The sequence below is a fragment of the Nicotiana tabacum genome, chromosome 23 (assembly GCF_000715075.1).
Source record: "Nicotiana tabacum cultivar K326 chromosome 23, ASM71507v2, whole genome shotgun sequence".
In the NCBI taxonomy this organism is placed as follows: Eukaryota; Viridiplantae; Streptophyta; class Magnoliopsida; order Solanales; family Solanaceae; genus Nicotiana; species Nicotiana tabacum.
Window position 1 is genome coordinate 10,230,675 of NC_134102.1, and position 72,089 is coordinate 10,302,763.

The 72,089-nt window shown below is 37.6% G+C and overlaps 3 protein-coding genes across 3 annotated transcripts; 1 reads left to right on the top strand and 2 right to left on the bottom strand.

The window, feature by feature from the left end:
* Positions 1 to 27,203: 27,203 nt before the first annotated feature.
* Positions 27,204 to 28,568, bottom strand: LOC107795044 (uncharacterized). Its single transcript, XM_016617609.2, has 2 exons — positions 28,395 to 28,568; positions 27,204 to 27,605 (listed from the first exon to the last, which is right to left on the bottom strand). Exons 1-2 carry the CDS (start codon positions 28,474 to 28,476, stop codon positions 27,283 to 27,285), a joined length of 405 nt encoding a protein of 134 aa, XP_016473095.1. The 5' UTR covers positions 28,477 to 28,568; the 3' UTR covers positions 27,204 to 27,282.
* A 24,442-nt stretch (positions 28,569 to 53,010) lies between these two features.
* Positions 53,011 to 54,344, bottom strand: LOC107778910 (uncharacterized). Its single transcript, XM_016599236.2, has 2 exons — positions 54,187 to 54,344; positions 53,011 to 53,463 (listed from the first exon to the last, which is right to left on the bottom strand). Exons 1-2 carry the CDS (start codon positions 54,248 to 54,250, stop codon positions 53,132 to 53,134), a joined length of 396 nt encoding a protein of 131 aa, XP_016454722.1. The 5' UTR covers positions 54,251 to 54,344; the 3' UTR covers positions 53,011 to 53,131.
* A 3,288-nt stretch (positions 54,345 to 57,632) lies between these two features.
* LOC107778902 (uncharacterized) lies at positions 57,633 to 58,187 on the top strand. Its single transcript, XM_016599229.2, has one exon. It carries the CDS (start codon positions 57,633 to 57,635, stop codon positions 58,185 to 58,187), a length of 555 nt encoding a protein of 184 aa, XP_016454715.2.
* Positions 58,188 to 72,089: the final 13,902 nt, after the last annotated feature.

Here is a 72,089-nt window from a genome sequence, read left to right on the forward strand (position 1 = left end):
TCCTCTGTTAGGACAATCCCGCATCATATGGCCACGCTGTCCGCAAGAATAGCACGCATCGGAACCTCGACGGCACAGTCCAAAGTGGGCCTTGCCGCACTGATCACAACGAGGTGTTGGGGGTCTCGTCTGACTAGTATCTCTATGAAATTGTGAGCCTGATGCCCTCGAACTCTGACCTGAACCAGAATAGGTAAATCGATCATACCGAGGCCTCTGAAACTGTAGAGGAGCACTAGCTACAGGTGGTGCCGAACTCCTCGAAGATTGGGACCTGATACTGCCTTTGAACTCATCAGAATACCATGCAAATCTTGCCCTCTTATGCTGGCCCCTATCCTGCTCCCTATCTGCCCTTTGCTGGCGCTTACGATCCTCTAGGGTCTGGGCATAAGCTTGAATACGGGAAATATCCATGCCCTCTACCAAGGAGGCTGTTGTGCACTCATTTATCAGATGTGGTCCCAACCCGTTCACGAACAGATGTACCCTATCACTCATCTCTGACACCATATGGGGAGCATACCTTGCTAAAGAATCAAACTGTATACTATACTCTCGTACACTCATATTACCCTGTCGAAGGTTCAAGAACTTATCAGCTCTAGCTCGTCGTATCTCAACTGGCAAGTAGTGACGAAGAAAGGCCTCAGAAAATTCCTTCCACACGGCTGGAGGAGCGTTCGGACCCCTAGATCTCTCCCAACTATCATACCAGAAAACCGCTAAATCCCGTAACCGATAAGAAGCCAACTCTACTGCCTCCGTATCACTAGCATGCATAACCCGCAATGTACGATGAATCTGATCAATAAATATTTGTGGGTCCTCCTTGGGGTCTGATCCGGTAAACACTGGAGGGTCTAGATTAATAAAATCACGAACTCTCGCACTAACCGGTTTATCAGCAGCACCGGTATTCTGCCTCTGAGCCTGAGCAGCTACCAAGCTAGTCAACAATTGCACCGCACTGCGCATATCATGGTCTGTAGTGCCAGACGGAGGAACTGGATGTACTGGGTGCCTCCTAATATCCTCGGGAGGAGACAGAGAGGTATGAGACGGCATCTCACTCTGAGCCTCACTTTGGCCTGCTCTGGCTGGAGGCACCTGAATGTTACCCTCTCCCACAGTTGTATCAAGCCGTTTACTAATCACTTGCTTCCTAGTCGAAGGCATCGCTGAAGGAAAACAAGGTGAATATTAGATATGAACACTTACTACACAACTCTACGCACGATCTAGATTCAGGAAGAAGGTAACAACCCTAGATGTCACGTAGCCTCCTGATTATAAATGTGGCGCGCTACACATCCATAATCAAAACTCTACTAGACACGGCTCATAGACAACCCCTAGGACAGACTTGCTCTGATACCAAGTTTGTCACGACCCAACTGGAGGGTCATGACTAGCACCCGGGCCATACTTGTCGAGCACCAACGTACATTTTATCTAACCTTCCTTATTATCTTTAAGGGCCGACAAGATCAATATAAATAGTAGACATGGATCATGAACATCCAACAATGAAAGATAATGTCATGAACATACATAACATGGGACGACAAGACTGTCAAGAAACTATATATAAGGTACGAGCTATCATGATGCCATGAAAGACTATACAACAAAAATCAGCCGAAAAGGCATTCTAAACCATACATAAGTCGACACCTGTCTATGAGCCTCTAAAAGAACATAAGTGCTACAACATTGCCGGAACAGGGCCCCGACATACCCATAAGGTCTATAACAAAAATGCATACCAAGACCACGGCAAGTCCGGAGAAGGGATCTCGCCAATAACCGCTGAACTGGACAGCCTACTGTGGTGGGGGAGCTACGTCTACCTGTCTATCAGGACCTGCAGCACGACATGCAGCGTCCACAAATAAAAAGGACGTCAGTACGAATAAAGTACTGAGTATGTGAGGCAAGAAAGCATAAGTAAGAACAGTAATGTAAACATGGATAGAGAATATACAACCTGTGACATCTGGGTACCTCTGAGGGCTACTGACATGAAATACATGATACATACATATATATACATAAACTTTTAAAACATACGCCTTTGTGGGCATCACCATCATCATATCGTACCCGGCCATAATAGGCTCGGTAAAACGTACCCGGCCATCATAGGGCTCGGTAGAATCGTACCCGGCCACGTGGAGCTCGGTAAAACCCAACTGATCAGTGGTTGCACAATAGGTGCCATACCCGGCCAACTATAGCGTGGCTCGGTAGAGTAAAATAGATACATATATATGATGCATGCTGGACTCATTGGAATCACATTTTGAACCTTTCGGAGTGACGTAAGGTCGGTATCCTTCGTACACGTTATTAGGATTAACTCTTCATCAAGAAACTTATAAGAATCAGGAACTACCAACAACATTGATAATATAAGAATAAGAGAAGTAACATCAATACCAATCGTTTCATAAGAAGGGCAGCAATGTAAGTACTGCTAGCTTCTAAGAGTAGAGTATCTTTGGGAGCTCGTTCATTACATTATGTACAATCGGAGTCGTGCAAAAGAATGAAGGGGATAGACTCACATACCTTGTATATACTGCCCAACCTCAAGCTATGCAAATATCACGACTCCTTAGTCTACAATAAGACAAATGACACTATCATTATCGTTTAAGCGTCGTAACTATTATGTATCGACCACAACCTATTTTATGATGAAACGGACAGCACCTTCCCTATTTATATGACTTCCCACAAGTCAATACAATCACCAAACAGCCCAAACAACATCATTAATAATCATATTGAGCCTCCAAAACAGTCCACCAACCAACAACATTACTACCAAGCTTTTCGATATATATTTCACAAGTTCTAGATTCAACGACTTAGCTGCAACTTGGATAATCTTAAATATATATAGAGTAAGAGGTTCCTTACCTTTAAACAGAAAGAACAACTCCAATTTGACCTTAATTTTCCACGAAATATCCCTTCAATTCTGCCACAAGAACAAGGAAGCGAAACTAGCAATTAATTCGGGTTTTTCGGCACTAGAATTACTTTAGAAGACTTGAAATCACCTAGGGTTGATATTAAAAACTTGAAGGTGTATTTACGGACATAAAACACTTAAAACAACCTCCCACACGAGCTGGAACAACACAAAAATCAGCAACAACAAGAAGAACAAGAAACTTACTAGCGCCACGGGATTCCCGACATTTGATTTGTGTTGTTTGCTCTTTGTTTGGGTCTTGGATCATGAGAGAACCTTGAGAGACTGTTTTTAGGGTTATAAGGTCTGAATATACTGAAAAATAATGACTTAAAACGGGGTTGAGGTATCTTATATATGTCCATATGTCTTAAACCGCCTTTGTGGGCCCCATAGAGAGCAGCTTGGCGCACTCTCGCGAAAACGCGAATATCTCTCTATTCCGAGATCGTATCAATGAACGGTTTAATGCGTTGGAAACTAGACTCATAGATCTTCAATTTGATAGGTAGATCACCCCATAATTCCAAGCACATTGGGAGAAAAATGCAGTAACATTTGACCTAAAGTTTAAGTAAAATTATAAACCTAAGTTGCGACAACTTTTATCAACTTTTGTTTCATAACTCGCTTGACTTCAAGACTTATGATGCGGATATTATATGATTCAAATACATTAAAACAAGACCTCTTGGGACAGTTAATCACCTCTAGTGTTACCCGAAAATACGGGTTACAACATCCTTGATTCGTTTAACTTCTAATATTTGTTAACCACTCTTATACACCCTTGTATCGTTTAAGACCAATATGATTAACTTCTTATCATCTCAAAGATAATCTCTTCTTGGATTTACATCGACTAACTTATGACGTGATCTATGGTATGCGAATTTGGGTTGTAACAACAACCTTCGGGCTTGGGTACGAATATACATGGCAAGAGTGCCAAGATTGGTCGCCACCATGGCACGGTCTTTATTATCCGCTGGAACAATCAGTACCACATTTTCACCAGACATTTCATCAAGCTGACATGATGTGGGAGTCTGAGGAAGATGAAGCCTTAGCTGGCATAAGGAAGCTATTTATGGATGACAAAGACATGGATTGCAGTGCGATAGTTGAGGAGGGGGAGGAGGAAGACCTTGCCATTCAGACAATTGAAAAGGGAGTTGTTCTCAAGAATTGGACTGTTGCACCATCCTGGGCCCGTCGAATTCCTGAGTAGCCAGGAAATTAACATCAATTATTTTAAAGTAATTTTTTTTAGCATCTAAGACATTTTCAGTATTTTGTTTTGAACGTATGTTGTTTTGAAATAATTGCTCGAGTCATCGAGCCGTACTGACGTTTTTAAAATTTTATTAATGCATTGCTATTTTTAGTATTTATTGTTATTCTTTACATTTGTTTCTCTCTATAGCATTATTATTACCTATCCTGATGAACCTACGACTGTGACATGTAATGAGGCAACGCGACATAAGGATAATGATTCAGAGTATCTGGAAAACAACATAATACCTGAAAAAATTGTCAGAGAAGTGGAAAACTTTGAAAACAAGCTTAAGTCTAATTTGGACGAGACTGAGACAGTTAACTTAGGGGACTCTGAAATGGTTAAGGAAACACGTATAAGCATTCACCTATCACCATCAGAGAAGGAAGAGTATGTCTCTTCCCAAAAGAGTATGCAGATAGCTTTGCATGGTTCTATGATGATATGACTGATTTGAGCATGTCCATAGTGGCTCACTCGCTACATAACCGATCCCATGTGTCCACCGGTAAAATAAAAGCTCAGAAAATTCAAGCCGAATATGAGTCTGAAGATAAAAGAAGAGGCCACCAAGCAAATCAAAGCCAAGGTTCTCAGAGTACTTGAATATCCGACTTGGTTGGCCAACATTGTGCCGGTTCTGAAGAAAGATGGGAAAGTCAGAGTGTGTGTTGATTACCGAGATTTAAACAGGGCGAGTCCCAAAGATGATTTCTCATTTCCCAATATACACACATTGATCAACAATTGTGCTAAGCATGAACTCTTGTCCTTTGTGGATTGCTTTGCAGGGTATCATCAGATCTGGATGGATGAAGAGGATGTTGAAAAGACAACCTTTATCACACCATGGGGAATATACTGCTATAAAATGATGCCGTTTTGTTTGAAGAATGCTGGAGCCACTTACATGAGAGCCATGACAACCATTTTCTACGACGTGATACACAAGGAAATAGAGGTGTACGTGGATGACGTCATCATCAAATCCATAAGAAGCACAGATCATATAATAGACTTGAGAAAATTCTTTGATCAGCTTCAAAGGTACAATCTGAAACTGAATCCTGCAAAGTGTGCCTTCGGAGTCCCTACCGAAAAATTGCTAGGATTCAGCGTCAGTCGTCGAGGGATTGAATTGGACCCGTCAAAGGTCAAAGCTATCCAGGACTTGCCACCGCCGAAGAATAAGAAAGATGTGATGAGCTTCTTAGGGTGACTCAACTACATCAACCGTTTCAAAGCACAATCAAATGTGATCTATGAGCCGATCTTCAAAATGCTGAAGAAAGATATTGCAACAAGTTGGACTGAAGAATGTCAGAAAGCCTTCGACAAAATCAAGGAGTATTTGTCTAAACCACCTATTCTGGTCCCACAAGAACCAGGAAGACCTTTGCTGCTTTATTTGTCCGTACTAAGTGGAGCTTTTGATTGCGTTCTGGGACAACATGATGAGACTGGAAGAAATAAGCACGCAATATATTATCTGAGTAAGAAATTCACACCTTACGAAGCCCGGTACTCTTTGCTGGAGCGCACCTGCTGCGCTTTGACATGGATAGCTCAAACGTTGAGGCATTATTTCTGTGCATACACCACATATCTCATATCAAGGATGGATTCACTAAAATACATCTTCTAGAAACCCATGCCTACGGGAAAGTTAGGAAAATGTAAGATATTGCTAAGCGAATTCGACATCATCTATATAACTCAGAAGGCGGTCAAAGGGCAAGCGTTGGCAGATCATTTGGCAGAAAATTCTATAAACGGAGAATACTAACCATTAAAAATGTATTTCCTTGATGAAGAGGTATCATTCATAGGAGAAGATATCACTGAAGCATATGATGGTTGGAGAATGTTCTTCGACCGAGCTGCAAACTTCAAAAGGAGTGGGTATCAGAGCTGTATTAGTATCAGAAACTGGCCCATTGCAAAACTCAGGTTTCCATATACCAACAATATGGCAGAATATGAGGCTTGCATCATGGGGCTCAGGTTGGCCATTGACATGAATGTTCAAGAGTTGCGGGTGATTGGAGATTCTGATCTTTTGGTGCATCAAGTTTTAGGAGAATGGGCTACCAAGAACACCAAAATATTACCATATTTGTACTGTGTACAAGAACTGATCAAGAGGTTCATGAAGATAGATTTCAAACATGTTCTGAGGGTCCAGAATGAGTTCGCAGATGCATTGGCCACTTTATTATCCATGATACAACACCCAGACAAGAACTTCATCGACCCTATCCCAATAGGAATTCATAAACAACTGGCCTATTGTGCTCATGTTGAAGAAGAAAGTGACGAAAATCCATGGTTCCATGACATCAAAGAATACTTGGCAAAGGGAGAGTGCCCGGAACATGCAACTCATACTCAGAAGTGCACACTCTGAAGGCTAGCCAACCATTTCTTTCAAAGCGGAGGAATTCTATACAAAAGGACTCCAGACCTGGGATTATTGCGGTGTGTTGATGCCAAGGAAGCATCCAGATTGCTCGAGGAAATACATGTCGGAACATGCGGACCGCACATGAATGGCTTTGTCTTAGCCAAGAAAATACTAAGAGCAGAATATTTCTGGATGACTATGGAAACAAACTGCATCAAGTATGTCCAGAACTAATGCCAGATACATGCTGATATGATACGAGTCCCACCCAATGAACTCAATCCAACAAGCACACCATGGCCTTTCTCCGCTTGGGGAATGGATGTCATCGGTCCAATCGAACCCGCCACTTTAAATGGGCATAGGTTCATTCTAGTGGCCATAGACTACTTCACAATGGGTAGAGATTGCATCTTATAAAGCTGTAACTAAGAAGATCGTAACATATTTTGTTCGGGATCGCATTGTTTGTCGGTTTGGAGTACCAGAGTCAATCATTACCGACAACGCCGCCAATCTCAACAATGATTTAATGAAGGCCATGTGTGAAACTTTTAAATCAAGCATAAGAATTCCACAACATACAGGCCGTGGATGAATAGAGCTGTAGAAGCCGCCAACAAAAACATCAAGAAGATACTAAGGAAAATGGTAGGCAATTACAAACAATGGCATGAGAAGTTGCCATTTGCTCTGCTCTGGTATGGTACCACAGTTCGCATATCAACTAGGCAACTCCTTACTTGCTAGTCTATGGTACTGAAGCAGTTATCCCTGTCGATGTAGAAATCCCTTCTCTAAGAATCATACAAGAAGCTGAGCTCAGCGACGCAGAATGGATACAGAGCCGATGTGAACAACTGGCTCTCATAGATGGAAAAAGAATGAATGCGGCATGTCACAGTCAACTCTACCAGAATAGAATGGAAAGAGACTTCAACAAAAGTGTCAGACCAAGACAATTCACACCGGGGCAGTTAGTGCTAAACCATATCTTCCCATATCAGGACGAAGCCAAGGGGAAGTTCTCACCCAACTAGCAAGGTCCCTACATGGTTCATCGAGTACTAACAGGCAGAGCACTCATACTTGCATAAATGACGGAGAGATTTGGCCAAAACCTATCAACTCAGATGCAGTCAAGAGATACTTTGTTTAGGATTGTTTACATTTCTGCATTTGATGTAACTGAACTACGCTTGACTTGATTCCCGTTTAAGAGGGGATACGTAGGCAGTCCTGTGGGTTCGGTCATATCTTAATAACATCTTCATTTTCCCATGATCATAAACTGGGGCAAGATCGCAAGTTCAGCCAACTTCGTCAAATGTGGAACAACCAAAAAGCATTGTCAGAAGTATGCATTTAAACTGGGGCAGAATTTTGAGGAGGACCCTCAAAATTCTAAAGCAAGGAGGTTGCAATGTCTCTAAATGTGTCACAGTCACCGACTCATCTAAATTATTTGATCTTACATACTACAATACATTTCAAGCAATTATATTTTTGCAAATAATTTGTCAAATGCATACATATTTTTTGAAAACTTTGTTTCTATAACAGCCGGATGCTACCCAGGGTAACTCAAACAGGACTGCAAGACAAGAGTGAAGGCGAAGCAAGGAATCAAGAGCACGAACCAACCGTCCCCCTCAAAACTCACAATTTTCCTTTGAATGCAGGTACGATAGACACAACAGTAATATTCGCAAATACATACGCACATCAAAATCACTACCTCCATGACGACAAGTTGCTAAACGCAAACACATCAAGCTAAGAAATACTTTACTCTCTCGCAGTTGATCATTGCTTTTCTTGCGTAAGGCTAAGCACTGATTTTCTTTGAATGGTACTAAGCATTGTCTCTATTTCTTGCATGAGGCTAAGCACTACCTCCCTAATTGCATAAGGCTAAGCATTGCCTTTCCTTATATGAGACTAAGCATTGTCTCCCCTCTTTGCATGAGGCTAAGCATTGCCTCTCTAATTGCATAAGGCTAAGCACTGCATTTCCCTGCATGAGACTAAGCATTGTCTCTTCTTCTTGCATGAGGCTAAGCACTGACTCCCTATATGCATAAGGCTAAGCACTGTCTTTCCTGCATGAGACTAAGCATTGTCTCATCTTCTTGCATGAGGCTATGCATTGCCTCCCAAATTCCATGAGACTAAGCATTGTCTCCCCTAATAGCATGAGACTAAGCATTGTCTCATCTTCTTGCATAAGGCTAAGAATTTCCTTTCTTGCATAAGGCTAAGAATTGCCTCCCTAATTGCATAAGGCTAAGCATTGTCTTTCCTGCATGAGACTAAGCATTGTCTCCTCTTCTTGCATAAGACTAAGCATTGTCTCCTCTTCTTGCATAAGGCTAAGCACTGCCTTTCGTGAATGAGGCTAAGCCTTGTCTCCTCTTCTCGCATGAGGCTAAGCATTGTCTCCCTAACCGCATAAGGCTAAGTATTGCCTTTCCTGCATGAGACTAAGCATTGTCTCCTCTTCTCGCATAAGGCTAAGCATTGCCTCTCCAATTGTGTAAGGCCAAGTATTTCCTTTCCCCGCACGAGACTAAGCATTGGTCCCCCCTTTTTGGCATAAAGCTAAGAATTGCCTTTTCCTTGCATAAGATTAAATACTATCTCCGCTACGCTATCTCTTTGTTCACCTAGGGTTAAGTGTTGCCCTTATCTCACACAAGACTAAGCCTTGTCTTGTCTCGACCTCGCATATGACCAAGTATCATACCTTTGCATTTCATGGGATGAAATATTGCCATTTTGTCCAAAAGACGTCATAGTCCGAAGGCATCATCCTCATAGCCGGAAGACACCATTCCATGGCCTGAGAATCTCTCAGTATTGCACATCATTATTCAAAGGCATCATGGTTCAGAGGCACCATTTTCATGGCCCGAGGACATCATTTCATGGCCTGCGAATCCCTTATCACACGCTTCATGGCCCAGGACCTCATGGTCTAAGGATATTATCCTCACCGTCCAAAGACAACCTTCATGATCTGAAGGGAATTCACATCAGCATTTTAAGTTTTTCAGGTAATCCAGGAGGTAACCGTTCTACAAACGGGAGCAATCTTCGCTCCGGTTTCCATTCATAATGTTCACATCCTTCAATTGTTTCAAACGTAACCGACCACCAGCAGTTGCCCACTTTTACTCTATGACCGTTCAGATATTTACTCCGTGATACATCCGTAGCATTTCAGATTTACATGCATGACTCCGCATAAATTCATCCGATACTATCCTACTCGAAAGAACCCTCTCCGAAACATGCGAACACTCATATAACAACTCCATCGGTTTCGTTCACCGTTGGATCCAGAACTACACACGGCCTGATTCCCGTAACACCAGAAATATATAGGCAACTCAGGAACCAGGGTTCGGCCCCCATATTTTTAAATCACATCATTCCTCACTCAATTCGGCAAAAATTGGTCATCATTTTCTTTATCCGACAACTCTTTCATCATTCCCGGGTAAAGAGGGGCAGCTGTTGATACCCAATTTTGCCCTGATATTTTCTCAAATAGTATATATACCTTTCAAAACATCATTTTTATATCATTATTTAGTTTGCAAAAATATATACAAAACTTTTCTATATTTTTCCATAATATTTAGAACTTTAGAATCGATTTTCTTTCATTTAAATTACTTGAATATTTATTAATTATTCCTTCAAATTATTTTTGTAATGACTTAATTATCTAAAATTATTATTTGTACCTATAATACATGCTTCAAATACTTTTACTTCATTTTATATAATTACAATAGTATTTGTTTAGCTATTTGCACAATTTTGCAATAATAGCCTATATTTGCAATATTTATTGCATTTTGTCATTTTATTCAAGGTCAAAATAATATCTTATATTTTTTATAATTTTATACTATTATTTTAAAGTATTAATTTGAATAAATAGTATTTTTATATATTTATTTAACTATTTTATTAAATTATTTCCCTTTTAATCTCCTATTTAAAAAACTGGCACAACTTTTAGGCTAATTTTCTAACCAATTGTGGCCCAAACACTTAGCCCATTCACCTCAGCAGCCCAATCAAATAACCCTCTAATTTAACCTGGCTAGAGACCCGTTCATTTGAGGCGCCCGTTCCCTATCCGATCTTAGTCGTTGATCTTAAATGATCAATGACCTCTAATAAACTAACCCCTTTTAATTACCCAACCCTCTAACCCTAATCCCCATTTCCCTAAAGACCGCCGCCCCATTTCCCTCCATATGTTCTCTCTTCTCCTCTCATACCCTAGCATTCGCATCTTCTAAATCTCCCAACTCCAGTTCTAATATGGAATCTCTCCACAATTTGCCTTCCATATATGCTCCATCTCCGTGTTACTTACACGATTTTTGGTATCACTTATTACTTGCCTATTTTTGGCAAGTACCAAGCCTAAATCATGTGAAAACCTTCTTCAATCTCCAAGATCTAGATGGTATTCCGTCTATATACATTCATGGCAAGGCGATATGAAGCAGATTCACCAAAACCTTTGGTCGATTCCTTGATTTCTGTCGAATTAGGGTTCGGGATTTTATACTTTTCCTTTTACCCGTTTCATTGTTGATAGCATGTGGTACTTTCTTTCCATATTTATGTCTGATTGATTGTTTTCCTTGTTAGTTCGCTTGATTCCTACTTCTATATAAACCCCACCCCTTTCCCCTTTGAAAGGAACTTTTAATCACCCGGATTCACTACAAACCGAAGTTATTACTCTATTGTTCTTTTGTTCTATACGCTGATTCTTGGCCGGGCTGAAAGCCAAGGTCACCGGGATTCGATTTTCAATTTTGCTTGGTGTGAGCACTGCCCGGGGTTCATTTGAAATCCTTGGGAACTCTGACGCACTAAGAATCTGGGTTCTTGCTCTTTGTTAACATCTAGAGCACTGTGAAATAGGTTCTTTCTTGTTTGTTTATTCAACTGATAACTGGTAAGTCCCTTGGCATTACGGTTTCATTCTTTTGTGTCCATGTCCTGCATATTCATGCCTATGAATTTCATGAACTAAATGTGCTCTTAGACCAGCTCTATGTGTAACTTTACTAGCATTGCACTCGTATTTTGATTTGAACCTCTTTAGCATTTGGCCTTTTTACTTAACATCTGAAGTTTTTTGAGATATGTTATTTGAATATGCTTCACCTGAATAATTTAGACTCTCTTAAGTTCATTTAACCTAATGTATTGGTACTTGAATGTCTACATTACTATTTGACATGAGTTTGCTTTTCCTACTCTACTTTGAATTCCTGCAATGACTGCCTCACATCTGTAATGTGTTATAATCTATGACTTATTCCCCTGCTATTGTATCATTCTGCATGTCTCTTACTTACTTAATTCCATACCCATTTAGTGATTATTTGAGACTTTATAGTGGCTATCTTAATCTGTGTTTCCTTACAATATTTGAGACTGTTTGTCTTAGTGACAAATTGGCATGTCTGCTTTCTGGTGTTGTGGAGGATATTCAGCATGATTTGGACCCTTAGGCTTTAACCCTTTAAGTTAATGCCTTATTCAGACTTGTTTGGTATTATGCATCTTTGTATGTTAATCTTGTAATATCAGGAAACTTGACTCTCCTCTTTTATCTCAATGTATTTTTTGCTAATATGTTACTTCTTGCTAAATGTTAAACCTGTAATAGCAACATGCCTCTAAGTCTTGTTGACCTTCTTAACTAGTATGTTCTGTGTTTTAGACAATTTTTCTATGTCTGCTTTCTAAAATACAAGTGCATCTCTTCAAATTCTCTCCATTGACCATTGTTCTCTCACCCACATTTGTTGCCTACACTATTCTGAATCTATCATTCTTGGCCGGCTGGAAGCCAAGGCCACTAAGACTCTCTCTATTGACCTCCCTAGTGTAAGCACTGCTCGGGGTCTATTTGAGACCCTTGTGAACTCTGACACACTAGGATTTGGGGTTCTTTGGCCATTCTCTTTACTACTAAGACCTTAGCTTTCTATAACACTCAGTTCTTTCCTCGTTCTATCTACTGAATATGCAAACTGGGTTGTTCAAATGATTTTTGTGTGATTCAATGTTTGAGTCATATGATCAATTTGTGGTTGTTTGGTTTGGTTGGAGTTCCTCTATGGTTTCTGGGTTGTGCTGATAAACACAGTCCCCTATTGGGATCTAGGTAAGCTATTTGTGAAGAAATCGTTTGTTGAAGGCCCAGGGAATACCGGGTATCTCCTTTTGGGCCTGCTATAGACCTGCTTCTATTGCTTGTATAATATGTTGTAATTAGATTCATCATTGGGTCTGTAATAATTTTGTAATAAACAATTGGGGTGTTAGTGAAATTGGGGAAACAATATATTATGATGTTTGCATGAAAGGGTAGAAAACATGCCTATAGGATTCGTATGATTTACTTGTTATTTTATCCAACCCGTCATATATGCTATTTGAATTTCCATGTACATTAGTAGAAATCATGCCATTAGGGGAATCATACACTCACACAACTTTTTTACTATCAAAGCATGAGCTTAAATACTCTATTTATTCCCATGTCTACTGCTATGTGTCACTAGACAACAGGCCTATAGAAAACAAAATGCCAATAACCATCCTTCAATTTGCATAACGGCAGCATGTTCATTAGACACCATGCCTATAGGATTATACTAACTTATGCTCTACTGGTCCTCATCTAGATATCATGTCCATAGGTTATTAATTGATTCATCATCTACTGTTATATCTATTGCTCGCCTAGAAAATATGCCTATAGGGACGAAGTGTTACAGAATCAATTTTCAACCGCCAACTATTAGAACCAAGCTATAAAATACTGCTACTTGCTTAGAAAGCATGCCAATAGGATCAAACATGAGTAATTCTGAGTATTCCCAATGGTTTTCACTCCCCCCCCCCCCAATTGCGTAAATCGCTTAGAGATCATGTCTATAGTTTTAATCACTTATAACCTGTAACTTCAATAATCAGCATGCAATACCAAATACCCCTAATATGTATAGTTGTTTATAAATCGTGTCTATAAGTTTAAAGTGGCACCTTACATCTGAAACTGCCTGCACGTTTGAATCCAAGGTCACATAGAAACCATGTCTATAGGGCTTAATGGCTTCAATTCGCCTCAGTTTCGAAACTGTCTAATGCCTAATGTGAGAACCTATTTTGCATGCATTTGTTGTTTAAGTGTGGAGGCTAACTTGAGCCCCTAACTGTCCTTACATGAAGTCCAACTTGTTTTGTACGTCGCCTAATTTTATCATTTTGAGCAGCCTAAGTAAAGTCTAGAACCAACCTTAAATAGAGGTCCAATGCCTCCTGGACCATAGGTACGGGACGGGCAGTGCACGACTTAGAATTGAATTAGAGCGCTTAAGTAAATAACTTTAACATAGTAATCGGGTAGCAGGAGATGATAGTCTGTGCCCGCTGAATAATATGAGTAATTCCCTACTTCAAGGGAGTTGCGAAGTATTATTTATATTGCACATGGTGATACTTTAGGCTAAAAAACTTAGCACTCCCCCCCCCTCCCCTCTCTTCTTTATACTTTTAGCTGTCTAATATAGACCGTCATAGTTATATCCTTGTAATCCTTATTTCTCATTGTGTTATAATAAATTTTTTTGACCCTTACTCTCTTTGTTTATCTAGCCTAATTACGTATTCCACATAGTCTTAAGTTCGGTCGGGACCCACAGTTGTGGACCTCGAAGAGTGCCTAACACCTTCTCTTTGAGGTAATTTGAGCCCTTACCCGATCTTTGGTGGCGTTGACTAGTCAAACAGAGTTATCTACATAATAGGTGCCCTAACGCACCTCAAAAGCCGTTATGTGGCAACTCTTCTTCTTTTAGAAGAGTTGTCAACACGTCGAATCACGCCTTTTGCGAGAAACATGGGGCACGACACCCAAGACCTATGAAATTTGATCCCAGCCAGACGGATTCCAATTTATGGTGTGAATACCATGGCACTAACGGCCACCAGACTAGGGACTACCGACACCACCAGGAAGAAGTGGCAACACTGTTCGGGAATGGTCACCTTAGAGAATTCTTGAGTGATCGAGCTAAAAATAATTATGGTCGGGACAAGGGCAATGCGGAAACCTCGAAAGCAGGAGAAGAACCCCTACGTTAAACGATCAACATAATCTTCGGAGGGAATGATATTAATGGGTCACCTTTTCAGCAGCAAAGAAAAAAAATGATAAATCATAGTAAAAGGCTGGGGGAAGATGATATCACATTTACGGGCGAAGATGCAGACGAATTACTGCTAACGTACAATGGCGCACTGGTAATTCCTTTGAAAGTGTTAGATTTTAAAATTAAACGTGTTTTAGTGGATCCAGGAAGTTCAGCTAATATCATACAATGGAGAGTACTGGAGCAAGCTAAACCCACCGGAAGCATTATCCCGGGAATATAAAACTCCTTGCTAGATTCAACCTTGCAAGTGTGACAACCATGGGAGAAATTTTACTGCTCACGAATGCTAACGGAGTAATGAAGACAACTCTCTTCGAAGTGGTAGATGGAGACATGGGGTATAAAATCTTCTTGGGAAGACTATGGCTGCATGAGAAGAAAGTTGTGCCTTCAACATATCACCAATTGTTAAAGTTTCTGATACCCGAGGAGATCAAACAGATAAGGGGTGATCAACCAGCAACAAGGGAGATGAATGCAATTTTGGTCTTTAGTAGCAAAGTAAAGGAATGTGTGGCATAGCAATTACCGAAACCGGCACCTGCCCCCGAACCAGATGAAGTTAGCCCAGGGACAGAAGATTCGGAACAATACCAGGTACCAAGGTATTTTCAAGTACTAGAAGAAACGGACGCGACGAAGTCCACAGCAGAAGAGCTGTAGCAAATTGCATTATTCGAAGAATTCCTAGAAAGGAAATTCCATTTGGGAACAGTATTTCACCCGGAGCGCAGGTCTGCTTTTATCAAATTCCTTAAAATTAACGCTGATTGTTTTGCATGGTCGCACGAGGATATGACAGGAATCTCAACGGAAATAATCATGCACAAGTTAAGCTTGGATCTCAACATACCTTCGGTAAGGCAGGAAAAGCGTCCTATCGCCGAAGCAAGGAATAAATTCGTCAAAGAGGAGGTAACCCGTTTACTTAAGATTGGTTTAATCCGAGAGGTAAGATATCCGGACTGGCTAGCCAATGTAGTAGTAGTTCTATCACGACCCAATTTTAGGATCATGACCGGCGCTCAGGATCAAGTGATCCCAAGTAAGTCTCATCGGTATTTTACAGAAAATCGGACTGAGTTTCACCTGTTTTAGGACCATCCAAAAATAAACGTGTCTTAGAAATTAATAACACAACCAACCAATATCCACCAAAACAAGTTATAATCCTCATCAACGAGTACTCCCAACACAATAATACTAACTCTATCTCCAAAAATACAATCGAAAAGTCTAATACGAGTCACAAGTCTATATTTATAAAAGAATACTCGTGATACTCATAAAAATGACTATAGAGTGCCTCTAAGAGTTTCAAGAAAGATACTATAACAAATAAATAACAATCCTTGCCAACACAAATAAATGCGGGGCTCACCAGGAACTGTCAACTCGTGTACTCTAATTAATGGAATCCTCGCATGCGCCTACTGCTGCCTCTGTAAAAACAATAGCGGGAAATGAGTTGTTAGTTCAGTGAGTAATAACACTTAACCACAACTATTTTTAATTGGGAACAAGTCAAAAAACATGCTAGTATATTATATAGAAAATATCTTAAGAATGCCCTTTGAAAAATAATAAACAATAATCAGTCTCATCATGTGTTTCCTATAACATAAATCAATTTAACAATTCGGTAAGCACTGTCTCATAGCAAATCATTATGTTTGGGAGGTTTCCAAGAAAGGATCATGTAATCTGTATCACTGTGTGGACTCCTTCGTGAAAGAAGTTAAATATAACTGTAGGTCCCTACTCGAGGGAAACTGTAACTGTATGCTAGTTCTATCTTCCCACTAGCGAGGGCTATAACTGTAATTGATAATCTGTAACTACAAGGTGCACCAGGTCTAATGAACCAGCCGTTAGCTACGAGATCCTTCAAAGTCTCCTCCCATTTATACTCTTTCTTGTAAACATTAAATACTCGTACAAAAGCATTTTCAAAATAATAAAGGGCATATCATTTCTTATCAAATCTTGAAATTTTATTTCGGTAACGGTAATCATGTTTGAAGTAACGGTAAAACATATCTAGTAACAGTGAGAATAATTCAAATAATTGTAACCTCTCAAGTAACGGTAAAACATATCTAGTAACGGTAAAAATATTTAGATTAATTGGTAAACATATCAAGTAAAATGTTCGGTAGCATATCAAGTAAAGGACTTGTCCCACATGCAATATCAAAGCATCGGTAACACATTTATTTTCAAAATAATATATAAACCATGCAGGTTATGAAAACACAAATTGTGCTAAGATTACTACTCACAGTACTCGTGCAGGAATACCAAGCGCGTCACCTCGAGCACTTTGTTCAACTTCTTCAACTACCTGAACACTTAGGTTCATTCACAAGCTTTTTTAGTTATCACATCACTTCGTCAATATTCAAACTTTCACAACTCATGTAGTACAAGATACAACATTACGACAATTGTCATAATAGAACGCTGAATTCGATAACATTTGTGCTAATTCTTTTCAAGTATTTCAACTCTTTGAATTGTCTATCTCTTTTGTATACGGTGCACGACAGTCTCCATACTGTACGTCTTACCCTTATTTTAATAGTTAATCATGCCACTATTCGCTAAGTTTCATACTCACCCTTTTACTATATTGGTGCATTAGCATTATACTTAAGTCTTACTTTCTCTCACAGACCGGAATTCATTAACAGACCCCAAGTAGGATATGTTGTACCTTTTACATCACATAGTGCCTCTATCAAGGTCATACTCGATGCACTTAAATTAGAATAACCATGCCACAATTATACTTATAATATTAGCATCACGATATCAATGTTAATACTAAATCACTTTAAAAGGCATTAAGCTTAGAACCATATAAGCATCTTTCTCATAATATCTTTCACACTAGGCCTAACAGTCTAGAAGTGTTTAAGACATTGCTACCTTACACTTTATACTTGTGCGTCCAATTCTTTTCTTCTCCAAATCAAACTCATAACATGGAATTGTATTCACAACTTCAAATATTGAATATGTCGCTCTAAGGAAAAATCGAATCCTTAGATCACTTTACAATTCACACAGATTTTCAACATTCAAAAATTTGACTAACTCTCAAACCTTTTTTATTTCTAGTTCCACTTCCTTGGGCTGAATTTTATATCACTCTCGTTATAAACACATAAAACACAAGGTGTTTAGTTGAAAGTCTTAAGTACACGGCAAGTCTATATTCCACTAATCCAATCTTATTCAAAATCTCATAACTCCTTCATGATAAAATCTTCTAAAAGAGTTTTTTTTCCACCTTTCATGAACTCCAAATCACAATATCATTTATAGAATAGGATTTTTGTCTACTCTATAATATTCAAAATCACTCCGATATTTAGTGGAACATTATCCAAGGCTTGTTAAACCAAATCTGGATCCAACAACTGTGACTTACCGTATTCAACCAACCAGATAGAGCAAGACACTCACATTCATGTAACGCCTAAAATGATAAGAGTTGCATATCGAATTAGTAAAACTACTATTATGCACAAACTCGGTCCAAAGTAATTGATCATGAATAACTCAGTAGGTAATATCTATCTGACTAATGTTGGGACTGAAACTCATATTTTCTTACGCCTCCATTTGGAGCACATCCGAGCATCATAACCATAGTCCTGCAGTGGAACAAATCCACAAATTTTATATACGGCAGTGCTAGAACACATCGAAATACTCCTATATAATACTCTCGCGTACGGCAGCGATGGAACACATCCATATGCCCCTACGTAAATATTTCATGCAATGTTAATCTTCACATGTGATGATATAGGCATTTCGTACAATTACACTATCTTTCAAACACATCGCTAAATAGGATATTATGCTCAGACCTCGGGCTCATGATCTTTCGTAGAATATCATGTTTACTCAAATTGGGATCACAACTTCCTCGATGTGCATGGTACCCAACCACGAACACTAAAATAATCTATCTTCACTTTTCATTATTTTCTTCTTGTTATTTTAGCATTTCTTTGTTCTTGATAACCATTGTTGCGTTCTTCAGTTACGATCACCAAGCTTTGCTTGGTTCTCATTATACAAAGGATCATATATAGGCTTCAAAGGACCCATCATGACTAACATAGTAGACTATTTTACTAACTACTTATCTTTATACATGTGCCCTAGCAAGTACATTTACCAGTTGCTCCCATGAGTAACTTGCAGCAAGGGCTGCACCTAAGCCCAAATAAGTCCACTTTAAAAGGTAAATGAAGACCCTTAGTCTAGCCGTAAAATGTTATTTTGAGCCCGACTTTTTAGTCCTTACATCATCACATTTATGTAAAATCACATATTTTCTTTCATTAAAATATATATCTCAGTTGGGATTGAATTACAAAAACAAAATTTCCTACATTGGCTAGTTGTGCACAAGTTAAGCTTGGATCCCAACATACCTCCGGTAAGGCAGAAAAAGTGCCCTATCGCCGAAGCAAGGAATAAATTCGTCAAAGAGAAGGTAACCCGTTTACTTAAGATTGGTTCAATCCGAGTAGTAAGATATCCAGACTGGCTAGCCTATGTAGTAGTAGTTCCTAAGAAAAATAATAAATTTTGTATGTGCGTAGATTATAAGGATCTTAATAAGGCGTGCCCAAAAGACTTATTCCTATTGTCAAATATCGATCAAATGATTGATGCCACGGCCGGGCACGAGTTAATGAGTTTTTTCGATACTTATTTTGGGTACAATCAAATCAAAATGAACCCAGAAGATCAGGAAAAGACTTCGTTTATAACGAATTTTGGCATATATTGCTATAATGTGATGCCCTTCGGGTTTAAAAACACCGGAGCCACTTATCAACGTCTTGTGAATAAGATGTTTGAGAAAGAAATTAGAAATACTATGGAAGTATATATAGACGATATGCTCGTTAAGTCGTTGAATGCAGGTGACCACCTGAAGCATTTGCAAGAAATATTCGACATCTTGAGGGAGCATAATATGAAACTTAACCCCGAGAAGTGCGCTTTCGGGGTCAGTTCGGGTAAGTTCCTAGGATTCCTAGTCTCACAAAGGGGAATCGAGGTAAATCCCAACAAAATCAAGGCCATAGAGGACATACCGGATTAATTGTCTAATGTAAAAGAAGTCCATAGGCTCACAAGGAGATTGACAGCTTTGAGCAGGTTCATTTCCCGTTCATCGAAAAAATGTCATCGCATCTTAAGGGTCCGGGCTTGGAATAGTTGTGATCTCACCTTTGGAGGAAACCTTAAGGCAAGCCATCAAAATTATTCCTTTAACTAACAATAAAGCAGAATACGAAGCTTTGATTGCAGGGCTCGAATTGGCCCAGGGGCTTGACTCCGACATCATAGAAATCAAATGTGATTCGCAGTTGGTGGTGAATCAGTTTTACGGAATTTTTGACACCAAAGAAGAACATATGTAGTAAATCATGGTAAAAGTTATGGCTTTATTGGCACAATTCTGAGAGTGGTCAATTACTCATATCCCGAGGGAAGATAACGCGGAAGCAGATGCATTGGCAAATTTGGGCTTATCGACAGAAGTCGAGGGATCAGAATCAGGAACGGTAGTACAACTGATGAACTCAGTCTTGGACATAGATGGTTATTATGAGGTGAAATCGACTAGTTTGGTCTGGGACTGGAGAAACAAAATAATCGATTATCTCGAGCATGGAAAGTTTCCCGAAGACCCCAAAGCATCAAGATCATTACGCACCAAAGCCGCACATTATAGCTTCGCGAAAGGCTAGTTGTACAGAAAATCCTTTCAATGCTCGTTGGCCCGATTCTTAGGAGCATCAGAAGCTAACTATGTCATGAGAGAAGTCCACGAAGGGATATGCGGCAACCACTCAGGTGCAGATGCTTTGGTACTGAAATTAGTCCAGGCTGGATATTACTGGCCCCTATAAAACAAGATGCCAAAGACTTCGTACAAAAATATGATAAGTGCCAACGCTACGCACCACTAGTACATCAACCGGCGGAACCCCTATATTCGGTTCTATCCCCGTGGACGCTCATGAAATGGGAGATGGACATTTTCGGACCACTACCACGAGCTCCCGAAAAGGTAAGGTTTCTTTTAATTTTCACTAACTATTTTTCTAAATGGGTGGAAGCAGGTCCTTATCAGAAGATCGGAGAACGCAAAGTGGTCGACTTCCTGTGGGAAAACATAATTTGTAGGTTTGGAATACCAAAAGAGATTGCATGCGACAATGAGCCGCAGTTTATCAGTGCAAAAGTTACAAAGTTCCTTGAACATTTGAAGATAAAGAGGATTACCTCTTTACCTTATCATCCGAGCACGAATGGTCAAGCAGAGTCAACGAACAAAGTAATTATACAAAATCTAAAGAAAAGGTTGGAACCAGCAAAAGGCAACTGGCCCGAAGAATTACTTGGGGTTCTATGGGCCTATCGAACAACGGCCAAGTCAAGCATGGGAGAAACCCATTTTTCCCTTGTGTACGACGTGGAAGCTTTGATACTGGTGGAAGTAGGGGAACCAACCTTAAGGTATTTCCAGGCGAATGAAGAATCGAACAACAAAGCAATGCTAATCAACTTGGAGCTGCTCGAGGAACGCAAGGACTTGGCGCATGTTAGAATGGCGGCTCAAAAGCAAAGAATGGAGCGATATTATAATTAAAGAGCCAACCTCCGTTATTTTAAAATAGGAGACTTGGTCTTGAGGAAGGAAACTCAAAACACCCGGGAACGCAACGCGGGCAAGTTAGGCCCAACATGGGAAGGCCCTTACCAGGTTTCAGCTATCACTTGGAAATGATCACACGAGTTGGAGAACCAGAATGGAGACAATTTTCCCAACAACTGGAACGTGGCTCACCTCAAAAGATATTACTGTTGATAAACAACAGTCAAACGGAAAGTATGTGTTGCACCCTTTTTCCCTTCGTTCAGTTTTTATCCCAATTGGGTTTTTCTGACAAGGTTTTTAATGAGTCAGCGACGGAAAGCATACTATGAAGACAACAACAATAAGATCTCGGATGCCAAGGCTTCACTTGGGGACGATTAGGTAATCTTTGGTTCGATAGAAAATTCCAACCGGAAAGTTAAGTCTGCTACCGAACTGAGGTTACCCGATCGTTCACGAGCACAAACCACTAGAGGACTGTTAGGTATTTTTTCGCTTGATAGCATGGGTTCCTAAGGGGAAACAAGATATGTTGCCGAGTGAAAGATTACCTAGCAATTTAATGGTGGAATCTTCGAAGATACAAGTCTTCTAGTGTTCCAATTCGCATTCTTCGCATTCGAACAATGGGGGGAATGACATGAGAATCCGATAACACTAAATGCCACATCAACCGAGGAAAAATATTCGGGAATTGAATACATCATCGGGATCGGGGACTGCGCAGCCAGCCCCTAGAAACAAGTTATACAAGATAGCCACAAGTCATGTCAATTTCTTTTCTGCATAGCAAAATTCTTATGTACTTTTGAAAATAGAAGGAATTAAATTAAAAGAAATCCTTTGGTTTTTATCTTATTTCTTGTCTGAACGATGAGTTAATTTTTCCATTTGAAAGTTAAACAAGTACTTTAAATGTTAGTGCCGTAATGAATAGGAGACGTCCTCTTCAAGAGAAACGTAAACATAAGAGGGCCCTCTCTTATAAAAACCCTCCTGTTAAAGGGTTGGTTCCGTAAGAATCAATGCCCAAAATCTAGAATGCCATCGGAAAAAAATATACACTCGAAGCCGCATACGAAAAAGACGCGAAAAGCAAACTTGCACAAATACTCATGGAAACCCTCACGAAAAAGGGACAATACTCGGAACCAAAATTCTTCAAAGAAAAAGCATCCGAGATTACACATAATAAAGAGCGAACGGAACAACATGCGCAGAATACTTGAGCAAGTACGAAAGTTAAAGACTTGCATGAATATTCGAACGAAAGTAAGACTCAAATGATACTTGAGCAAAAAATATATTTTTATTTACAAGGACGCGTCAAAATGATAATGGTACAAAATACAAAAAGAAACAAAAAGTTAAACTGCAGCATCTCCGGAATCAGGAGGAAGAGAAGTATCCGCATCCCCGGGAGTAGTAGATGGTTCCACCGATGGCTCAATATTTTTCCCAGCTTGGTATTCAGCATCATCGCCTTCCGATCCTTCTTCAGTTTTCAAAAACTCAAAACCGGAATCAAAAGAACCTGGAGCATCAGACTGCGCCGGGAGTCCATTTTTTGTAGCCAACTCAAGCTCTCGGGCTTTGGAAATTTCGTCATCAATGCCAATGATACCAGTCATGGCCTCTTCAAATGTTTTTCTCCTCATACTATACATGGAATAAGTTTTTTCAACAAAGAGGGAAGTCGCTCGGCGCAGTTCTTCTTTGAGTTGAGTAACTTCGACGGAAAGGTTTTCCCGGGCGGACATAGCAGATTTGAGACTGATATCGAGCTCACGGATAGTTGAACTAAAGAGCCTATTATGTTCGATAGTTTTCATGTACTTCTCTTCTAGCTGGGCATGTTTCGCTACCACAGCAGCAAGCTCTTCGCTTTTGGACTTTAAGGCTGCTTCTAAATTAATCACTCTTTCAGCGGAGGCACCCTCACGATCGGTTGCAGCAAGAATGGCATACTGGACTTCTGCCCATTTAGCTTTGGATTCATCAAATCTAACCCTCAGTGGCCCAATTTCTTGGCTAAGGGATACCACCTGTTGCTCGCTCTGCTGCAAACGGGCCCCCAAAATAACGACCTCGGTAGCTTTGGTTTCCAGTTCCGAGAGGCGGTCAACAGTCTGGTCACGTTCCGCCAAAGGTTGATCCCGTTCAAAAGTAAGTTCTTCTTTCTCATGAATCAGCCTTTGAAGGCCCTCAGAAGCAAGAAAGCTGGCCTACAAAACAAGAGAAGGTAAGACTTAGAGTACATTTGTTCAAAAATAGAAGAAATAACGGAAGAAGAAAGGAACGTACCGCTGAGGCGTTGTGCATAGAATTGTTCAATAAACACTCCCCCGAGAGTGTCTGAATCTTTTTCCAGCTCTACCGGCCGGGATAGCAAGTTGCACCCAGTAGAGACCGAAAGAGTAATGTTCCTCCTCCTTTATGGATCTTCAGAAGGGGCAACATAATTTTGCCCCAAATTTCCATGAACTGGGGATTGTGGAGGAGGGATACCTTCTTCATGGTCAGGTGCGACCGATGGAAATGATGTAGCAATAGCTATTGGAAGAGTGGATGAAGATGAAAATGATGTAGCAGTTGTTGGTGGTGGTGAAGGTGGAGATGAAGTTGATGGAGTTGAAAAATGAGAAGCAGTTGCATCAAATGCAATGCTAGTTGTTTGAGGCTCGCCAACCAAAGATGGCACGGACCCAGTACTCAGCCCCACGGTGCCGGTTATAGTAATTGGGCCCCAGAAGTGGTAGTTAGCATATTCAACTAAATCAGATTCTCCCCAAAGAGTTGAGACGTCATTGTAAGTTGGTGCAACTGTCTCAACATGTCGAACATCCTATTGAGATGATGAGGATCGTATCCTTCTATGTAAAGAAGCTTCCTCATTACTACCTTCTTCATTATCATCGATCATCACAGTGTCTATGACCCACCCGGAAGGAAGACCAGTCATCATCTCCACCGGAGATGACTTGGGGGCATCAACCTTTGCCCTCTTATTTGTTTTCCTTGGCCGCAGAGGAACGTCTTCTTTTTGGTTGCTTGTTCTCTGGCCGGGGACTCCGTGAAGAAACATTTGCACCTGAAGCAGGTCCAGAGATGCCTGTTCGAGTAAGTGCCTCCTGAAGCAGCCTCGCCACATCCGCAGGGTCAGCCAAAACATCCTCTTCGAGGACATCAACTGAGCCCGCAGTTAGACCTAATTTCATGAACAAATCAGAAGGGTTCAACCAAGTTCTTCATATACAAAACGTTGAAACAAGGTAAAATAAAGTTACCATGATTTTTGGCCTTCCACCCGTATTTAAGGGCCAGTACTTTTCACGAATGTGTTTCGGGCATTGTGACGTCCAAAATCTTTTAAACTTACCGGTACAAACCTTCCATTGCCGGTGGGAGTTATCGAGTTGCTGAAACATGCGAAGGGTGAAGAAATGATACGGCCATAGAAGAATATCTAGTAAGAGGAATATTATACAAAGAACTTACGACTGCAGTTCCAAGCAACCGGAAAGGATGAAGTCATTGTCGGAATGATGTCATTGGTGGCAACTGCAATGAACCATTCCATCCACCCACGGTGTTTGTCATCATCCATACTAGACAACAAAGCATGGTGGCCACACTTGCAAAGGTTTATCATTACCCCGCGGAAGATTTTGGGGGAATAGAGATTCATCACATGAGCTAAGGCTAGCTCCTCCCCAGTTTCCTGATACAGGCTTCGAAGGCAAGCAACCGTCCTCCATACTGAAAGGCTCACCTGTGCCAAGCACACTTGGTAGCGAAGGCAAAATTCCGCAATTATGGGATCGAGCTCTTCGCTCAAAGAAAACGCATCCAAAGTAAAGGGATACGTAAAAAAATATGTAAAACCTTCCTTGGGAAGGGTCACTCGCTCTGATAAATCAGGGGCAATAATATCTAATTCAGGGCAGCGACATTCATCTTTCACAACACAAATACTGGAAGGACGAATAGAAGAAGGGTACCTACTAGCAGTAGGAAATTTCTCTTCAAAATCTTTTGAAGTACTAAGCCTTCTTGGGATGATGGAACCCACTGTTGGAGGAACAGAATCTTCGGTTTTGTTCTTGCCCTTTGAAGAACTAGCACGTTTTGAAGAGGAAGCCATTGGAATAGAAGTAAGGAAAATTTTTGGTTCGAAAAAGATCAGAGAAAGGTTGGGAAATAGAGATGCGAGCTAGAAGTTTGAGAAATTATGAAGTATATAAAAGGAGGATGATGCGTATAAGTAAAAATTTGGCGGCTAAATTCATGGCCATGATTACCTCGATAAGTCGCCAAAAGTTGTGCTGAATCAAGGGATGACACGTGTTCGGGGCATTAAATGTGGAGAGACGTGCGTCTAATCAACTGTCAGAAAACTTCGAAGGGAGTTATAGTAATTCCCGCAAAAAAGGTGCTTTCTACCAACTTCTCGGTAACTCAAGATTGTGTCACCGGAAAGTAAGGGAACTATTTTATAGGAAAAAATACGACATGACACGTGGCTGCTCAAAGGAAGGACACGTGGGACACAAGATGGGGATGGCCACCGAACATAGCTATGCCGATTGTCACAGGGGGGAATAACGATCATAAAAGGAGTATTAAATGCTTTGCGCCCGGTAACATTCAATACATAATATTTTGCAGCATTAAGGATGATGACTCGTTACAAGGAATTTGACATTTATGTCTAACGTTACATCTTCATCAATGACCCTCATAATTGACATTAAAGAAAGGCATGATCCTAGGACTTCCTTCCCTAGACATAGCTATAAATAGAGAGCTCAGTTATCATTGTAAAAGATACGTATTTTCTGGCTAACTTACATTACATTCTATACAATATTTTAATTTTATTCTCTCGCTTTTGATCTCATCATTGTTGTGCCCGGAAACTCTGTTCCCGGACTCATCAGCTCTGACGTTCCATCCATATTCTAAGGCTAAGTATTTTATATTTCATCGGTTATTTAATTATCTTTTGGATCAAATTAATTCACTTGTCTAGAAACCACGAACAAACTCAATAGTACCATTTTATGGGTAAACATTTACCCCTGAATGGGGCCTTGCCCGATGCGAATCCGAATATAATCGGGCTCCAATGCGGGTACCGAACACTGGATAGAAAATTAAAAAAAAATGAAAAGTACCCATCCCCATATGCAGGATTCTTCAAACGAACAACTCCAAAGTTTGTACTTCTTCTGTCTCAATTTATGTGAAAGTATTTGACTTGGTACGGCGTTTAAAAAAATAAAGGAAGACTTTTGAAACTTTGGCCTAAAACAAATCATAGAAATTTATGTGGCTAAAATCATCTCATTAAGGGTAAAAAGAAAAATTTAAAGTTGAATTATTATTTAATATAGAAGGATATCATTCTTTTTGGAACTGATCAAAAAGAAAAAAATATCATATAAATTAGGACAGAGGGAGTAATATAGTCAAAACTTTCTATAACAACCGCATTTGTTTCATATTTTTTGAATGCTATAGTAAAGTGTTGTTATAGAGAACATATATTACAATATAAGATAAAAGCCGAGAAAACTAAATTTTTATAATAAATGACTATTATACAGAGATATTGTTATAGAGAGGTCTGACTGTATTATTTCAATCAGTTTCAACCTTAGGAGGCACTCGTTTGGGTGGAGCTCTAGGAACATTTGCTTTACCTTCAGGGTTTACAGGTGGCACATAATATTGCTCATTTCCTGCAGATGGAATTTCATCATTATTATTTTCTGGTTGATCATATATTATATTGTTTCTTGGATCTCCAGGTGGGAATATTGCAAAATCTTGCTGCTCTTCCTCTGCATTATTTCCTTGTTCACCTGTAATTGGTGCTATTGGTTTATTGCCTGGTTCATCTATAATTACCAGTCCACCATTTTCCTGGAAGTTTTCTGCTACATCTTTTGCTGGCCCTTGGTCTAACAAAATGAACACGAGTTTATGTTCTATGTACTGATGGTATGTAAAAATATTAATACAATGATTAAGGGCTCGGTTGGCCATAAACAATTTTTTTATTTTTTTTGAATTCACTCGAAGTTGAATTTTGAAATTTTTCAAAAATTTGAAAAACTTCAAAAAATTATTTTTCAAAATTTTCACTTCAAATCACTTACAAAAATTTAGAAACAACTTCAAATTGTATTCATTCCCAAACACAGCTCTAATTTTCAAATATCATTTTCACTTGAAATTTTTTTTTCACTTTTTTCTGAAATTTCACAATTCTTATGTGAAAACGCCGACTAAGTCACTTGTTAATTAAGTAAGAATTTAAATTCTATATACATTAACGATGTAAAAAGAAAGGTTGCTTAAAAGCTAATTACACATAATTCCATTTAATAAGAAGCATTTGATTTATATCTTGGAACAAATAATAAATAACCTACTATATATAACAGGTTAAATCACATGCAAAAATTTTAACTTAAACCATTAAGTAATTACACGTAAAACTCTTGCTAACTATTACTCCAAGTCTCCAACTGATAATTTGGTCAAAAAAAATGGAAGCTAACATGTTATCACTTATAAAAGTTCACTAATAGTGTGAAAATATTATTACACTGAACTTAAAATCCATTTAACATCTACCCCAAATCACTTCTCATACCCTCCCCCACCCCCCAAAAAAAGGAGGTTCTAACATGAATATTAAGAAAAAAAGGCAAAGTTTTCTAGAAAATACAGTTTTCAACTCTTACCTTTAGAAGATTTTCCACAAGAAACGAGGTATACGAACAGATCTTGAATCTTGTTCTTCGTATCCGCAATGAAATTAGCCATCTTTCTTTCTTTTCTAGATATTGTTTCCCCATCTGATCAACTGAGCTTTATAGAAGATTAAATGTTGAAATGTTCACTAATTACTTGTTAATAAAATAGAGGTTGAGGCCCATGTGAGAAATTTTAAATTTCGAAACGTGATAGGTAGTTGTTGTATAAATATTCGCATTATTACATCTCTCTTTCCAATAAGACACGTGGCTATTACTATCTCTGGTCCAGATATTTTTATTGTTTTTACATATATTAAAAAATATATCTTTTAATATTAATTAACAATGAAATTTATCATATTAACCTTTAGTATCTCTTTAATTTGTTCACATAAAATATAAAAAATATTTTGAGACTCTTTACTTCAAAGGTAACTTTGAAAAAAAAAAATTAATTCCTTCTTCATATTTGAAAAAGTCAAATATTATGGATCATAAAAAAAAAAAAAAAGGCCAAAAAATCAATTAAAATGGACTTACTGTAGTTTTGACTATTCATGGGAAATGGAGTTTCCTACCTAATCAATTCTTTTAAATCCTTTTTCAACACAATTGGAAATTATTCATGTGAACTTGGATATTGTTGTCTACAAAGGAAAATAACTTAGAAAAATTAATTGCGTATCCGGAAATAGTAATTTACAAGGGAAATTTTTATTTATTTATTTATTTATCGAGAAACAACCTGCAAGAGTAGCATAACTTTGAAGAGCAAATATTATAACCATTTATCTCAAAATTGCTGTCCTTTTTTTTTCCTGATCAAGAGGCAAAATAGTGGTTGACTAAAATATTGGGAAAATGATATTGTATAGCCGCTCTGAAAATAATAGCCAAAAAAAAAATATTTTTTGTTTATATATATACATTCTATATTGTTTACCCGTAAAACGGTACAGTTAAATTTGTTTGTGGTTTCTAGACAAGTAGATTAATTTGATCCAAAAGGTAATGAAATAACTGATGAAATATAAAATACTTAGCCTTAGAATGTAGATGAAGCGACAGAACTAGTGTGTCCGAGAATAGGGTTTTCGGGCACAACGATGATCAGATCAAAAGCGAGAGGATAAAATTGTATTAAAATGTTGTATACAATATAATGTAAGTTAACCAGCCAAATCCCCCTTACAATGATAAATGGGCTCTCTATTTATAGATATGTCTAGGGAAGGAGGTCCTAGGATCATACCCTTCTTTAATGTCAATTATGAGGGCCTTTGATGAAGATGTAACGTCAGACATAAAATGCCAAATTCCTTGTAACGGTCCATCATCCTTAATACTGTAAAATATTCTATATTAAATGTTACCGGGCGCAAACCATTTAATACTCTTTTGATGATCATTATTCCTTCCATTGACAAGCGTAATAGCTATGTTCGGTGGTCATCTACATCTTGTGTTCCACGTGTCCTTCCTTTGAGCGGCCACGTGTTATGTCGTATTTTTTCCTATACAGATAGTCCACCTGCTTTCTGGTGACATAACTTTATGTTACCGAGAAGTTGGTAGAAACACTCTTTTGACGGGAATTACTATAATACCTTTTGAAGGCCACTGACGGTTGATTACACGTCTGTCTCTCCGCATTTAATACCCCGAACACGTACCTTCCCATGATTCAGCAAGCCTTTTGCCGATTATCGAGGTAATCATGGCCATGAATTTAGCCCGAATTTTAGTTATACGCATCATCCTTCTCTTATGTACTTCATAATCTCTCAAACTTCTAATTTGCACCTTTATTTCCCAACTTTTCTCTGATCTTTCTTCGAATCAAAAATTTTCCTTCCTTCTATTTCAACGGCTTCCTCTTCAAAACGTGCTAATTCTTCAAAAGGGAAGAACAAAACCGAGGATTCCGTTCCTCCAACAGTGGGTTCCATCATCCCAAGAAGGCTTAGTACTTCGAAGGATTTTGAAGAGAAATTTCCTATTGCTAACCCTCGCACATGGGCTGTTAGTAGGTACCCTTCTTCTATTCGCACTTCCAGTATTCCTGCTGTAAAGGAGGACTGTTGTTGTAATGAGTTGGAAATCATTTCTCCTGACCTATCGGAGCGATTGACCCTTCCCAGGGAAGAGTTTACATATTTTTTCATGTATCCCTTTACTTTGGGTGCGTTTTCTTTGAACGGAGAGCTTGATTCCCTGATTGCAGAGTTTTGCCTCCGCTACCAAGTATGTTTGGCACAGGTAAGTCCTTCAGTATGGAGGAAGGTTGCTTGCCTTTGACGTCTATGCCTAGAAACTAGAGAGGAGCTAACCATAGTTCATATGATGAATCTTTATTCCCCCAAAATCTTTTGCGGGGAAATGATAAACCTTTGCAAGCGTGACCACCATGCTTTGATGTCTAGCATGGACGACGACAACGACCGAGGGTGGATGGAACAGTTCGCTGCAGTTGCCACCACTGACATTATTCCAACAACGGCTTCATCCTTTCCGGTTGCTTGGAACCGCTCTCGTAAGTTCTCTTTAATACATCTTTTCTCTTTATTGATCCTTCAATCTTCATTTGTTATAGCGACTCGATGGATCCCACTGATGATAGAAGGCTTGAACCGGTGGGTTCAGAAGATCTTGGACATCACAATGCCTGAAACCCGTTTTGTGGAAAGAACTATCCATTAAATATGAGTGGAAGGCCAAAAATCATAGTAACTTGAAATTATCTCATTTCCACTTTTTGCTTATGAATAACTTGGTTGAACCCTTCTAACATGCTCACAAAATCAGGTCTACCTGCGGGCTCAGTTGATGTCTCCGAGAAGGATGTTTTGGCTGACCTTGCTGATGCGGTGAGGTTGCTTCAGGAGGCACTTACTCGAACAGGTGTCTCCAGGCCTTCTTCGGGTGCAAGCGTTTCTTCACGGAGTCCCCGGCCAGAGAACAAGCAACCAAAAAGAAGACGTTCCTCTGCGACCGGTGAAAAGAATAAGAGGGCAAAGGTTGATGCCACTAAGTCATCTCCAGTGGCGATAGTGACTGATCCTCCTTCCGGGCCGGTCATAGACACTGTGATGATTGACGATGAGGAAGAGGCTAGTGATGAGGGAGCTTATTTACATAGAAGGATTCGATCCTCATTATCTCAACAGGATGCTCAACCTGTTGAGATAGTTGCACCAACTGACGATAACGTCTCAGCTCTTTGGGGAGAATCTGATTTAGTTAAATATGCTAACTCCCGCTTTCGGGCCCTAATTGATGTAACCGGTACCGTAGGGCTAATTACCGGTCTGTGCCATCTTTGGTTGGCGAGCCTCAAACAACCAGCACCGCATTTGATGCAGCAGCTTCTCATTCTTCAACTCCATTATCTTTATCTCCACCTTCAGCACCACCAGCAACTGCTACATCATTTCCATCTCCATCCACTCTTCCAACAGCGATTGCTACATTATCTCCATCGGCCGCACCTGATTTGGGGAGAATATGATTTAGTTGAATATGCTAATTCCCGCTCTCGGGCCCCAATTGTTGTAACCGGTACAACAAGGCTGAGTACTGGGTCCATGTAGTCTTTGGTTGGTGAGCATCAAATAAGCAGCACTGCATTTGATGCAGCTTCTTCTCACTCTTCCACTCCATCAGCTTCATCTCCACCTTCACCATCACCATCACCAGCAACTGCTACATCATTCCCATATTCATCCACTCTTTCAATAGCGATTGCTTCATCATCTCCATCGGCCGCGCCTGACCATGAAGAAGGTGCCCCTCCTCCACATTCCCCAGTTCATTTTAATTTTTTGAAAAATTATGCTTCCCCTTCTAAAGATCCACAAAGGAGGAACAGTGTTACCCTTTTGGTCTCCACCGCGTGCAACTTGCTTTTGAGGCCGGTGAAGATTGCTAACTATCTGAAATCTTTGGCTTCAGAAAAAGATCGGGAAAAGATTCAGACACTCTCAGGGGAGTGTTTGTTGAACAATGCTATGCATAATTCCACAGCGGTACATTTATTTCTTCCTCTGTTATTTTCCCTACTTTTGAATGAATGTATTTTGAGTTTTACCTCTTCTTGTTTTGCAGGCCAATTTTCTTGTTTCCGAGGGCCTTCAAAGGCTGATTCATGAGAAGGAAGAACTTACTTCTGAACGAGATCAGCTTTTGGCGGAACGGAACCAGATTGTTCTCCGCCTCTCGGAACTGGAAACCAGAGCCACCAAGGCCGATGTTTTGGAAGTTCGTTTGCAGCGAAGAGAGCAAGAAGTGATAACCCTCAGCCAAGAAGTTGGCCCGCTGAGGGTTAGATTTGATGAAGCCAAGGCTAAATGGGATGAAGTCCAGGACGCCATTCTTGCTGCAACCGAGTGCGAGGCTGCATCCGCTGAAAGAGTGATTAATTTGGAAGCAACCTTAAATTCCAAAAGTGAAGAGCTTGTTGTTGTGGTGGCGAAACATGCCCAGTTGGAGGAGAAGTATAGGAAAATTATTGAGCATAATAGGCTCTATAGTTCAATTATCCGTGAGCTCGATGTGTCTCTAATATGTTAGGTCGTCCCGGAAAAACCTTTCCGCCAAAATTACTCAACTCAAAGAAGAACTCAAGCGCTGAGCGGCTTCCCTCATTGTTGAAAAAACTTATTCCATATATAGCATGAGGAGAAAAACCTTGGAAGAGGCCAACACTGGTATCATTGAAATTGATGCCGAAATTGCTAAAGCCCAAGAGCTTGAGTTGGCTGCAAAAAATGGACTCCTGGCGCAGTCTGATGCTCCAGGTTCTTCTGATTTCGGTTCCGAGTTTTCGAAAATTGAAGAGGGATCAGAAAGTGATGATGCCGAAGACCAAGCTGGGAAAATGTTGAGCCATCGATGGTATCAACTCCCGGGGATGCGGATACTTCTCTTCCTCCTGATTCCGGAGATGCTGCAGCTTAGCTTTTTCTTTCTTTTTCTATTTTGTACCTTTATCACTCTGACGCGCCCTTGTAAATAAAAATATATTTTTTGCTCAAGTATCGTTTGAGTCTTATTCTCGTTTTGAATATTCATGCAAGTCTTTAACTTTCGTACTTGCTTAAGTATTCTGCCCATATTGTTCTGTTCGCGCTTTATTATGTGTAATCTCGGATGCTTTTTCTTCGAAGCATTTTGGTTCCGAGAATTATCCCTTTTAAATGAGGGTTTCAATATGTATTTGTGCAAGTTTACTTTTTGCGTCTTTTTCGTATGCAGCATCGGGTGTATTTTTTCCCCGATGGCATTATGGATTTCGGGCATTGATTCTTCCGGAACCAGCCCTTAAACGTGAGGGTTTTTATAAGAGAGGGTCATCTTATGTTTACTTGTTTAACTTTCAAATGGTAAAATTAATCATCATTCGGACAAGAAACAACATAAAAAAAACAGGATTTCATTTCATTTAATTCCTTCTATTTTCAAAAGTACATAAGCATTTTGCTATGCATAAAAGAAATTGCCATGACTTGTGGCTATCTTGTACAACTTGTTTCTACGGGGCTGGTTGCACAGTCTCTAGTCCCGATGATGTATTATGTTCCGTACTTTCGTTCCCCGGTTGATGTGTCATTCAGTGTTGCCTGGCATTCAGTGTTGTTGTATCCTTATATCATTCCCTCAGTGTTCGAATGCGAAGAATGCAAATTGGAACACTGAAAATCTTATGTCTTCGAAGATCCCACCAATGAATTGCTAGGTAATCCTTCACTCGGCAACATATCTTGTTTCCCATTAGGAACCCATGCTATCGAGCGAAAGAATACCAAACAGTCTTCTAGTGGTTTGTGCTCGGGAACGATCGGGTACCCTCCATTCGGTAGCAAACTTAACTTCCTGGTGGGAATTTGCAATAGAAGAAAAGATTATCTAATCATCCCCGGGTGGAAACATGTTTGTTTGCCTTGTTATGAAACGTCTTATCACTGTTATCTTCGTAGTATACTTTCCTTCGCTGCCTCGTTAAAAACCTTGCCAGAAAAATTCAATTGGGATAAAACCTGAACGAAGGGAAAAAGAGTGCATCACATACTTTCCGTTTGACTGTTATTCGTCAGCATTAATATCTTTTGAGGTGATCCACGTTCTAGTTGTTGGGCAACTTGTCTCCGTTTTAATTTTCCAACTCGTATGATCCTTTCTCAGTGATAGCTGAAACCCAATAAGGGCCTTCCCATGTTGGGCCTAACTTACCCGCGTTGAGTTCTCGGGTGTTTTGAGTTAACTTCATCAAGACCAAGTCTCCTACTTTGAAATATTGGAGGTTGGCACTTCGATTATAATATCGCTCAATTCTCTACTTTTGGGCCGCCATTCTGACATGCGCCAAGTCCCTACATTCCTCGAGCAGCTCCAAGTTGATTATCATTGCTTCGTTGTTCGATTCTTTGTTCGCCTGGAAATACCTTAAGGTTGGTTCCCCCACTTCCACCGGTATCAAAGTTTCTGCACTGTATACAAGGGAAAAAGGGGTCTCTCCCGTGCTTGACTTGGCCATTCTTCGGTAGGCCCATAGAACCCATGGTAATTCTTCGGGCCAGTTGCCTTTTGCTACTTCCAACCTTTTCTTGAGGATTTGAATAATCACTTTGTTTGTTGACTCCGCTTGACCATTTGTGCTTGTATGATAAGGTGAAGAGGTAATCCTCTTTATCTTCAAGTCTTCAAGGAACTTTGTAGCTTTTTCGCCAATAAACTGCGGCCTATTGTCGCATGCAATCTCTTTTGGTATTCCAAACCTGCAAATTATATTTTTCCACAGGAAGTCGACCACTTCCCGTTCTCCGATCTTCTAATAAGGACCTGCTTCCACCCATTTAGAAAAATAGTCAGCTAAAATTAAAAGAAATCTTACCTTTCTGGGAGCTGGTGGTAGCGGTCCGACGATGTCCATCCCCCATTTCATGAATGGCCACGGGGACAGAACCGAATGTAGGGGATCCGGTGTTGATGTACTAGTGGTGCGTAGTGTTGGCACTTATCACATTTTTGTACGAAGTCTTTAGCATCTTGTTCCATACGAGGTCAGTAATACCCTGCCCGAACTAATTTCAGCACCAAAGAATTTGCACCTGAGTGGTTGTCGCATATCCCTTCGTGGACTTCTCTCATGACATAGTTAGCTTCTGATGATCCTAAGCACCGGGCCAACGGGCCTTGAAAGGATTTTCTGTACAATTGGCCTTTCTTGAAGCTATAACGTGCAGCTTTGGTGTACAACGCTCTTGATGTTTTGGGGTCTTTGGGCAACTTTCCATGCTTGAGGTAATCGATTATTTTGTTTCTCCAGTCCCAAACCAAACTAGTCGAATTCACCTCATAGTAGCCATCTGTGTCCAAGGCTGAGTTTATCAGTTGTACTATCGTCCCTGATTCCGATCGTTGGATTTATATTGATCAACCCAAATTTGCCAATGCATCTGCTTCCACGTTATCTTCCCTCGGGATATGAGTTATTGACCACTCCCGGAATCGTGCCAATAGAGTCTGAACCTTTACCACGTATTGTTGCATACGTTCTTCTTTGGTGTCAAAAATTTAGTAGACCTGATTTACTACTAATTGTGAATCACATTTGATTTCGATGACTTAGGAGTCAAGTCCCCCGGCCAATTCGAGCCCTGCAATCAAAGCTCGTACTCTGCTTTATTGTTAGTTAAAAGAATCGTTCTGATGGCTTGCCTTAAGGTTTCCCCCGAAGGCGTGATTTAGACTATTCCGAGTACGGACCCTTTTACATTTGAAGCTCCGTCCGTAAATAAGATCCAAACTCCCGACGTCGATTTTGACACAATTATTGCCTCCTTAGCTGCCAGAGGCAATAGTCCCGGGCTGAAGTCAGCCATGACTTGTGACTTAATTGCAGTCCTCGGTTTATATTTTATATCGAATTCGCTCATTTAGACAACCCATTTGGCCAACCTACCTAAGAGCTTGGGTTTATGGAGGATATTCCTCAAAGGGAAAGTAGTTACCACCGATATTGGGTGGTATTGGAAGCAGGGCCTCAGCTTCCAAATAGCGACTACGAAAGCTAAGGACAGCTTTTCCAGATGTGGGTAGCGAGTTTCTGCCCCCGTTAAAATTTTACTAACGTCATAAATGGGAGATTGCGTACCTTCGTCCTCTCAGACAAAAATTGCACTTACCGCAACTTCTGAAATCGTGAGTTAGACTAGCAACGTTTCACCTTCTTTTGGTTTTGAAAGCAACAGAGGGCTTGACAAATATTTCTTCAACTCGTTCAAGGCTTGCTGACACTCCGGTGTCCATTTAAAATTATTTTTCTTTTTGAGTAGTGTGAAGAAGTGATGACATTTTTTTGATGAACGGGAAATGAACCTGCTCAAAGCTGCCAATCTCCCTGTGAGCCTCTGGACTTCTTTTACGTTAGACAATTGACCTGGGATGTCCTCTATGGCCTTGATTTTATCGGGATTTACCTCAATTCCCCTTTGGGAAACTAAGAATCCTAGAAACTTACCCGAACTGACCCTGAATGCACACTTCTCGGGGTTAAGTTTCATATTGTGCTCCCTCAGGATGTCGAATGTTTCTTGCAAATGTTTCAAGTGGTCACCTGCTTTCAAAGACTTAACGAGCATGTCATCTATATATACTTCTATAGTCTTTCCTATTTGTTTTTCGAACATCTTATTCACGAGCTGTTGATAAGTGGCTCTAGCATTTTTTAGCCCGAAGGGCATCACATTGTAACAATATATACCAAAATTCGTTATAAATAAAGTCTTTTCCTAATCTTCTAGGTTCAACTTGATTTGATTATACCCAGAATAAGCATCGAGGAAACTCATTAACTCGTGCCCGATCGTAGCATCAATCATCTGATCGATATTTGGCAATGGGAATGAGTCTTTTGGGCACGCCTTATTAAGATCCTTCTAATCTACGCACATGCGGAATTTATTATTTTTCTTAGGTACTACTACTACATTGGTTAGCCAGTCCGGATATCTTACCTCTCAGATTGAACCAATCTTAAGTAAATGAGTTACCTCTTCTTTGACGAATTTATTCCTTGCTTCGGCAACAAGGCGCTTCTTTTGCCTTACTGGAGGTATGTTGAGATCCAAGCTTAACTTGTGTATGGCTACCTCCGTTGGAATTCCTATCATATCCTCGTGCGACCATGCAAAATAGTCGGCGTTAGTTTTAAGGAATTCAATAAAAGTATACCTGAGTTTCGGATGCAGTCCTGTTCCCAAATTGAACTTTCTTTCTAGGAATTCCTCGAATAATGCAACCTGCTCCAGCTCTTCTGCCGTCTACTTCGTCACGTACGAATCATCCAGTACTTGAAAATACCTTGGTACCTCATATTGTTCTGACTCTTCTGTCCCCGTGTTATCTTCCTCTGGTTTGGGGGCAGGTGTCGGTTCTAGTAATTTCTATGGTGCACGTTCCTTTTCTTTAGTACTAGAAATTGAAATTGCATTCATCTCCTTCGCCGCCGGTTGATCACCTCTTATCTGTTTGATCCCCCCGGGTGTTGGAAATTTTAACAATGGATGGTATGTTGAAGGCATGGCTTTCATCTCGTGTAGCCATGGTCTTCCCAAGATGATGTTATACCCCATGTCTCCATCTACTACTTCGAAGAGTGTTGTATTCATTACTCCCTCAGTGTTTGTGAGCAGCAAAATTTCTCCCCGGGTTGTCACGCTTACGAGGTTGAATCCGACGAGGAGTTTCGTTGCCGGGATAATGCTTCCGGTGAGTTTAGCTTGCTTCATTACTCTTCATTGTATGATATTAGCTGAACTTCCTGTATCCACTAAAATACTTTTAATTTTACAATCTAACACATTTAAAGAAATTACCAGTGCATCATTGTGCGACAGTAGTAATCCGTCTGCATCTTCGTCTGTGAATGTGATATCGTCTTCCCGGAGCCTTTTACTATGATTTATCAACACTTTTGTCTTCTTCGCTACCTAAAAGGTGACCCCGTTAATTTTATTTCCTCCGAAGATCATGTTGATCATTTGGCGCAGGGGTTCTTCTCCTGCTTTCGAGGTTTTTGCGTCGCCCTTATTCCGACCATAGTTGTTTTTAGCTCGATCGCTCAAGAATTCTCTAAGGTGACCACTCTTTAACAGCATTGCCACTTCTTCCCGGAGGTGTCTGCAGTCCCCAGTCTGGTGGCCGTTAGTGACATAGTAATCACACCTTAAATTGGGATCCCTTTGGTTGGGATCAGATTTCATAGGTCTTGGGAATCGTGCTTCTTTGATATTCCTCATGGTCGACACCAACTCTACGACACTGACATTGAAGTTATATTCTGATAACCTTGGGTAAGAAGAATCTCGCTACCCTGAGATTTCTCTATCTTGAAGCGATCTGTTGTTCCGGCCAAGATCGGTCCTTCTATCAATAGTGAACTTGTCTACTGTCCGGAGGTTCCTGCCATGATCTTTTGTCTGCTCGTAGGGCAAAAATCGGCCTCTCAAACTTCGTATATCCGTGTCTATATCATCTTTTATTTTTTCTCTATTCTTCCCCCGTCCTTTGGTCAATGATGGAAAGCCAACCTAATCATCTTCGATCCTTATTTTTGACTCGTACCGGTTGTGGACATCCGCCCAAGTCGTTGCTTGAAACTCGAGCAGACTTTCCTTTAACTTCCGAGAAGCGTCAAAACTTCTCGGATTTAAACCTTTGGTGAATTCTTCAGCTGCCCATTCATCCGGGACCGCCGATAGTAACATCCTTTCCTTCTGGAACCGGGTGACGTACTCTCATAATAACTCGGAACCTCGCTGGGCGATCCTGAATATGTCGGCCTTTCGGGTCTACACCTTTCTGGCACCGGCATGAGCCTTGATGAAAGAATTCGCGAGCATCTCAAAGGAATCTATGGAATGCTCGGGCAATAGTGAATACCACGTTAAAGCTCCCCTCGTGAGAGTCTCACAAAATTTCTTCAACAACACGGACTCAATTTCGTGAGGAACCAAATCATTTCCTTTCATTGTTGTTGTGTAAGTGGTAATGTGCTCTTGTGGATCTGAAGTTCCGTCATACTTCGGCACCTCGGGCATTTTGAACCGGTTCGGGATTAATTCCGGGGCCGCACTCGGCTTGTACGGTAATTGAACATACTTCTTCGAATTAGGGCCTTTCAATACTGGTGGTGCGCCCGAGATTTGATCCATACGGGCGTTTACTTCCTTCATGAATCGTAAAAGTTCCTCCTTGAACGGGTCGTTATAGTTGTTGAGGTCAAATCTGCTCCCCCCGGCCCCGTCGGAGCCAACTTCGCCCCTGGGAGTGTTGTTGTCGACTCTCCGCATCGTTTGGTTTGCGGGAACATCAGGAAGAATTGGATATCGCCTATTTGCATAATATGAGGCACCTAAGAGCGCCTGCTTCAGTTCCGTCATAACCTGATCCTGCCACGTGAGATGGCCTAGAATGACTGTCTGTTGCTCTTGCAGGATCCTTACTGCATCCGCTACATGCTCCTCATCAGCATCATCAAGAGTTGCCTCATGAACCTGTCGAGGGTACTGCCTATCATGTAACGGTGTGGCGTCGTTCCCCTCATTGCGAGTGTCACTGATTGAATCCTCGAAATGAGATTGTTCCCCTTGAATTTCAGGGTTGCGTGGTCCGTTAACAGTGTTATCTGCCATTTTTGTGATTTTTTGCTAAGACAAAGTAATCAAAATACGTTAGTAAAAAAGGCAAGGATCAATTTAATCACACGCCTGTCTAGGCCCCACGGTGGGCGCCAAACTGTTTATCCGTAAAACAGTACAGATGAATTTATTCGTGATTTCTAGACAAGTAGATTAATTTGATCCAAAAGGTAATGAAATAACTAATGAAATATAAAATACTTAGCCTTAGAATGTAGATGAAACGGCAGAACTAGTGAGTCCGGGAACAGGGTTTCCGGGCACAACGATGATCAGATCAAAAGCGAGAGGATAAAATTGTATTAAAATGTTGTATAACATATAGTGTAAGTTAACCAACCGAATCCCCCTTACAATGATAACTGACTCTCTATTTATAGCTATGTCTAGGGAAGGAGGTCCTAGGATCATGTCATTCTTTAATATCAACTATGAGGGTCATTGATGAAGATGTAACGTTAGATATAAAATGCCAAATTCCTTGTAACGGGCCATCATCCTTAATGCTGCAAAATATTTCGTATTAAATGTTACCGGGCGCAAACTATTTAATACTCATTTGATGATCATTATTTCTTCCGGTGACAAGCGGAATAGCTATGTTCGGTGGTCATCTCCATATTGTGTTCCACGTGTCCTTCCTTTGAGCGGCCACGTGTCATGTCGTATTTTTTCCTATACATGTATGTTATATACAAAAATTATACAAATTTTATACACTTTTTCGGCTATCGAATATTAATAATTTTTGGTGCGGGCTAAAAGTAAAAAAATCCCTAGGAGACGACTTTGAAGTTTGGATCAAGGAACATCATGCTCTAAGATGAAAAATTAACACCTTCCTATATTATCGCCCAAATTATCAATACAACATAAAAGTTTTTATAATCACAATTAAGAAAGTAAAGTTTTTTGGACAAGATAGTCTTCAACTCAGACAAAACTTACCAGCACTCGTGTTTATATCAATTTACACTAATTTATAATGCTTAAATCATAAGATAAGGTATGAATATATCTATAAAATAACTATAGTTTAGTAATTGGAATGGTATAAAAAATATGTACATCATGTATTTATTAGATTGCTATAAATATTGGGTGCCATTAAATTTTTATCATTCAACACTTACCTTTACCTGTATGTGAGATTAATTGATGAAATGATTAGTTATATTTGGGAATTATTAATTCAGACACGCGATAGCGTGTTATTGCTATACTATTCACATTATTACATACTTGTCTTTCAAGTGGGGTCCAGTTGGACTATCGTTAGAAATTTAATTTGCCTACCTAATCAAATTATTTTATACTCCACTATCTAATGTTAAGAGTTGACTACTAATCAAAATTTAGGATGATTAGTTGGGTTCTAGATATCTATTCCAAAGTCCAAGAGTATAATGCTTATTCCCAGTTGTCTTGAAAAAGTATTGATTTGAAGCTATGTTTTAAAAGGCATTTTTGGGGCGAGGGCGAGGCATACTAAAAACGTCCAGGGGCGATGGTGTGGGGCGAAAGTCTCAAGAGGCGTACGCCCTGCAATTTGGGGCGTACGCCCGGCGTTCGGGGCGTACACCCGGGCGTTCGGGGCGCATTTTTTTAGTAAGGAGTAAGCTCCAGAGACTTTTTCAAATTAAAACAAAATTTGTTGAATTAGTCCTTCATATAATACCCAAATTCTAAAAAGTCAGTTTGGTAATTACTCAAAAGGTTTAAAAAGGAACTCAAAAGTATTAAATTTAAAAGTAAAGACCTTTTTTATTGATTTAAGCCCTAATTCATGATTTTTTTCAAATTTTTATTTTGTCCACTAGTCTGCTAATATCTCTCAAAAGCAACGAATGTTTAATTCTTTTTACAAATACAAAGAAAACTATATTTTTCTTTATAGCAGCAAATTCAAAGTTCAAATTGCACGTTAATCATCCTTTTTGTTCCTCCATATAGAAAACTTTATTCTTTTAGACTCAAATTACTTGTGCTTGTAAGTAACGTTTAATAGATTATTTTGATTATTTTTTGGGGGGATAGAGCACACACATATATAGTTTTCTTCAATTTTTATGCAATTTTACCTGTTTATAAATATTAATTGTCATTATATTATTTTATAAAATATTAAAAATTAAATACCTATGGGGCTTACGTCCCGCTGAGGCATATGTAAAATGCCCCGCCTTTTAAAACACTGATTTGAAGTGAAACAACACTCACATCTATAGAATTTCTATTGGATTTGCAAAAGTGAAAAGTAATGCCAAGTTTAAGTACCCGCTTATGCACGTATGTTTTACTTTTACTTTTCGTTCACCTTTTGGTCCATAATTGCACACAACATTATCTTTCGGCCTAAAACTACTCCGCCACTACCGGAATATTGTGTGGTTCCTTCTTAATGTGTTGGCATAATCTATTATTTCATTGGGACACGCGGCACCCCAATCCGGATTTGATTTCTACTCGCCCTAACCCCAAATATTTTGGATCAAACCTATTTTTCAATTCACTAGAGTGACGCTCCATTAAAGTTAATCACGTGCTTCGAGGGAAAAATAATTTTATATTATTTTATTTGTTATTTTTATAATATATTCGTACGTTGTTTTGTGGAGTCGAGGATTATTTAAGGGGTAAAGGGCCAAATATATCTTTATACTTTCGAAAATGGTCTAAAAATATCTCTTGTTATACTATTGGATTATCTATACCCCTTCAGTCATACTTTGAGTTCAAATATACCTCTCATTTAAACGGAGGAACATGTGTCATCGTCTTGTTGGCCAATTCTAAATATCTCTTAATTAATTAAAAAGACTCATTACCTATACCCGAAAAGTAATTTCTAAAGCAATTATTTTTTTGTAAAAACTGAAAAAAACTGATTTTTTTTTTACTAAAAACTGAAAAAAACGAAAATATTTTTTTCCAGTTTTTACAAAAAACTGCTTTAAAAAAATTGAAAAATATTTTCTACAACAATATTTTTGTAAAACTGAAAAGCAATTTTCTAAAGCAGTATTTTTGTAAAAACTGAATGTTTTTTACTAAAAAAAAAAATCAAAAATATTTTTTTCCAGCTTTTAGAAAAATATTGCTTTAAAAAACCTGAAAAATAATTTTTGAAGTAATTATTTTTGTAAAAACTAAAAATAAATGAAAAGTAATTTTCTAAAGCAATGTTTTTGTAAAAACTGAAAAAATAAATATTTTCTTTTTTTTTCAGTTTTTAGTTAAAAATAATTCAGTTTTTTCTAGTTTTTAATTGCTTTAGAAAATTGCTTTTCATTTTATTTTTTAGTTTTTACAAAAATATTATTTTAGAAAATATTTTTAATTTTTTTTAAAGCAGTTTTTTTTGTAAAAACTGGAAAAAAAATATTTTCGCTTTTTTCAGTTTCTAGTTAAAAAAATTAGTTTTTTCCAATTTTTACAAAAAAAAAAATTATTTTTCGGGTATGGGTAACGAGTCTTTTTAATTAATTAGGAGATATTTAGAATTGGCCAACAGGACGATGACACGTGTCCCTCCGTTTAAATGATGGGTATATTTGAACCCAAAGTATGACTGCAGGGGTATAGATAACCCAATAGTATAACGAGGGGTATTCTTAGACCATTTTCGAAAGTACAGAGGTATATATGGACCTTTGCCGTTATTTAAGGCTCTCTTTGTTATCAATCAATATTGAATTGGAATGGCTATCTTTTAATCGATGATTTGGTGCCACCATGTGCTTTTACTGAAAGCGTTTGTTAGGTGTACTTATGATTTTGAGGAGAGGGCAACCAAAAGCCAAACGTGACTGTCTTTTCTTGATTTTCACTTTTAGCTGATAGGTGATGTCAACTCATTATGATTGAATCCTATTAAATATAATTGCGCTAACAAATATCGTTCATATATGTTGTATTCGTTACACGTTGGGATACAAGTGATACAAGCAAACACATTTTTATCTCCAAACCAAATTTCACCCAAATTAAATTTTTCAAAACAAATTTGGGATCTATAGCCAAAACGCTAGCTAAATCAATTGTAATGAAGATGGGTTTTGACTCTGCTAAGAATTTTAACAAATAGTAATAGTGCATTAATTTCCCAAGAACATGGGGGAATTTGGTGTGCAAGCATGTTTTTCCTCTCAGAAAGTCCACCCTCAATCATTTCCATATTGCACAAAGAAATGTTATCCAATTCATTCTACAAGGAATTGCATTATCAGAACTGAAATGTAGCCCAAAACAATAAAAGGCTGCAGCCCAACACTAGCAACGGATCTTTATTCTAGTATTTCATTTCACACTGTACTACCAATTATGTACATTTTTAAGCATTTAATGATAATAATTAGTATCCTAAAATCACTCCAATGTATCTTCCACCCCCTCCCCCCCCCCCCACGTTTCTCTCTCCACAAACTCCCCTACATATCTTGCACTCACCCACGTTTCTCTCTCCACAAACTTCAGTATCCCTCCATTAACGCCTATTTTCACTCTTCTTCAAAAATTAGTCTATATTTTTTTACTCTTCTTCAAAAATTCCTCTCCATTTTTATAGATTCAAGCTCCAAATACTCTACCACACACCTCCATTAACGTCTGTTGCTTGCTTAACTTTCAATGAAGAAGAAAACACTTTGGAAGACCAGCCCTAATTCCAGTAAGAGAGCAGCAATTCCACCATTGACAGCCATTAAAAAGTTTTGAAGCTTTGAATTCGAATTTGGGTTTTCAAAAACCATTATTTGTTTGGATTTTGTGTTGTTGCAAACAATTGGGAATATTGTTTGGAGTTTATATCTCATTTTTTAGGGTGTTTTGGTGAAGATTAGACTTGATTTTGGCTGAATTTCAGATTGAAACTCGTCGAAGAAGAAGAAGAAGAAGAAGAAGAAGAAGAAGAAGAAGCCATGACTGAATTTCAAATTGAAACTCGAATAAGAAGAAGACATGATATATATTATATTTACGAAATTGTAGAAAAATTGTATTCTTTTGTTTATATATTTTTATTTTATTTATTTAACTATTGTATGAAAGTTGAATGACATTGTATTAAAATTATATTTAAATTGTATGATATTGTAGTTATATATAACTGGGTAGAAATAACGTATGAAAGTTGTACATAAGTTGTAGATAAGTTGTATAATATATAATTAGTTGTATGAAATTTGTCTTTATTATGTATAAATTAGATACAAAATATACAAAAGACATAGTATTGTATAAAATTTGTATAAAAATTATATTTTAGTTGTATGATATTGTAGTTGTATTTAACTATGTAGAAATAATGTATGAAAGTTGTAGATAAGTTGTAGATTAGTTGTGCTTTTACATTGTGTTTTTAAGCTTTTTGCCTAAATGTGTTAAAACTGTTTAAAACATTACTTAATTTCATGAAATACCTTGCAACTTAATTCAGATCGACTTCTCATAAAAGGTAAACTTACCTATCTTCAGCATTACATGCCAGAAGGATTCCATCTTATTTTCCAGGAAAAAGTATAACCATTGTTGAGTATGATTTGTAGAATAATGCTCTCCACGTATATTCTATCTAACTAAGGTTGTCCTATTAGTTATTACTTTTACTTAAAGAAAGTGAAAATCATAGGATATAATTCTTTGGAAATGGGTGCCCTTCTGATTTTGTATTTTGAATAGCAAGTTTAACAAGTTCTTAATTGGATAATAATTAAATAGACTTAATGAAGGGGGAATAGAGTCTGATTCCCTTTTAAGGATTTAAATTAGAATTTTAATTTTATCCTGAATCCTGATAAAAAGAACTTGTAAAAAGTTATCCCCAAATATTAACCTAATCTTCCTGTTAATTGTAGAGGAATTCTTACTAAATTCCAACGTAAAACTGAAGGGTTAAAAAGAAGAAGAAGAAGAAGAAGAAGAAGAAAAAGGATCAGAAGAAATAACACAAAATTGTAAGTACTATATTAATACATGGTTATGTGATCAACTAGATGAAAGAGTTGTCCACTAACTTGATCACTAAATTGCTACAAATGTGGAAGATCTTGAGAGAAAAGAGGAAAGAGGAGAGAAAAAAGGAAAAAGGTATAACTAAATCTCTTGATTGAAGGCACTAATAATGGATTGGGAGCCTTTTAAGATGGAATGTATATATTTTGTAAACAAAACTTATTTAGATCGGGTAATTAACTAAACGTGGACATTTTTGATAATAAAGTTTCATATAATGTATAAGAATGTAAAAATCTCTTATCAGAATGACCAAAACTAGGGGATGGCATGTGGGCCGGGCCTGGTCCTAAGTGAGCTTCACGGGCCCGGTCCTAAGTGCGTCGGTCCTAGGCGAGCCGGTCCTAAGCGGTCCCGGGCTTCGCGGGCTTCTTGTTGGAACCGGTCCGGGATCGGGACCACGAACTAGCGATCCCGTGTTAAGTGGGTCGGTTCCGGGCCTAAACGGGCCCAAACGGTCCTAAGCGGGCCCAACAAAAACTTTTTATTTTTTAAATTATTTTTATACAAGTTAGAGAAAAAAAATGGTAATAAAAATATCTAAGGCAATTCCTAGTAAATTATATTATAGAATTGTCACCTAAATTTTTTAATTAAAATTTAAAGACAAAAATATTGTAAAGAAATATTCAAAGCAATGCGTTATAATATATATACTATACTATATATATATCTTAAGACATATAAGCTATATTCGATTTACTATATATACATCTTAAGATTTATACATTAATATTCGATTTATATACTATATATACATCTTAAGATATATATATATATATATATATATATATATATATATATATATATATATATATATATATATACACACTATCGAATATGGCTTTTAAGCTCTCTCTCTCTCTCTCTCTCTCTCTCTCTATATATATATATATATATATATACACACTATATATATATATATGACTTATATACTATGTATATATAGTATAGTGTGTATATATATATATATATATATAGAGAGAGAGAGAGAGAGAGATATCTTAAGCCATATTCGATAGTATATATATATATATATATATATATATATATATATATATATATGTATAGCTTAAGGTATATAAAAAGATAAAAATATTGTAAAGAGATATTCAAAGCAATGCGTTATATTTTTATTATAGCATTAAAATATCATGGCAATATCTTTCTTAGTCTTCCTCCTCCCTATGGAATGAGCACAACAAGGTGCTAATACCACCATTGAGAAGAAAAAGAAACTAATTAAGATGTGCCAAAATACAAGTTACATATTAATTTACATGGTATCTCTTACAAATTTTATAAATCCTTCAAGGTCCGGAGGAATTTCCGTTGGTGGTGGCGGAAATGAAGCTTGGTCATCACCGCTTCCAGGCGAAGCATCATCCTCCGCAAGTTCAGCTAGCATTTCTTCATAAGTTTCGTCTACCTCTGGTTGTGATTCAGCAAGTCCAAAATTTCTTCTTTCCGAACGGATCCAATATCTGAAAAGTACTGATTTTTCCAAGCTCTCCCTCATAGACGCTCTATAATCACCGAGTTGAAGTCTTGCTTGACTGAAAGCGCTCTCTGATGCCACTGTTGAAGCTTGAATAGTTAAAATGTCTCGGGCCATCCTTGAAAGAATCGGAAAGTGTTTTTCTTTGTCCTTCCATCATTCCAAAATATTAAAGGAGCCGTCGGGATTCACTTCCTCAATTCCCTGTGACAAATAAATTTCAAGCTCATTTAGTTGTGAAGAATCACTAGTACTAGAACCCTGAGAACCCCTGAACCCTGCCCAAACACTAAGTGCTCTTACTCCCGCAGTTCTTTTAGATGATTGAGAACTAGAAGAAGAAGGAGTTAGAATATTTGGTCTAACATGATCTAATGCAACTTGATAAACATTATAAATAGTTTGAACATATATTTTAATTGAGGCTATTGCATCCGCAAGTGTAGACAACTCCTCATTCTCAAGTGCTAAACCATTATAAATAGTTTCATACCAAAATTGAGGACCTCCTAATTTGATAGTAGGATCTAACAATGCAGCAACACCATAAATAGGGGGAATATGGAAAAAATATTTTTTAAATTTTTTTCTCATGGAATCAATAGCAAGTTGATAAATTTTTCCACCATCTGAAAAATAATCAAACAAATTTGCAAGTTCTACAATATAAACTAAACAGTTAGAAATAGTAGGATAATATTGCCCAGAAAATTTATTTGTAGCAATATGAAATTTTTCTAAAAAATCTACAAGTATTTTAACATTAGCCCAATCCGCATTTGTAAGGTGCTCATCATCATCACTTACATGAGCATTAAACGTTGAGTTTATGGGGTTTCTATATTCATATGCAACAACTAAACTTGCATACATGTAATTCCATCTAGTTGGACAAGGTTTAGGAACCTTTCTTTCTCTTAGGCCAAATTCATCGCATCTTTTATAATATTCTCTAAGTCTACTTCTACGGTTTGAATAAAAAAGCCAATTAAGAGCCATTTTAACTTTTTCAATTTCAACATTTAAAATTCGCATACCATCACCCACAATTAAAAAGTAAATATGACAAATACATCTAACATGAAAAATGTTACTAAATACAGGACTTAGTGTAGTGGTAAGCAAGACTATAATATTTGTGTTACTAGTAGCATTATCCATTGAAACTGACATTATTTTATCACTAATGCAAAAATATATGACAAATACATCTAACATGAAAAATATTACTAAATGCAGGACTTAGTGTAGTGGTAAGAAAGGCTACAACATTTGTGTTACTAGTAGCATTATCCATTGAAACTGATATTATTTTATCACTAATACAAAAATATCTACAAATATCCGTAATCGTGCTAGAATAAACTGCCATGTGTGACGTGAATTAATTATTCTATAAGTAATAATGTGCTTTTGCATTATTCAATCCTCATCAATCCAATGACTGATAACAGTAAGGTAATCACAGTCATTACCACTTCTACCAATATCAGTTGTAATAGCAACACGATAATTTATATGAGTAAATAAATAGCGCAAATATTATTCATATTCATGTTTATAATTATAAATATCACTCTTTATGGTTGTGCGAGGAAAATCTTTATAAGTAGGATTATAAACTTTTCTAATATAATGCACAAAGTGAGGGTTAGAAGGAAAACTATAGGGTAAGCATATAACAGTAACCATTTTTGCCAATTCTTCCCGATCTTTTTTTGGATCATAATATAAAATACCACCGGTAACAGTGTTAATTTCCGGTTGAAATTGATTTGACCCGGTACTAAGGTCAGCCTGACTAGGTGCACTTGTCCCCTCAGCCAAAGCTTTCATACGAAAATATCTAGCTTTATCTTGAGGGTGTAGCAATATGTGTCTAGTCAAACTTCCCGTCCCCCGACTTCCAACATATTTAAAAACTAACTCTTTGCCACAAGTTTTACACTTAGCCCTATTTTTTTCTCTTAGTTGAGTAAAAATGGCCAAACAAGAGATATTTCTGTCCGTTTAGAAGGTTGTCTAGAAAAAGTAGGGGCAGTAACAAGAGGGTCAGACGGGGGATCATTTGGATTATTATTAGTTGGGTTAACTTCAGGAGCAGGACTAGTGGGTGTATCGTCATCTGGTTGCATTTCATCAAAATCTATTTCTTCATCATCATTTTCATCAATAGTTGGATTACCATAAAGAGCATTCATATATTCATGGTTTAATTGTTCACCGGGTGCAATATTATGGCAAAATTAACTCTCGGTAAATTGTAATAAACTATTATCGCTATCAAGAATAGCAGGTGTAGGACGGGTAACAGGTTTCGGCCGAGGAGTCGGGGGAAGTGGAGGAAGAACCGATTGGCCACTAGATTCACCACTCTTGAATTTTTTCTTATTTTTACTAAATATTTTTTTTTTAGGGAATAAGCCATCTTAATTAATCAAGCAAAGTAAATAAAACAAACAAAATTATAATATTAAAACTTAAGAGTTGGAACGAGTTTACCGAATTGACGAACAACTTGTTGAAAAATAATTATCGTTGAAGACTTGAAGACTTCAATTCACCAACTTCACAATTTTGCACAAATTGTAACAATTAAGTAAGCAATTATAGAAGAATATTAGAGAGAGATTGAGAGAGATTGATGATTTTGTGAGAAAAATGAAAGAATGAGGGGGTATTTATAGTTGAAAATAGGGAAAAAGTGTAATTATAAAAAGTTTGGAGTTAAAACAAAATTTGGGGGGTTAAATGGCTATTTTGCAAATAGCCAACGGCTATTTTGGCAGACCAAACGGCTAGTTTTTAAATGGCCAAACGGTCAATTTTATTTTTTAATTAAAATTATCCGTTGGGCCCGTTTAGGACCGTTTGAACCGGCCCACTTCTGGGCCGGTCCCGGTCTCGCGAGCCTCCCATATGAGACCGGCCCACTACCCGACCCACCATCCCACGGTCCCGGTCCTATCCGGTTAGGACCACCGCCCATGTGGGCTTGCGGTCCTGGGCCGATCCCGATACCGGCCCACATGCCACCCCTAACCAAAACAAAGAAAGGTTGCAGCCCAACACTAGCAGCGGATCTTTATTCTAGTATTTCCTTTCACACTGTAGTTCCTTTCAATTGTTACTAACTTATAGTTAATAAAATATTTTTGTTGAGATTCAAATTCAAGATCTTTGCTAACTAAATGGATACTCTAATCAACTAAGCTATAAGAGTTTATTGCTCTCTTGTTTCAGCTTAAAATAATTGATCTCTTATTTCATAGATTTGCTATAAGATTCAAATACAACTACGAATAGTAAATTTGTTAAAAGTATATCTGCTGATGGTAAATATACTGTAACCTGTCAATGGCCCTGCCAAAACCTTGCTCAATTGCTTAGTAATGCTTTGCTCTAATAGAGCTTAAATAAGGACCATGTGGCTTTGTAAGTTATTAATCTAGAGAATCCTAGGCAACGTCGCATCGTGGTAGTGCTAAAATATTCACATGAGTACATCTCATTCGAATAAGACATTTGGAATAAGTTGGACTATTGACTGGAAAATGGAAATGGAGTTCTCTACCTACTTGATTTTTTCTTTTAAAATTGTTCGTCAATTTAATTAAATCTAATTCATGTGAACATATATAAATATTGTTGACTAACGGTGAAGCAATTTAGACCAACTAATTAGATAATGTTAACTCGCTGCTATTAGCTTACTATAATACAAGGGGAAAAAATAAGTTATCAGGAAAAAATAATAGTTAAAAATAGTAACCTTCGGCTAGATTTTTTTTTTGATTTTTATCATTTTGAAATAATAAATATTAAACTACCCCACATATGTGTGCTAATTTTATGAGTTGTTGACCCTATTTTATTTGCCTAGTTTTTAATATTATGCGTAGAAATAAATGACTCATCCTATTCAAAATTTGCTTCAGTCAATTCGGATTGGATTAAGACGGATTGGACTAACAAGATTAATGTTTTTTGAGATTTTTATATAAATAGCCGGTCATATTCATTGTTTATACATTGAGTCCATTTCTCATATGGTCACTGAACTAATAGAAATTGTCTATGAAAGTCATTTTACTTTATTTTGTAACTGAAAAGTCATTATACTTTGCACATTGTTACTCAAAAGTCACTCAGCACTTTTAAGGCATTATTAAATATTATTTTTCATATTTCTTTTCAGCCCAACCATTTAGAATATCAAAAACCCATTTAAATCATGACTCGGTCGTTCCATGATCCGGCCCATTTTTTCTTATTTCTGTTATAAAAAACATAAATATTACTTTGCTAAAGTGTATTATATTGGTTCTCAATATAGTTATACTGAATGTATACATTGGTTTAAGCTAGAGAATAAGAAATTAATCTTAACAAACTAGAGGAGTTAAATTTGAAAGTGAAACAAGAAAATTAGCAGCTTTGAAGTGGAAGAAAATAAAAAAGAGGAAGGAAAAATGAAGAAAAATTATTTATGCTTGAAATTTTGATTGAGAAATATTACTAAAAGAGTTAATTAAAAGACAACATCCTCGATGTTTTAGAACAAGAACGCGCATTGCTTATAGTAAAGATAATATTACTAGAAGACCATTTCTAGCCGAACTAATTTAATACTTTGCTTAAACCAGTATGTTGAAAATCAAGATAATTAACAGCAAAGTAATATTTATATTTTTTGTAACAAAAATAAGAGAAAGTGGATCGGGTCAAAGAGCGGGTTGAGTCACGGTTTAAATGGGTATTTTTTTTATTGTTTAAATGATTGAGTTAAAAAAAATATGAAAAAAAATATTTAATATGCCCTAAATGTGTTGAGTGACTTTTGAGTTACAATGTGCAAAGTATGATGACTTTTCAGTTATAAAACAAAGTAAAGTGACTTTCATAAACAATTTCTATTAGTTCAATGACTATGAGAAATGGACTCTACGTAATTATACATGTGTAATACATAAATTATGCATATATTATACCTCTAGCTATTTTTAATTTAAGCGATTGGATGGACGGCTATTAGGTTTATTCTTCATGTTTTTTTCCCACATGCCACAATGCTGATTGCGGAAAAAGTGTTACAATTTCCATTCATGGGCGAAGCGAAGCTACATTGTCATAAGAGTGGTCAATTGACCACCCTGGATCATCTTTCGTCGAAAAATTATACTTTGTATATAGGTAAAATATTAAATTTTAGAGATATATGAAACATCCTTTTTCGAAGAATATTTTTCACTTCTTTCAAGTTTGAACACCCTTTGTAGGAAATATTTTTTCACTTCTTTCAAGTTTGAACACCATTGGATAAATTTCTGGCTTCGCCGCTGTTTTCATTATTGACAACATATGAAAGAAATTAAAAATTACTTACACAAACTCGTTAATCTACCCATCTCATATTGATAAACTGGAATTAAAATTGAGAAAGTAGAAGGATGACCAAATACGAAATAAAGCAAAAAAAGAAAGAAAGAAGGAACTTCCAAGATTGTATTAGTTCAACCCGTTTGAGGATCACGATATTTTCGTTTGGGTGGAGGTTCTGATCGTCGTGCATGTATTGCTATTTTTCGATGTGTTATTATACGTTTTCTATATTCCATTACATACACCCCTCCATTTTCTGGTTCATGTTTTGCTACCATTTTCTGGCCTTGTGCATTTTCTGGTTTAGGATCTTTCACCACCTGCTCTTGTCCTTGTCCTTGTCCTTGTGCAGCATTTTCTGGTTCATCTATTACTACCACTACTTCTTGGGCTTGTGTAATTTCTGATTCCTCTATTTCCACTACTGGTTTTTGGCCGTTCTCATTTTCTGGTTCAGACAAAACTGAAGTAATAATATATACCCAAATCAGTTCACAATACAACGATAACAGGTTAGGATATACAGTGCGGAACCAAGATTTATATAAGGAGATTTAAAGAAAATACTAGAATGTCATAGTTGAGATTTAAATTTGTGACTAAAGGCAATGTTTGAACCCTTTTTTCCTCGGGGATTCAACATTTTATATATATAATCATCACTGATAAATCAACTAGCGCTGCCTTTGGTTGGTGTTTGAATCATCACTGATAAATCAACAATAACAACAAACCTAGTTAATTTCATGAGTGAGGCTTGGCAGAGGTATATTTATAGCCTATTTTATGGGGCACACGAACTCATAGTTTCTTTGGCAAACTAGGTTTTTTATGTATATATTTATTATAATTGATCTAATATTATCTGATGACACTCATGTTCTAAAGAAGCTAAATGGTGCTCTTGGTTAAATACTTAAATTTTTACCTAAAGGAGCAGGGATCAATTTTCACTTAAACACTTTTTTTTTCCTCCTATCTTTAGTGATGTACCCATATTTTAAAAATTTTAGATCCGCCTTTAGGATCCGGGAGGGTAGAGTATACGCAAACCTTACCCTTAACTTGTGAAGATAAAGAGACTTTTCCGATAGACCGTCGACTCAAGAAAAGACGGAAAAAGAAAGCAGTAATAATTTTCATAATAAAATCCATAAAAACAAGATTATGGTCTTTCAACTCTTACCTTTGGCAGGTTTTCCACATGATATGAGGGATTCAAACAGAACTCTGATCCTGCTGCTCTTCATGTCTAGATCTCTGCAGTGAAGTTAGCGACTTTCTTTTCTGTGTATTGTAAATTTTGCCAAGGCTCAATATGCTTTATAGTATATAGGAATATTTAAAGGTAGAAAGGTTCATTTATTGTACTTGTTATTTTAATAGAGCATACAATCAACGTGTTTTTTTTTAATCTAGATTCCAAGGAAACGCGACAACGACTAATATAATATTCGCAGCAGAGTACATCTCTTCCGAATAAGACATTTTGAGTAAGTTGGACTATTGACTGGAAATGGAGTCAATATTTTTAATCACGTTTTTCTAAAATATTTTATAAATATTTTAAATTATGAATTATTATGACTTATAATACTCTTTATGTAATTTCCGAAATCAAAATTTTATTTTCAAACTTAAAAATCTATGTTCAAATTAACGGTCAAAGTTTTGACCGTCGTACTACGGACTATGTCAATATTTTTGAAACGGAAGAGTATTCAATTTAATTGGAGTACAATTATTCTTGCTACATACACTGTACTCTTCTTATTATTAACCAGTCTTTCAGAAGTGCGGATCCACATAAGAGGTGCACGTGTGCATGCAGATTTAGAATTTTTAAAATATGGAAACACTGCTAAAGAAAGAAGAAAAAAAGGTATTAAGTGAGAATTAATTTTTATTTCTCTGAGTAAATAACTTAGTATTCAACCAAATGTATCATTCAAACTTTGTGGAGATACAGACATAAAATATCCACAAAGTTCTGATGAAAATGTATCATTCTATTAAAATAATTCAGAAGATACATACATAAAATATTTAATTTTGATGAAAATACTATAAATTCACGTGATCCATAAACTATTCTATTAATCCGCCCACGACCCATGTGCACGTGTACAGATTGTTAGAATGGAATCATGTGATTTTCGATAGAAATTCATTGCTCTAAACTCTAATTTGTATTATCTAATTGCTTGAATCTGTGTTAGTTATTTATCACCATTGCATTAGAAAATATTACTTCTAATAACCACTCTCCTTCGATATCTTTTTAAGTATATTTTGGGGGAATTATTTTCCTTTATTATTATTCTTCAATGTGAATGTGAACGCGTGTTGATTATAAATAGTTGAACAAGGTGACACTCGACAACAAAATATTCATTACCTTGCATAGATTATATATATGTTTGACTAGTTACATAGACCTAATCATTTTTGCAAGAAATAGATTTGGGATTGTTATACATGGACTTAAAGTCACCATCAAAAGGAAAAAAGGACTCAATTCGACTACAATGATCTAGAATGTACTGGATTAGAACTCATGCGTTTTAACTATGAGAATTTTTTCGTTGGAATTGATATTTGCTAATTTATTTAACGGCAAAGGTCCAAATATACTCTTGTATTTTAAAAAATAGTGTAAGAATATCCCTCGTTATACTATTGAGCTATTTATACCCTTGCAGTCATATTTTGAGTTCAAATATATCCCTCATTTAAACGGAGGAACATGTGTCATCGTCCTGTTAACCAATTCTAAATATCTCTTAATTAATTAAAAAGACCCATTATTTGGTACCCAAAAAGTAATTTTTTAAAGCAATTGTTTTTTGTTTGTAAAAACTGAAAAAAACTGATATTTTTTACTAAAAACTAAAAAAACCAAAATATTTTCTAAAACAATATTTTTGTAAAAACTGAAAAAAAAATATTGAAAAGCAATTAAAAATTATAAAAAACTGAATAGTTTTTTACTAAAAACTGAAAAATTCGAAAATAGTTTTTTTCAGTTTTTAGAAAAATATTTCTTTAAAAAAAACTGAAAAATAATTTCTAAAGCAAATATTTTTGTAAAAACTCAAAACAAAACTGAAAAATAATTTTCTAAAGTAATTAAAAACTGAAAAAAACTAAATTTTTTTTAACTAAAAACTGAAAAGAAAAAAAAAAGAAAATGTTTATTTTTTCAATTTTTACAAAAACATTGCTTTAGAAAATTATTTTTCAGTTTTTTGTTTTCAGTTTTTACAAAAATATTGTTTTAGAAAATATTTTTCAGTTTTTTTTAAAGCGGTTTTTTTGTAAAAACTGAAAAAGAAATATTTTCGTTTTCTTCAGTTTTTAGTAAAAAATAATTTAGTTTTTTTCAGTTTTTATAAAAAAAAATTGCTTTAGAAAATTACTTTTTGGGTACCAAATAATGGGTCTTTTTAATTAATTAGGAGATATTTAGAATTGACCAACAAGACAATGACACGTGTCCCTCCATTTAAATGATGGGTATATTTGAACCCAAAGTATGACTGCAGGGGTATAGATAGCTCAATAGTATAACGAGGGGTATTCTTAGACCATTTTCGAAAGTAAAGGGGTATATTTAGACCTTTGCCGTTTATTTAATTACTAAAAACTTTCTCTCTCACATAAAAGCCAACCAGCCACCAACAAAACCCATGCATTTTCCACCTTAACCTTAATACAATATATCTTTTTTAGTATGTCCGAAAAAAGGATTTATTTTTGAATTTGAAAATGATTTAACTTAAAATTTTTATTTTACCCTTAATAATAACTTTATACAAAAGCCTTAATGCCGTACAAATTTTATCACTTGTTTAAGGCCATAACACATCAATACATGATCACATAAAATAAAACGGAGGAGTATGATATTTACAACTAAAAATCCGAAAATAATATAAGATATTCCTTTTTTTTTTTTTTACACTTCATGATTGAAATTAAAAACTAAATTTCACTCACCAGCGACCAAGTTGATTGCTGAAGCACACAAAGTTACTATAGTTTCTTTTGTTGACAACTTATGAAAGAAATTAAAAATCAACAAACTCATTCTGAAGAAACTCTATCCTAATTCTAAGACTCAAGGAGATCTGCTTAGAGATAGAGAAGACGAAGAAAACCTAGAAGTAGTCGTGTATTCTGTCCACATAAAAGTTAAGGGTCATTTGGATGAGTTTATGATAAAATAAATTATATAGTTAGTGGGTTAGGTAAATAAAATATAAGGGAACATAGTTAGTGAGTTAGATGAGAGGAATATAGTATAAGGGAACATAGTTAGTGGGTTAGGTGGGAGACACATAGAAAAATTTCCAATTAATACAAAGAATATAATACAAAGCAATGAATAAGACACACAGAAAAATTTTCAATTAGATTTCTTCTTCAATTTCGTACATGGTATCAGAGCAATAAGCTCGATCCAACAGTCGAACCATCAAATCCATTTACATCAGATTTATCATCATAATCAGTAACTTAAAATGCCTGAAACAACCTATCACATCTACTGGTGATACGAGAAATGCTGCAAAACCAGTCAACTATGATATCAATCACCCTTATCATCTCAACAACTCTAATTCACCACGAATGACTCTAGTCAACACTGTGTTTGATGGAAGAGGATACCGAGGGTGGAGGAGATCTATTCTCCTGTCTTTTTCAGCCAAGAAGAAACTTGGTTTCATCAATGGAGCATGTCAATCTCTAGATCATGAACAATGGAGTTGCGTGAATGACATGGTCATCCCTTGGATCCTAAATGCTCTCTTAAAGGATATTGTAGACATTGTGATATACTCCAAAACTGCAAAAGAGCTTTGGGACAGCCTGGAGAAGAGATTTGGGAGATCAAATGGAGCCAAACTTTATCATCTGCAGAAGGAGTTATTAGGTTTAGTACAGGGAAACAGTGACATTGCAGGATACTTCACTAAGCTCAAACGACTGTGGGATGAATTAGATGCATTAAATGTTATCATATGTTGTTCATGTATTTGTGTTTATGAAGGAAAGGAAAAGTTGACTAAGTCTCTTGAGGATCAGAGATTGATCCAATTCCTAATGGGATTAAATGAAATCTATGCACAAGCAAGAGGAAATATCCTAATGATGAACCATTTGCCTAGCTTTTTTCTAGCATAGATGTTGCTTATTCACTTCTCTTGCAAGATAAAAATCAAATAGAAGTTTATGCAAATGCACATTTTAATTCTGAATCAGTATCATTCATGGCAGTTGGAGAGGCCAAGCAGCCTAATGCACAACTTCTAGCTGATTTAAAGCTTTTATGATCACAAGACAAGGGAAGAATTATACGAAACTTAGAAACCAAACACAAAAAGGAGCAACCATAGCACCCAAATATAACAACTCAGGGCAAAAATTTGTTAAACCTCAACAAAGGTTTAAAGGAAAAAGGAAGTACAATCCAAATGTATCTTGTACTTATTGTGAAAAAATAGGATATACACAAGAGGACTGCTACAAAATTATTGGATTTTCAGAAGATTTTGAGTTCACCAATCAGAAAGGTTATCAGAATCAAATTAAAGGAAATGCAGTCCTAACACATGAGGAACCTGAGAATTCAGCAGGACAAAGCACTAAGCTCAACAACAGTAATTTTAGACAGCAACTCAGCAAGGAATAAATTGTAGAAATGATGCACATGTATAAGCAGGCAAAGTTAGCACATGCAGAAAATACAGGAATCAATGTTAATGCAGTTGCTGGTACTATTTTAAAATACTCAGGTTCAATGTTTACTAGTCTAAAATCAGACACCTGGATCATTGATTCAGGTGCCTCAGAGCATATGTGTTTTGAACCTAATTGTTTTCTATTTCTAACACCACTTCATGTACCTTTGAATATCAGTTTACCTAACTCTTTCAAGGTGATTGTTACTCATATAGGGAGTATTTCTATTCTGCCAGGTCATATCTTGAACAATGTGTTACTTTTTTCATAATTCAAATATAACTTATTATGAGTTAATAGGTTTTGTGTCAGTTCAAGTATGATATCCTATTCACATCTATTGGGTGTGTATTGCAGGGCCTTTTAATGAAGAGTCCACAAGTTTTTGGGGAAGTTAGAGAGGGACTCTACTTATTGGAACCAAGTAGTGTTGAGTCTAAGGGGATATTCAGTAGTAATGTACTTTCAATTCCAAAAGGAAGAAATTCCATTTCAGAGTCTGTTTCCTTTTCTAGTCCAGTTCAAGTTATTGCTACTCTTGATGTTAAACTTTGGCATGTAAGATTGGGACACCTCTCATTTTCAGCAATGAAGCATTTAGATTTCCTTCATTGTAATTTAAATCCTAAATTTATCTGTGATATTTGTCATGAGGCTAAGCAAACGAAGAATCTTTTTCCTGTCAGTAGCATAAAATCCAAGCATATTTTTGAACTTATACATGTAGACACATGGGAGCCTTATAAGTCAAATACTTACAATGGATTCATATATTTCCTTACTATAGTAGATGACTATAGCAGAGGAACATGAACCTTTTTATTAAGTACAAAAAGCAATGCTTTTCCTATGCTTAAATCTTTTCTGTCTATGGTTGACAGGCAATTCAATGTGAAAGTCTAAATGATAAGATCAGATAATGCATTAGAATTGGGAAAAGGTACACAAGAGGTAGCTTTCCTAGCTTCAGAAGGAATTCTGCACCAACTGTCTTGTGTAGCAACTCCTCAACATAATGGAATTGTTGAGAGGAAGCATAGACACCTCTTAGAGATTGCAAGAGGGTTAATGTTTCAATCCAAGCTACCTATGTCATATTGGGGTGAATCTATCCTAACTTCCACATATCTTATTAATAGGATGCCTTCTAGTGTTCTTAAAGAAAAGACACCATATGAGATTTTATTTCAAGAGAAGCTCAAGTATGATCATTTAAGAAATTTTGGATGCCTCTGTTATGCTTCTACAGTAGCCCAGGGAAGAGACAAGTTTGATGACAGGGCAACAACTTATATTTTGCTTAGTTATCCCCTTCATCAGAAGGCATATAAGCTATTAGAATTGTCCACAGGAAGAATATTTGTGTCAAGGGATGTGAAATTCCATGAATCACACTTCCCTTTTGTTGAAACTAGCACATCACAACACCCTATATTCCCAAGCTCAACATTTACTACAGAACCTACTTATTCACCTTCATCACAGGATCAATCCTCACCCATCTCTTTAGAACCTGAAGTTTCTGATATTTTCTCCTCACCAACACCAAGTTCTTCATACACTCCTCCTCATCACCAATTGTCTACTAGCCCGATTCATTTTCAATCTATCCTAGATACACCACACACTAACTCACCTGTTTTTATACTACTGAGAAAGTCAGGAAGAGTTTCCAATCAACCAGCCTACTTGAAAGATTATGTATGTAGTAACATTATGTTCACAAATATAGCAGCAACTTGTTTCACTCAACCAAGTAAGCCTAGAAAATTTTGTTTCTTTTCTCTGTCATCCAACAATCAACATGTGCTGCAATCCCTCTCTACTATCATAGAACCTAACAATTTTGGACAAGTTTGTTAACGTCCATGTTGGATAGAAGCTATGAATTCAGAGATTAAAGCTCTAGAAGATAACCACACATGGGATGTGGTTGAATTACCTAAAGGGAAAAGAGCTCTACCTTGCAAATAAGTGTACAAAGTAAATCATTTGTCAGGTGGAAGGATTGAAGGTTGAAGGAAAGGCTGGTGGTCAGGGGAGATATCCAAAGAGAAGGAATAGATTATATTGAGACTTTTTCACCAATGATGAAAATGACAACCATAAAGTGTTTACTCACCATTGCAGCCAAAAGAGACTAGAATGTGTGTCAATTGGATATCAATAATGCATTTTTTCATGGTAATCTACAAGAGGAAGTGTATATGAGGTCAGGTTTAACACCTCCTAGTCCTAAGCATATTTGTTTACTAAGGAAGTCATTATATGGTTTAAAGCAAGCTTCCAAGCAATGGTATGCTAGGCTTACATGAGCTTTGAGTTTTAAGGGGTATTCTTCATCGTTAAACGATTACTCACTATTCTTTAAATACAGAGGAAACATAATTTCTATCCTAGCTGTCTATGTAGATGACATGCTGCTTACTGGAGATGACTTAGAAGAAATTCAGCATATTAAGGGTTTTCTAAATAGTGAGTACAAGGTAAAAAATCTAGGAGACATACATTATTTTTCAGGGATGGAAATTCTACGAGAAAATGAAGGTTTTATTGTAAGCCAAAGGAGATTTATCTTGGATATGCTGCAGGAATTTGATGTCTCCCATTTGCCTTGAGTCAGTTCTCCTCTTGATCCTTCCTCAAAGCTTCAAGCTGATGATGGGCATCCTTTGCAATATCCAACAGTATTTCGTCATCTGGTTGGAAAGTTGAACTATCTCACTAACACTCGCCTGGACCTTTCTTTTGCGGTCCTTACCCTCAGTCAATACATGCAGAGACCCTGTAAGTCTCATTTCTCTGCTGCCTTACGAGTGCTCAAATATTTGAGCTCTGATCATGGTCAAGGAATTCTTCTCTCAGCAGAACACTCATTCTCCTTACTTGCATTTTACGATGCTGATTGGGCCTCTTGCAAGGATTCTAGGAGGTCTGTCAGTGGATTCTTCATCACACTAGGAGGAGCACCCATTTCCTGGAAGTCAAAGAAACAAGTGTCAATCTCTCTATCTTCTGCAGAGGCAGAATATAGATCTATGAGAAGAGTAATTGCTGAACTTACATGGTTAGTTCGACTCCTTGAAGATCTCCCAGCACTAGTAAGTCTTCCCATACCTCTTCATTCTAACAGCAAGGCAACCATTCACATCGCCCGTAATCCCGTTTTCTACGAACACACAAAATATGTTGAGATTAACTATCATTTTGTGCCTCAACAGTTCCTTTCCGGTTTAATTACCCTTTCTTTTGTTCCATCCAAAGACCAACTGGCGGATCTCTTCACAAAGACACTTTGTGGGGTTTCTCACTCCGAGATTTTGAGCAAGTTAGGGGTCACAAAGTTACCCTCTAACTTGAGGGGGGTATTGGAAAAAAGAAACCGTATCCTAATTCTAAGACTCATGGATAGAGAAGAATGGTGAATAAGAAGAAGACCTAGAAGTAGTTGTGTATTCTGCCCACAGAAAAGTTAAGAGTCCTTTGGATATATTTATGATATGATAAATTATATAGTTAGTGAGTTAGGTGAATAGAATATAAGAGAACCTAGTTAGTGGGTTAGATGAGAGGAATATAATATAAGGGAACAAAGTTAGTAGGTTAGTTGGAAGGAATAAATATTTCTGTTATTGCATATGCTAATTTGTACATATACATGTACAAAGCATTAAATAAGACAAAACGGAAAATTTTCCAATTAGATTTCTTTTTCAATTTCGTACACATCATTAGATTGATAAACCGCAACTAAAATAAGAAAGGGGAAGGATGACCAAATACAAAGTTTTTGCAATAATAAAATTTGCCAACCAATTAAACACCACCTTAAAAGTTTAATCAAATTAACAACAATATTGGAATATAATTTCCAAGTATTGTATCATGAGTTCAACCAGTCTTAGGAATAGGATCCATTGGTTTGACTGAAGGTGTTGGTTGAACTGAAGGTTCTGCCACTGGTGGTGGCCTGTTTTCATTTTCTGCTTCATCTTTATCTTTTTCTGCTAACTCTGGCCCTTTTGCATTTTCTTCTGCTTCCCCTATTACTACTTTCCCTTGTATATTTTCTGCTTCTGCCATTGGTAGCTCTTGTCCTGGGCCATTTCCTGGTTATAACAAAGTTGATGAAGACATATAAAATCAGAATTAGCTATAAAATTCATCACTATCGCTAAATCATTCGTAGCTGAGATGAGTTTAATGACGAAAATATGCTATTTAGTAATGGGATTCGTCCGATACTAGTTCCTGTTTTTTTCTGTAGTACCAAACTTATTTCCCAATAATATTCATAATGAATTTTTGCGTTACTAAAAATGATTGTATTTATTTTACGCCATCAAATGAAGTTGGCCTATAGATAAGATCATATAAGCTACTTTGTCCGTCTCAACTAATCCGTCGTGTTTTTCTTTTACACGCCCCTTAAAAAAAATAATTAGGAGAAAATTTAGACTATTTTACCATTATTTATGTCTTAAGATATTATTTCTCTTCGTTAAATATTTATTCTATTTACGTGTTATCTCATTTTTCAACAACAATTACTATTAAGGGATTAATAAGAAAAATATAATTTATTTTATCTTAAACTTCTAAAATGACCAAAAAATTGAGATAACTATTTTTAGAAATCACGACATTTGAGATATATAGAGGGAATATGAAAATAAAATAAATAACCTGTTATGATAGATTAAATTGTATGAATAGTAAACATTATTTACATTGTCATAAGTAAACCTTTCTGAATAACATGAATTTTCAAAAATTAATGAAAATTATGAAAGGGAATGAAAATTTTCTATTCAAGATATAATATAGTTCTCAAATCATACCTTTAACAGGTTTTCCACATGAAATGAGGGATTCAAATAGACCTCGAATCTTGTTCTTCATACCTACATTGGAATTAGCCATCTTTCTTTTCTAGACAATAAATATATGTTGGTTCACAAGGCTCAAAGAAGACTTTATAGGAGATCGATTAATTGAAAGGTTCACTAAGTAGTACTTCTTACTATAATAGAGATTAATTAATTAAAAACAATGTAATTTTGTGAATTATTAGTTTGGTTAACGTGATAGCCTGTTAGTACTAAAATATTCACATAATTGCATCTGTCTTTCCGATATAACAGTTGGATTATTGATTGGAAATGGAGTTTCCTACCTAATCGATTTTTTTCTATTATTGTTCATTTTATATTGGATATTATTCATGTGAACATAGATATTGTTGTCTACCAATGATGCAATTTAGACAGATTTATTGAACTATGTTACTCGGTATTACTGGCTTAACTACAAGGGGAAAACAAAGTTACAAATATAAGATAATGAAGATAATGATAGTTTGAACGAAACTTAACCTCTGCCAAAAAGAGTTGCTTTAAAGAAATAAACTACTAGAAATTCGGTTAAAACCGATCGAATTCAATGTCACGATCCAAAACCCACTATAAGTCGTGATAGCACCCACTGTCGTCGTTAGACAAGCCAACGGTGAATTAATAACTTAATTATTTATTTTATTATTTTTGAAATCATAAATCTTATTAGATAGGAAAATCAATGCATTAAAAATCGTAGATACGTACAATTTAAATGAAATATAAAGTAAAAGTGTGTCAATGGTAAGAAAAATCATAAACAAATTCTAGAACATCCCAAAAACCGATGTCACAAGTACATGAACATCTAGTAGGAAGTACAATACTAATACAACACTTGTCTAGATTACAAGATAGACAAGATAAAGTAAATAATTATGATGGAGACTCTGTGTGCTGTGAATCATAGCATGGAATGCAGCTTACCATAAAATCCCCTCAGCAGTCGCTTCTACGTGCCCAAATGACTACCACATGAACCTGTCAGATCTTGCACATTTAGTACAGAAGTGCAGCATGAGTACATAAATCAATGCGTACCCATTAAGTATTTAGTCTAACCCTGAAGAGGTAGTGACGAGGGTCGACATTGATACTTACTAGTGGTCCAGTAAATCAAATATAATAAAGTAGACAAGTATGAAATATGGTAAATAAATAATGAGAACAGATATAGGCAAATAGTACGGTCTACAGCTGAACAGTGAACACAAAATCCTCAATTATCTGATACCTCCTCAAATGGAATACGTAATGGTCAATACCAAACCAACGGTCACATCTCAAGTCAGGAAACTCATATAGCCAAGAAATTCACAGTTAATCAAGTAGCTCTTCAAGTATCTAAAATAGCCAGTCTAATACTCTACGCGAGTCTAGTTTAAGGCTAAATGTATATTAAAGCATTTAAACAGGCAATAATAACTCAAATAGTATAATTAAAGCATGGCATGAATCTAAGTCTACCCGTACATAATCAGAAATTCTAGCATACACACGGACACTCGTCACCTCATACGTGCGTAGCTCCCACAACATGTAGCACATAAGAAAAATAAAACATATGAGGTAAATTCCTGTAACGACCTGGCCTGTCGTTTTGAGTGTATTAGCCCCGATCCTATATTTACTATTTTTTCCCGTATCTGTTTCTACTTAAGTGACTTGCCGAGAGGTTTTGTGTTTGGTTTCGGAGTGTTTTGGGACACTTAATCCCTAAAACGAAAGCTTAAGTCTTAGGATTTTGACCGTAGTCGGAAGTGTGTGAAGACGACTCCGGAATGGAGTTTCGTCGGTTCTGTTAGCTCCGTTGGGTGATTTTGGACTTAGAAGCGTATCCGGACTGTGAATTTGAGGTCTGTAGCTAATTTAGGGTTGAAATGGCGAAAATTGAATTTTTGGGAAGTTTGATCGGGGGTTTAAATTTTTGATATCAGTGTCGGATTCTGATTCTGGAAGTTGGAATAGGTCTGTAATGTTGAATATGACTTGTGTCCAAAATTCGAAGTCAATCGGACATGGTTTGGTAGGTTTCAGTGTCGTTTGCAAAATTTGGAAGTTTAGAAGTTCTTTAGGCTTGAATCCGGGTGTAATCGGTATTGATGTTGTTTTGAGTGATTCGAAGGTTCAACTAAGTTCATATTAGATTATACAACTTGTTGGCATGTTTGATTGGGGTCCCGGGGGCCTCGGGTGGAATTCGGGAGGTTTCGGACTTGGTTTTGATTTGAGAGGGGCAAGTGAAGTGTTGCTGTTGCTGGTGTAATCGCACCTGCGGAGTGGGGACCACAGGTGCGAGCTCGCAGAAGCGGGGATGGGACCGCAAAAGCGGCCAAGGAGGAGTTGAGCAGAAGCCGCAGGTGTGAAGATATTCCCGTACCAGCGATGGTCGTAAAAGCGGGCAGCTGGGCGCAGGTGCGAGTTTTAGCTGCAGATGCGATGGGTTTTCGCACATGCGATAGGCGCAGATGCGGTCTTGAAGCCACAAGAGTGGAATCTGGGATTTTAAGTGGGATCCGCACCTGCTATGGATTTTCCGCAGGTGCGGCGTCGCAGATGCGACAGTGGGTCTGTAGATGCGAAAAGTCTGGGCAGAAGGTTTAAAAGCAAAGGTTCGCGATTTTAGTCTTATTTTACCATTTGAGACTCGGACTTAAGGCGATTTTGGAGAAGATTTTCGAGGGGATTGTTGAGGTAAGCTTCTTGTACTCATTTTTTATCATAAATCTTGATTCCCCAATGATTTCCCCACCTAATTAGCGAGATTTTGAAATGAAATTTGGGGGTTTATGGCTTGAGAATTAGATAGTGGATTTTGGGGATTTGGAGGACCAAATGATGTCGGATTTTGATGAATTTAGTATGGTTAGACTCGTGAGTGAATGGGCTTTCGAGTTTTGTGACTTTTATCAAATTTCAAGACGTGGGCCCGGGGCTGGGTTTGAGCCTATTTAGGATTTTGGCTTATGATTTCATGTTTTTCTTGTGGAATTGATTCTTTTAGCTTATATTAATTATATCGTACTGCTTGTGGCTAGATTTGATGCGTTTGGAGATTGATTCGAGGGGCAAGGGCACATCAGAGTAGGATTTTGCGCGGTTTGAGGTAAGTAATAGTTTTAAATCTGGTCCTGAGGATATGAAACTCTAGATTTTAGTATGATGTGACTATTTTGGAGGTGACACACATGCTAGGTGACGGGCGTGTGGGCGTGCACCGTGGGGGATTGTGACTTGGTCCATCCCATGAGACTGTAAAGTCGAATAGACTATTGTTAATTACATGTTCCCTCTGTGTTATAGAAATTTAACTGCAAATCATATTAGAAATCATGCTTAGGCTATGTGATAGTACTGTTGGGACACGCAGAGGTCGCGTACTTATTGAATTATTTGCTAATTGCTACCTTGTACTCAATCGTGGTTTTACTTGGGCATCATATCTCAGTCTCTTCTTGATTCTTGTTGATACACTATGTTATTTTGTTTGGGCTGATCTTTATGATTTCTGAGAGCCCAAGAGACCGGAGAGGTTGGTGACTGAGTTAGGGCCTGAGTGCCGAGCTGTGAGCTATAGGTATATATATGGATCGGGTTGCACGCCGCAACGAGCCTGAGGGTTGTATGTATATGGATCGGGTTGAATGCCGCAACGAGCCTGAGGGCTGTATGTATATGGATCGGGTTACACGCCGCAACGAGCCTTAGGGCTGTATATATATGGATTGGGTTGCACGCCACAATGAGCCTTATGTCTATTTATATATTATGGGATTGGGCTGCATGCCGCGACGATATAGCGCTTGGGCTGAAGGAGCCCCTCCAGAGTCTGCACACCCCCAGTGAGCACATGTACCTATTGAGTGTGAGTACTGAGGGCTGAGAGCCGAGTGATTGAGCTATTGTGACGAGTTGAGTGACTGTTGCCCTGAGAGGTTGTACTTGTTTTTTCATTTGTTGATGCACTTATTTGCTATCTGTCATTGTCGTGAAATTTCTGAAAGATTCTATATTCGGATTTACCTGCACTTTAATTGTATAAAATTGATTTTATTTGAACTGCCGGATTTGAAAGCATGTCTATTCTTTGCTGGAATTATTGAAAATGAACTGTAATTGTATAGCTCGTTACTACCTTCTCAGTTCCTTATTTATTTCTGTTACTTCCTGAGTTGGTTATACTCATGCTACACCCTGCACTTCATGTTCAGATCTAGGTGTGTTTGATCACGGGTCGTTGAGTTCGTGCGCGATCGAGTACCGGAGACTACGAGGTAGCTGCCGACGTCCGCAGACCTTGTCTCTCCTTCCATGTTTTCCTTCTTTTCTGTATTTATACTTAGACACTATTTTATTAGACTGGATATCTAGATGCTCATGACTCAGTGACACCCCGATGTCGGGCTATTTTTTCGCACTTATATTTTGGGTTTTACCCCATTTTTATGAAAGACTCCGGTTATTTTAAATATATTAATTCATTTCTGTTAAATGTTGAAAGTGTTTTGGAGATGTCGGCTTGCCTAGTATCGTGATAGGCGCCATCCCGACGGGTTAAGTTTTGGGTCGTGACAATTCCCCATCACAAGGTTAGACAAGAGACTTACCTCGCTCCGAAATTCGATAACCGCTCCAACGCCTCTCTAACTCCTCAAACCAATGCCAAACGATCCGAAACTAGCCAAACAACGCGCAGACCAATAAAAATATGCCCCAACACTCATAACAAATCAATTTATAATAATTTCCAACTCCACTCGGAAAGTCCGCAAAGTCAACCCCCGGGACCACATGCCCGGATTTCGAAAATTATCAAAAATAAATATTACCCATAACATATATAGTCTATATCCAGAAAATCATCCAATTTTGTCTATTAATTGACCCTCAAATCAAGGATTTATCATTTCTCAACTTTGGGGCTCAAAATCCTAATTTCTACAAATAAAACACGAGAAAAAATAATAACCAACAGAAATAATCATGGAAAAACATCACAATAAAGGTTATATATTTACCCCCTTGTTGAGACGAGAACAACGCCGTAAAAATCACCTCAAACGAAGTTCTAGAACTCAAGATATGCTCAAAATACTAAAATGCCCGGTCTTCCCACTTAAAACACTGCCCAAGTGATTTTATTCCTTCGCCTTCGCGGGACACCTTTGCGTTCACGAAGAGAAATTTTTTGTATTGACCGGTCAACCCATATTTCCTTATTCGCGTTCGCGGGACCTCCCTCATGTTTGTGAAGAACAAAGCTCGCACCAGACACCAATAATCTTTTCCGACACGAAAATGGGCATAACTCTCTCATACAACCTCGGAATTCGATGATTCTTCTTGATATGATTCCGTAATTACGATACGGATCTAATAGTTCAATTTAATCACAAATAAAAGGTCAGTTACTCAATATAATACCCTTTATGCCCAAAGAAACGATGCCGAAACATCAAATAAGAGCGCGACACAACCCAAACACATCCGAAACACATATGAGGCCCCTGGGATCCCGCCCAATCACACAAACCAGTCCCAAAACATAAGATGAACCTACTTGAGACCTCAGATCGCACCAAATAACATCAAAACTATGAATCACACATCAATTCAAGCCTAATGAACTAATGAACTTTTAAACTTCTAAAACTCATTGCGAACCATACCAAATCAACCCGGAATGACCTCTAATTTTGCATGCAAGTTCCAAATGACACAACGGACCTATACCAACTCTTGGAACCACAATAAGATTCCGATATTGACAAAGTCAACTCTCGGTCAAACCTATCAACCTTCTTAACCTTCAATCTTTCAACTTTTGCCAAAACACATCAAATCAACCTACAGGCCTCCAAATTCAAATTCGGATATACATCTAAGTCCAAAATCATCATCCGGACCTAACGGAACCGTCAAAACTCCGATCTGAGGTCGTTTACCCAAAATTCAAACCTTGGTCAACTCTTCCAACTTAAAGCTTCTAAATTGAGAATTATTCTTCCAAACCAACTCTGATCTTCCCGAAAATCTAATCTGACTATACGTGCAAGTCATAATACATGAAGTGAAGCTACTCAAGGTCTCAAACCGCCGAACGACATGCTAGAGCTCAAAACGACCGGTCGATTCATTACATTCTCCTCGACTTAAACATACGTTCGTCCTCGAACGTGCTAAGAACTGTCCCAGAGTTACCCAAAATCATTGTTTAAAACCTTGTGCACCTAATCATGCCACCACAACCCATATGAGAACATTAGCTCAAGCCATACTGAAGATCCTTTCTGCTACCTTAGCCCACAAGCCTTAGAACCAAATTCCAACATCCGAAATTCTCTACCAGGTTTGATTCTAACATACGCACACCGTATCAATCTCAACAAGTTGTACCAAAACATGATCATGTACCCCTGATGAATTCACACAATGCACCGTATAATTCGTATGCTCATTGTAATATCCTCCAACTACAATAGCTACATATTCACGAAGTCGATGCCCGTAATATACCTCATAATGCATATAAGCCCTATTCTAACCCTCGCAATACTACAATGATGAATGAGATATGTAGAAACTCATAACTACCTGCCAAATCAATAACTCATGGAGTCTCTCTGCTTGGCGAGAACTATTCCCTCATTCTGAACTGATTAGTGACTTTTTCCTCTAATATACATTATATAAATCTTATTGCACTAATTCAGGTCCAACAACCCCGTCTCACCCAGTTCAAGCTGCTCGGGCAATAAGGTACCTCAAACACTATCTAAAATCTCATACGACGCCATCAATGCGCCAACAAGCCACAACTCGAATATGACCAATAAGGAATAACGAACCTGAATACAAGACTATCCTGCATGCGCAACGAACAAAAACTACTAAACCAATGCTATGAACCTATCTCATAGATGAAAAACAAAACATGCAAAATAAGTATAAATATTTGTACTCAACATCTTAATATTGCGGCTTGCATCTTAATCTAAATATCATACCCGTGGCAGCGTGCCACCCTATCCGCACATAACAAATAATATGGAAATACCCATCGAGCCAAAATGTTCATACCCACGAAATGCTCGAATATCGACAAAAGCATGCCAACTGCATAAACACAACCCTGGGAAGACAGGTAGCGCCATGCCCTACGAAATCCCAAGCATGACTAAGGTACAATAAATGACCTTCATCTCGAGAGCCATCTCGCTCACATAACACCACAAGCTACACAGGATCGTAACACACGTATGAACAATCAAGCTGTCTCACAATCCATATGGCCTAAAAGAGTAGCACCTGAAATAGATGAAGGCAGGAATATCGTCCACCATGCCCAAAGACCCATCCATAAGCGATGCTATGCCGAATAAGCATATTTGATATGGTATAAAATATACATTCATATTAGGCCTACCAACGGACCTCAAGCCGATTCGGATCATCCCAAATAGGTTAATAACCTTCCAAAGATCCACAATGACCCTATTCATGGCACATACGATCTACCGTCCAATCAGAAACAAACTCCCACAGTCCATAACCAAAGAAATAGAGCGCCTCTTAGATATAAACTCTCCCATCAGCGACAGTACTAGTATCTTCATACCTGATTTCAATCTTTACCACATAAATGGCTGACACTTCACACGTATACCATCAACTCACGGGAGATACTCCCATGACCTTCCGCACCAGGTAACAAAATCTGCACATTCATGGCTACCAACCATACTATTGCTGTAATGCAAATCAAGAATCCATAAATCAATAGACAATGCCTCTTCCACAGAACACCATTCTGAGGTGACACAAAAATAATGCCAGCATACTCTGAACATCTAAAAACTCTCCCTAGGTTTTCCGAGCTTGTGACATTCCTATCAAAACTGGATCGCAACCTTGATCCTCAAATTTTAATTCCATACCACTCATTGCACCTATCATGCTACTACTCGAGAATACAAGAATTTCATCATAACTTCTGAACCACCGGTAGAATAAAAATGTCATCGATTAGAACCTTTCACTTAACTCATTTTAGAAGAAGAATCGCAACACACAAATATCTTCTCATAGCCGCAAAAGACATAGAACTCAAGTCGTGTTATAAACCGCCATAACTCTTTCGGGACCCATTTACACATAATCAAAACCATCAGAATCAAATACCTCCAAATCAATCAAATTATGGAGGTTGTCAATCCCACACATACAACCACGAAACACCTGTATTGCCTTACCACACCGAAGGAACCGATCAGTTCATTAAACATGCCAATCCAAACCACTACTAGGCTGACTCAGCTTCTTTTGATTTTTTTCTTAACTTGCCTTCAAAATCAATACCTCTATTCAATCACATAACGGATCCCAATCAACACTTATCCCCACTGACCCAAATCACGAGACCACGTCATTTCAATACCCATAAGCCATT

Excerpts from the sequence above, each read along its gene's own strand:
- LOC107795044 (XM_016617609.2), bottom strand. The coding sequence starts at position 28,476 with ATGGCTAATTTCATTGCGGATACGAAGAACAAGATTCAAGATCTGTTC. Across the intron at positions 27,606-28,394 it reads TTGTGGAAAATCTTCTAAAG|ACCAAGGGCCAGCAAAAGAT; the intron begins GTAAGAGTTGAA and ends TCATTTTGTTAG.
- LOC107778910 (XM_016599236.2), bottom strand. The coding sequence starts at position 54,250 with ATGAAGAGCAGCAGGATCAGAGTTCTGTTTGAATCCCTCATATCATGT. Across the intron at positions 53,464-54,186 it reads ATGTGGAAAACCTGCCAAAG|TTTTGTCTGAACCAGAAAAT; the intron begins GTAAGAGTTGAA and ends TTATTACTTCAG.
- LOC107778902 (XM_016599229.2), top strand. The coding sequence starts at position 57,633 with ATGACTCTAGTCAACACTGTGTTTGATGGAAGAGGATACCGAGGGTGG.